Source organism: Cavia porcellus, unplaced genomic scaffold, assembly GCF_034190915.1.
Source record: "Cavia porcellus strain 051 isolate PalLab524CR breed Dunkin Hartley unplaced genomic scaffold, mCavPor4.1 scaffold_22, whole genome shotgun sequence".
Classification (NCBI taxonomy): Eukaryota; Metazoa; Chordata; class Mammalia; order Rodentia; family Caviidae; genus Cavia; species Cavia porcellus.
The window spans coordinates 51,738,328-51,810,416 of NW_026947505.1; the positions used below are offsets into that span (position 1 = coordinate 51,738,328).

General features: G+C 36.6%; 1 protein-coding gene across 1 annotated transcript; it reads right to left on the reverse strand.

Moving 5' to 3' along the window:
• Positions 1-43,638: 43,638 nt before the first annotated feature.
• LOC100722837 (thioredoxin-like) lies at positions 43,639-43,902 on the reverse strand. The gene has a single exon (XM_063233363.1). The coding sequence runs from the start codon at positions 43,900-43,902 to the stop codon at positions 43,639-43,641; it is 264 nt and encodes an 87-aa protein (XP_063089433.1).
• Positions 43,903-72,089: the final 28,187 nt, after the last annotated feature.

Consider the following 72,089-nt stretch of genomic DNA (forward strand, 5'->3'; position numbering starts at 1 on the left):
AATGAAGCTGGTAGGCCCATGGCAAGTGTGACCATCTGCATTTTTATAGCATTTGATGTTGTCTGAAATGAAGTGGGTAAGACAGTTAAGCACTATTAAAAACAGAAGGATCAGTAGAGAAAGGGGTCACTGTGTTAGTAGAAAAGGACATCACTATACTGTGTGCTCTCAAAGGGGAACCACCAATCAGAAGCCTGTACAAGGGAATCTCCAATGCTAGGCTATCAGCTCAGCTGCTTGCTGAGGTTCAGAGGCCCATTTGTATGATTAGTTGGTGTTTGGAAACCTCTAGATGAAAGCAAAAAAAAAATCCCAAGAGGTTAAATCATGTATGACTGAAGTCTGAGCACAATGGAGGGGGCAACCACCCATTCTAAACGGAATCTCTGTAGATTATTTAGCAGACAGTAACTATAAAGTTTTATAGAGAAATCTGGAGATATAGGCAGCATAACATTTTAACATAATAATTATAATGACATTTGTCTTGGTTACTTTTCTTTCATTGCTGAAACAAAATACCTGATCCCCAAAATTTAGAAAGAAAAGATTTATTTAGCTCACAGTTTGTAGATGTTTCCATAATCAGTTGGCTCCAAAGCAGAGTGTCATCACAGAGGGGCAATAGTTCATGGGGGCAGAAAACAGCAAAACAGCAAGAGCAAAAAGTGGGAGAGGGCAAGCCTGTTTCCCTCCCTTATATTGTAAGCAGGCTATCCCCTCTCTGGTGGGTAGCACTCACAAGATCAGCACACCTTCCTGTTGGACAGGCTCAGGATCGCTTCAAAATGAGGATCCTACACTCTTGCTATGTCACTTGGTTAAACCTCTAAAGTTGACACATTGAATCAACCATCACAACATCCTGGAGCATAAACAGCCACCCCAGGACATGTCCTCTACACCCTAGGACGTAGAATTCCTGAGTTAAGCTTCTAAATTTCTCAAGTTCTCACAATATATGAACTGTTACAGCACTGTTATATTAAAACCATGAAACTTTGTTATTATTTCTGAAATGTGTTCAGAACAGCTTTTTCTTCAGTCAAAGCCAACTTAATCTAATTACAAGATGTTAAATGACATAAACTTACCCAATGATATAATCTTTTAGTGGAATTTATTTAGGAAGAATGTATTGCTTTTCCTCATGTTATTCATCAATCAAATCCATTTTTATATAATTTTTACTGACAGGAACCCTGAGCAGAAACATGCCATTAATACTAAAGGTACTCTTTGTCTCTATTTATATCAGACATTGATAAGCAAAGTCTTAAAAGAAATCTTAAAAGAAAGTAGGCATTTGATGGTTGGGCCTTTACCAATATTTTGAGGGGCAAGTTTCTAAAACCTTCCACACTTGAACCAAATAAAGGACTTGTCTGACTTTGTCTTATCTATGACCCAAACAGGTTTTGATGTCTTTATGTGAAATATCTGGGAATTCTGGTGATGAAAAATCAAATCAAATCAAAGAGAGTAAATTTTTTTGTCTAGAGTAAATGGTTGTGAAAAATCTAAAAAATAAAGTTTACAACCAAAATTGCCTACAGGTAGCCTGATAGAAGGAACAACTAGCCATGGGAAATTTTATTCTAAGAATAATTTGTCTCTGTGTGTGAAGGAAAGAAATTAGAGACAGTCTGAAGGAAATATTGTCCTAAAGTCTCTGTCCCCACTATGCTGGTAGAAGTGAAATTTCTGAGGTGGTCAGCTTAATTTAGAAATCATCTGGTTCTTTATTTGTAAGATACAGAGTAACAGTTGCTAGAAAGAAGTCAAAGACCTAGATTTCTAGACAGACAGCATATTTGGTGTTGATCCAAGACTTCTTGTTCTCTTCCCTATATACATTCACCTAAAGGTAGGTCTAACGCTCATGACCAAGGTAATACTTCTGGGCAATAGGTGTTCCAGCAGTTAAGTGAGCATGCCACAACTTAGCACAATGAGGAGAGAGGTCACTATGATTTCATTATAGTTGGAACTGCACTCATTTACCCCATCCCAACGATCTCCTATCATTTGACACGAGGAGTCCAGGTAGAAGAATTCCATCATAATAGTCTTGGTAGGGAGTTTCTCCAGTAAGTGAGTCAAGAAGAGAATGAGTGATCCCTGCATTCACTCCCATTTAGGTGTAACAATAGTGTCTAAGGGTCACTGGTGATCTTTCCAATACTGGGAATTTTGATGCCAAATGTTCCATCAGGCAGGGGTCTGGAGACTTAGGATTTGCCATTGTATGACCTCCATTCCTCTGTCCCTGTGCTCACTCTGATGATAAATGAGAGTAGGACAAGGACTAGTCAAACTCAAAGATCCCTCTGGTCCACTCAGACATAGTAGTGTGAAGCAGAAGTTTGTTTATAAGGTGGTAAAGGTAGATGTGAAGCTGCTGAGCAACAATCGACAAGGCAGGGGGAGCGCACGTGAGCTCCTCAACATGGGATCTTCGCTCTGCCCATGCATATATTTTAAAACAATCAGGGTATTAGCATTTGTTGCTAGAATGAATGAGTTTAGGGTCATGGGAATTTCGCTAATTGGTGTGTTCTAGCTGACCAGGAGTGTAGCTGTTGTTTCTAGGGTGAGATGAGTATCAGGGCTTTCCACAAATGTATGCAAGTTGGTCCTTAAAAATAACTGTTCTATACCTGCAAAGGTTTCAGAAAGGGTGATTTCCAGTAAATGGTGGTCATTTGTATAAGTGTTTGCCATGTCAGCCATGCCACATTAACCACTTTATGCCACTCTATATCCTTGCCTATCTCCCCTTCTTTACTTTTCTACAAATGGCTGTTGAAGTTTGTCAAGTGCTTTTTATGCTCTACTGAGATGATTATACATTTTTTGTGTGTGGTTCTGTTAATGTGGTGTATAATTATTGATTTTTATATGTTTAACCATTCTTGTATTCCTGGAATGAATCCTACCAGGCCATCATGTATAATCTTCTCAATTTGCTGCAGTTTGTTTGTCAGTATCTTACTGAGGAGATTTGCACCTATGTTCATTAAGGAGATTGGTCTGTAGTTCTCATTGTTGGTTGGAATCATCTCTAGTGTTAGTATCAGGGTAATGCTTGCTTCCAGACAGGACTTTGGGAGTCTTGCTTCCCTTTCAATTTCATTAAAGAGTTTGAGGAATAGTGGCAAGAGACATTCCCTAAATTTCTTGTAGAATTCAGCAGTGATCCTGTGAGGACCTGGGCTTTTCTTTGTTGTTAGTTCTTAAAAAATTACTTTTTCAATTTCATTGACTGATATTGGGTTATTTAGAATTTTTATATCTTCTTGATTCAGCTTTAATAATTCATATATATCTAGGAATGTGCCTATTTCTTTATAATTTTCCATTCCTATTAGAATATAGGTTTTTGAGGTAGGTATTAATGCTCTGAATTTCTGCTGGATCCATTTTACCCTTTTTATTCCTAATTGCATGGATTTTAGATTTTTCTTTGCTTTTTTTGGATAAAGTTAGCTAAAGCTTTGTTTATTTTTCTTAATCTTTTAAGGAACCGAATCTTTGATTCATTGATTCTTTGCATTATTTTCTTAGTCTCAATGGCATTAATTTCTGCTCTGACCTTTATAATTTCTTCTTATAAGTGGCTTATATTTAATTTATTCTTCATTTTCTAGAAGCTTGAGGTTCAGCATAAAGTTATTGACTTGAACTCACTTTGTTTTTCTGATGTGAGAATTCACTGCTATAAATTTTTCTCGTAGGACTTCTTTTTTTGTGTCCCATAACTTCTGGTGTTTCCTATCAGCATTATGATTTATTTGTAGAACAGAACTTCTTCTTTAATTTCATCTAAGTTGGTTGTTCAGGAGGATGTTAATTAATTTCCATGTGTTTATTATATTTTTCATATTTCTTAAATTGAAGAATCTCACAGAACTATAGAAATCAATTCTAAAATTCGTATGGAACCAGAAGAGATGAAGAACAAGAAAAAGCAATTCTAGACAACTATGATAAGACAGGGGGCATCACAATCCCTAATTTGAAGTTATATTGCAAAGCTTCTGTGATAAAAACAGCATGATACTGGCAAACAAAAACAAAAACAAAACAAAAAAACCTCACAGACCTAAGGATCAAGAGAATTCAATAGAAGATGTAGAAAAATTCTAGTCACACTCAGCTGCCTTGTTTTCAAATCCAATTGATTCATAGATAAAAAGAAAGAAGGAAGGAAAGAGAAGAAGAAGAAGAAGAAGAAGAAGAAGAAGAAGAAGAAGAAGAAGAAGAAGAAGAAGAAGAAGAGGAAGAAGGAGAAGGAGAAGGAGAAGGAGAAGGAGAAGGAGAAGGAGAAGGAGAAGAAACTACAGAAAAATAATTTAAAGTACATCATTTGGGGTAACAATGGTACATACATTGTACATTGTCATTCCCAAATAATTAACCAGGAGCATAAGACATCTGCCTTCAATTATCTAAACAATATCAGTAAAAATCTTTCTTTTTAGCAAAATCTAAGAAATAGGTAATATAGCTATCTTAAATATATCAGCTGACTTATCTTTGACAAAGGGACAAAATACCTTTGCTGGAAGAGAGCTAGCCTTTTTAATAAATGGTGCCGGGAAATTTGGCTTTTCAAAACCCAAAAATTAAACCCAGACACACATCTTTCACCACTCACTAAACTAAAATGAAAAAACAAAAGCACATAATCTGGTGAAAGATAGAATAGGCAAAACTAGAAGACATAGGTACAGGCAAAGATTTTATGAATAAAACTGATTACACATGGAAACTCCATTCAGAGGTGCTCTCAGGGCCAGGATAAACTCACGCCCCTCCTGTGACTCCTTCTGTCTCCATAGACCATCTCATGGGACCTGGGAACTACAGCCAGAGATGCACATGAGGATTGTCTAGACCTGGGCCCCTCCTGTGACTCCTGCCATCTCCACAGACCACTTTGTGGGACCCAGGAACTCCAGCCAGAGGTGCACTCAGGGCTGGGCTAGACCCAAGCCCCTCCTGCAACTCCCACCATCTCCACAGTCAACGTTCTGGGACCTGAGAACACCCAAAGATGCACATGAGGCTGGGCCAGAACTGGTCTCCTTCCATGTCCCATAGTCCTGGCCAATCATCTCAGGCCCTGGGAACTCCAACCCAGGATGTGTGCCCCTGCAGTTTCACTGCTGCCATTAGTGACTCCCCTACACCTCCTAGACATGGCATTGCTGTTGATCTTTGGCTCTCACATCTCCCCCCAGAACCTTGGACTGCAGTGGATTAACCAGGCAGGATCAAGGGGAGACTCAGTAAGAAGAACTCAGCAGGCTTTCATCAGTGAGATGAGTTTGCCCATTACAATAGGAATAGAGTTTTCCACCTTCAGTGGGTAAACAGGAGCAATAGAGAAGCCCCCTCCAGAAGCAGTCCATAGGCGAGCTTGGCAAGTGGGTAGGTGAGTCCTTCCTCCATACAGAGAATATCAGGTAGGTTGAGGAGGATGCCAACAAGGAATCTTCCAACCAGGAGAAAATTTAGGGGGCCTGTGGGACACTCAGAAATACAGTAGGGTCCTAGGCAAGACAAACACTATAAACAGGGAGATCTGGTGTCTCTGAACAACCTGAAGACATAATAACAGTAGGAGCTAGGGGTTTTCCTCCTAGGCTTGTAAGCTTAGAAAGAACACAGGACTCATCCAAAAGCCCCTGCAGGGGAAATTCAGGTGACTAACTCACCTCTTCATTGTGGGACCCAGCAACTGGACAAACATCAACCTTATAATAGGACCCCAAAATACACATCACCAACAGTTGACACTTGTGGATTGAAGGACCAAATATTAACCTGAAAGGGGAAAATGGCAAAACAAAAAAGCAAAATGCAATCTCAAACATCTAGTCCAACAGGAACAAGTACAGGAGACATTGAAATAGAGGACCTCAAAAGTAACACACCAGAAATCTCTGAAAAGATACCAAGTGAAATAAAAAAACAACTCCCTGAGGCTATAGAAGAAATCAAATCAGGTGCAATCTCTATGTAAAAACAGAAATAACAAGTTTAGTAAAGCAGTTGCTCAGTGCAGCTAGAGAAGAAATAGATAAAAAAAATAGGAGCATGGGAAACTGAAACTGTGAATGAACAATATAGAAAACAAGCAGAATTCATGAAACAAACTCAAAGGACATCCAAGAAACAAAAAATTCTATTCAAAGTTGGCAAAACTGTTTAAATGAACCTGAGGATAGAATTTCAGAGCTTGAGAACAGGATTGCAATTAGTGATCATGAAAGGATAAAATTTTTAAAAATAACAAAGCAGCATGAAATGACAACCCAGCAGCTTCAAGATGATGTCAAGAGACACAATATAAGAATATTGTGACACAATTTAAGGCATCAATGAAGATACAGGAGTCAATGCAAATGACAAACCTAAACTATTCACAGAAGTAATAGCAGAAAATTTCCCAAACATGGGAAAAATCTGATATGCAGATGAGAGAGGCATATAGAACACCAAACAATCACAACCAACATAAATCTACATGCAGACATGTAATAATTAAGATTCCACACATGCAGCATAAAAATAGAATACTAAAAGCTGTTAAAGACACAACTCGCGTATTAAGAAAAACCCATTAAAACCACAGCAATCTTTTCAGCACAAACCCTCAAGTCAAGATAATCTTGGAGTGAGGTATTTCAAGTCCTAAAATAAAACAAGTTTCAACCCAGACTGATGTACCCAGAAAATCTTTCATTCAAATTTAATGGAGAAACAAGATGCTCACATGACAAAGAACAACTGATGAAGTTCATTTCCACCAATAGAACCCTAGAAAGAGTGATGAATGACTTGATAGAGATAAAAATGACCACAATCCCCAGAACAACAACAGAAAGAAACTACTATGTAGGACAAGCAATTAGACAAGGGGGAAAAGCAGAAAGCAAACAACTGGAACATAGCATGGCAATGTCCAGCCAGTACATATCAGTGATATCCATAAATGTAAATGGCCTCAATTTATCTATCAAAAGAAAAATGTTGACAGAATGGATCCAGAAACATGATCCCACAATATGATGTATACAAGAAACACGTTTGATCCAAAAGGAAACTCATAGATTAAAAGTCTAAGAATGGAAAACAGTATTCCATGCAACAGGAATCCAGAGAAAATCAGGGGTAACTGTTCTATTTGCAGACAATGTGAACTTCAAACCTAAAATGGTTAAAGGAGATGAAGAAGGTCACTATATACTCATTAGTGGAAAAATTCAAGAGGAAGAACTAAGAATTATAAATATATATGCACCAAATACAAGAGCACCCAACTATATAAGACAGATACTAACGGACAGGAAAAACCAAATAAACAAGAGCACAATTAAAATGGGGGACCTTAATACCCCATTGTCACAAAGGGATAGCACAATTAGACAAAAAGTCAGCAAAGAAATAATGGAACCGGATCAGACCTGTGTGCAATTGCACTTAGTAGTTGTTTACAGAGTGTTCCAGTCAACCACATCAGAATACACATTAGTCTCAGCAGCACATGGGACATTCTTCACAATAGACTTGTTATCCCATAAAACATTCTTAAGTAAATGTGAAGGGATTGAAATTACCCCATGCATGTTAACTGACCATAATGCAATGAAATTGGAAATTATTAGCAAAAGAAATTGAAACGATGTCCAAAACCATAAATACATGGAAATTAAACAACAATCTTCTGAACAACCAGTGGACTACAGATGAAATTAAAGAAGAAATTAAATTAAAGAAGAAATAAAGCAACATCTACAATTCAATAAAAATGCAGAAACAACATACTGCAATCACTGGTATGCAATGAAAGTGATCTTAAGAGGGAAATATATAGCAATAATTTGTCATATCAAGAAAACAAAATGAGCATAAATAAACAAGCTAATGCTTCAACTTAAGCTTCTTTTTTTTTTTAAATCAGTAGCAGGGATTGAACTCACGACTTCCTGCTTGCAAGGCAGGTGCTTATGCCCCAGCCCCCAAGCTTCTAGAAAAAGAAAAACAAGTGAAGCCAAAAGCTCACAGAAGAGAGGAAATTGTCAAGATTGGAGCAAAAATCAATGCAACTGAAGCTTAAAAATTATAAAGAATTAATGAATCAAAAAGCTGTTTTTTTTTGTCTTTTTCTTTTTTATTGGTACTGGGGATCGAACTCATGACTGCCTGCTTGCAAGGCAGGTGCTTATGCCACTGAGCTAAATCCCCAGCCCCCAAAAAGCTGTTTTTTTTTAAAGAGAATAAACAAAATTGACAAGCTTCTAGCTAACCTTATAAAGAAAAAGAAAGAAAAAACTCAAATTCATGCAGTAAGGATTGAAAAGAGTGAAATTAATAAAGATCCCATGAAAATTCAAAAGATCATGTATACCTACTTTGAAAATCTCTACTCACATAAGGTAGAAAACACAGAGGAAATGGACAAATTTCTAGAAATATATGAACTATGGAAGCTCAACAAAGAAGATATATAGCATTTTGAATAACTCAATATCAGCTATTGAAATTGAAAGTATGATAAAAAAACTTATCAATGACGAAAAATCCAGGTCCTGATGGATTCATGGTTGAATTCTACAAGAAATTTAGTGAAGATTTTATGCCACTACTCCTTTTTTTTTTTTTTTTTTTTTTTTTATTTAAGAGGAAAAAGAGAAAAACACAAAACAAGACAAAGCAGTGTAAGGTTACACATAATACAGAACTACAAAAAAAAAATAAACATAACAGTAAGAAATCACCTGTTAATAGATTACATAATATCATCTTGGAAATAGTTGCTCAAATCACAGTATCAAAGAATACAAAGTAGACATTCAAACGGAGAGACTGCAAACAGCTGTGTTCAATGATCCAAAAACATTAATATAGTCAGCTATTTAACATCCCTAAACACACTTGTTGTTATATCCGTTAGAGCTCTTTTTTTTTTTCCCTCCCTCTCTTTTTTATAACAAAATTTACACATTTTGGATTTTATTACTCCTCAGTTCTCATTACTCTCTTGGGGGGGAGATAATAAAGTCAAATATGGCAAAACAAAGCTGTAAGTCCAAACCAAGGATAGACATAGCACATGATGTAGAACAGAGTACAAGGTCATCAACAATGGTTATCAACATTGTCTCTTGTTTCCTTAAAAGGAATTGTCTATCTCATTAGATATTATAAAGTTGGACAAAACAGTGGAGAGCAAGACCAATAAAACTTAGGCATTGTGAACATTGCAGGACTTCCAAAGGAGACAATAGTCAAACCAGAATGGGCATCTTTGTGAATCTTATTGCCTTCAAATTAGTTGCCTATACCTTCAAACTTGCTACTGTCGCACAGAATGGAACAGAGTCTAATCAGTCAAAACAAGATCTTGGGAGTATTACAGGACTTCAAAACAAGTTAATAGGAGATCAAAAAGAGTTACTACTATATATCCTAATTTTTTAAGTTTTTCCCTTAATTAAAATAAACATAAGAAATAGCTAAATAATTTTTTTTTTAAAGAATAGTAGTTACCATAGTGTCTGTCTTTTTCCTTAAAATATTTGGATAAAACTTCATATACTATAGCTTCAAATATTTCCATATCAAAAAGCCCAGAGTAAAGCCTTTCTAATTAATAAGTGAAAATTTTATAAGGCTTCAAGGCCACATAATGGGGAATCATGATTATCACATATTTTTATATATTTGAATCATTACTTACATTAGGGAAACTATTCGGTATTCATACATGCGAGATTGATTTATTTCACTTATGAGTATGGTCTCAAGCTGCGCCCATTTATTGATAAATATCTCAATGCAATCCTTCTTTATAGCTGAATAATACTCCATTGTATAGAAATACCACAACTTTTTTATCCATTCCTCAGTTGATGGACACTTGGGTTGTTTCCAAGATCTGGCGATTACAAATTGTGCTGCTATAAACATAGGTGCACATATATCCCTGTGGTATGATGCTTTCAGTTCTTCTGGGAATATGCCTAGAAGTGGAATAGCTGGAATAAATGGGATTTCCAATCCCAACTTTTTGAGAAACCTCCAGACAGATCTCCACAAAGGCTGTACCAGTCTACACTCCCACCAACAGTGCAGGAGAGTTCCTTTTTCCCCACAGCCTCTCCAGCATTTGTTGTTGTTGGTTTTCTTGATCCTGGCCATTCTTTCAGGAGTGAGATGGTATCTCAGTGTGGTTTTAATTTGCATTTCTCTAATGGCCAATGATGATGAGCATTTTTTCATGTATTTATTTGCCATTTGCATTTCTTCATCTGAGAATTGCGTATTCATCTCAGATGCCCATTTTTGGATTGGATCTTTGAATTTTGAAGGTCTGAGTTTTTTTAATTCTTTATATGTTTTAGACAAGAGGCCCTTGTCTGAGAGAGAGTTCACTAAAATCTTTTCCCAGTTTGTGGGTTTTCTTTTCACTATGCTGGAGATTTCTTTTGACATGCAAAAACTTTTTAATAAGAAGAGGTCCCAGTTATTGATTCTGGGAAGTATTTCCCGTGCAGTTTGAGTCCTATTCATGAATTCTCTACCTACTCCTATGCCTCCAAGGTTTCTACCCAATTTGTCTTCCAATAGATTTAGCGTTTCTGTTTTAATATTCAGATCTTTGACCCATTTAGATTTTAATTTAGTACATGGTGATAGACATGGGTCTAGCTTTAGTTTTCGGCAAATGGAGAGCCAGTTTTTCCAGCACCATTTATTAAAGAGACTGTCGTTCTTCCAGTGAACCTGCTTGGCTCCTTTATCGAAGATAAGGTGGTTGAGTGTGTTTGTAGTTGTGGTTGTATCTTCTAATCTATTCCATTGATCTTCAGCTCTGTTTTGATTCCAATACCATGTTGATTTTACTACTGTTGCTTTGTAGTATAATTTCAAGTCAGGGATTGTGATGCCTCCTGCTTTGTCTTTGCTGCTTAGAATTGCTTTTGCGATTCTAGGTCTCTTCTGGTTCCAGATGAAATTTAGGAGTGATTTCTCTAGATCTATAAGGTATGTTGATGGTATTTCTATTGGGATTGCATTGAATCTGTATAAGAGTTTTGGGAGAATGGCCATCTTCACAATGTTTGTTCTTCCTATCCATGAGCAAGGGATGTCTTTCCATTTTCTGAGATTATCTTCAATTTCCTTTTTCAGTGTAATATAGTTTTCACTGTATAAGTCTTTCACTTCTTTTGTAAGAGTAATTCCTAAATATTTCATTTTTTTGCTTGCTAATGTGAATAGACCAGTTTCCCTTATTTCCCTCTCTGTGGTTTTGTTGTTTGTGTATAGGAATGCTATTGATTTCTGAGTATTGATTTTGTATCCAGCCACATTACTGAATTTATTTATTGTATCTAAGAGTCTTTCAATGGAGCTTAGGGGGTCTTCTATGTAGAGTATCATGTCATCTGCAAACAATGACAACTTAACTTCTTCTTTTCCTATCTTTACCCCTTTTATTTCTCTTTCTTGCCTAATTGCTCTGGCTAGTACTTCCAGTACTATATTAAATAGGAGTGGTGATAAAGGACATCCTTGTCTTGTGCCTGATTTTAAAGTAAAGGCTTTCAATTTTTGGCCATTTAGTATGATGCTGGCTGTTGGTTTGTCATAAATGGCCTTTATTATATTGAGGTAAAGACCATCTATTCCAATTTTCTGTAGAGTTTTTATCATGAATGAATGTTGGACCTTATCGAAGGCTTTTTCTGCATCTATAGAAATGATCATGTGATTCTTATTTTTGGCTTTATTGATATGGTGAATTACATTTATTGATTTGCGTATGTTGAACCATCCTTGCATTCCTGGGATGAATCCCACTTGGTCATGGTGTATAATCTTCTTGATGATTTGCTGGATCCTATTTGCCAATATTTTATTGAGGATTTTTGCATCTGTGTTCATTAGGGAGATCGGTCTATAGTTCTCTTTTTTAGTTGGGTCTTTCTCAGGTTTTGGTACTAGAGTGATATTTGCTTCCAGGAATGACTTAGGCAGGATTGCTTCCCTTTCAATTTCATTGAATAGTTTGAGGAGTGTCGGCATTAGGTCTTCTTTGTATTTCTTGTAGAATTCTGCAGTGAATCCATCTGGGCCTGGGCTCTTCTTGGTGGGTAAGGACTTAATTACATTTTCAATTTCAGTAACTGAGATTGGGTTATTCAACAGTTTTACATCCTCTTGATCTAGCTTTGGCACTTCATATGCTTCTAAGAAACTGTCTATTTCTTCTGTGTTATCAAACTTTTGAGAGTAGAGGTTTTCAAAATAGGTGTTGATGATCTTCTGTATTTCTATTGGGTCTGTAGTGACTTCTCCTTTTTCATTTCTTATTGCATGAATTTGAGCTTTTTCTTCCCTTTTTTTAATAAGGTTGGCTAGGGGCTTATCGATTTTATTTATTCTTTCAAAGAACCAACTCTTTGATTTGTTGATCCTTTGGATTGTTTTCTTAGTCTCTATTGCATTGATTTCTGCTCTGATTTTTATAATTTCCTCTCTTCTTTTGGCTTTGGGCTTGACTTGCTCTTCCTTTTCTAGCTGTTTGAGGTGTAGCATCAAGTTATTTATTTGTATTCGTTCTGTTTTCCTGATGTGGGAACTCAGTGCAATAAATTTTCCTCTCAGAACGGCTTTCATTGTATCCCACAGATTCCGGTAAGTTGTATCTGCATTTTCATTTTCTTTTAGGTATTGTTTGATTTCTTCTTTAATTTCTTCTGTGACCCACTGATTACTCAAGAGTGTGTTATTCAGTTTCCATGTGTTTGTGGGATTTTTGCGGTATCTTTTATCATTAATTTCTAATTTCAGAGCGCTGTGATCCGATAACATGCAAGGGATGATTTCAGCTCTTTTGCACTTGTTTAAATATGTTTTATGAGCTAATATATGGTCTATTTTAGAAAATGATCCATGTACTGCTGAGAAGAATGTGTATTCTGATGTTGTTGGGTGGAACATTCTGTATATGTCTATCAAACCCATTTGTTCACAGGTATGATTCAGTTCTGTTATTTCTTTACTCATTTTCTGTCTGGTCGATCTGTCCCTTGGTGTCAATGGCGTATTAAGGTCTCCCGTTACAATTGTGTTACTGATAATTTGAGTTTTCATTTCTGTTAATAATTGTTTTATATAACTGGGCGCTCTGGAGTTTGGTGCGTATATATTTAAGATAGTTATCTCTTCCTCTTGGAGTTTTCCCCTTACGAGTATGTAGTGACCTTCTTTGTCCTTTATGGTCATTGTTGGTTTAAAGTTCACGTTGTCTGCAAACAGAATGGCTACTCCTGCCTTTTTTTGGATTCCTGCTGCATGAAGAATTGTTTTCCATCCTTTGACTTTCAGTCTGTGAGTATCCTTCTGGGTTAGATGGGTTTCCTGTAAACAGCATATGGTTGGATTTTGTTTCTTGATCCATTCTGCTAGTCTGTTTCTTTTGATTGGTGCATTGAGACCATTTACATTAATGGTTATTACTGTTAAATGTTGTTTAATTGTAGGATTCTTATCTCTCTGCTGTTGCATCTTTATCTTTCTGTTCTGTTTAATTATTTGCTTTGCTTAGTGGTTTTTTCCTTTGTGTATCTAAACTGTCTTTCAATATTTTTTGCAGGGTTGGTTTGGTGTTCATGAAGTTCTTCAGCTGTTCTTTGTCATGGAAGTTTCGTATTTCACCATCTATTTTAAATGATAGTGTTGCAGGATATATCAGTCTAGGTTGGAAATCATTTTGCTTTAGGATCTGGAATACTTCACTCCATGCTCTTCTTGACTTTATTGTTTGTGCTGAGAAGTCTGCTGTGATTCTGATAGGTTTTCCTTTATAAGTGATCTGTCTTTTCTCTCTGACAGCTTTTAATAATCTATTCTTGTGTTGGATTTCTGGGATGGTGATTATTATATGTCTGGGTGTAGTTTTATTTTGGTTATGACTATTTGGAGTTCTATATGCTTCACTGATCCTGATGTCAGTTTCTGATCTCATGCTTGGGAAGTTTTCAGCTATTGCTTCTCTAAATATCCTCTTGATATCCTTTATGTTGTCTCCTTCTTTTTCATTAATCCCTATCATTCTTATGTTATTCTTCTTTGCATCATCTTGCAGTTGTTGAATTGTTATTTCCTGATTCCTTGTTATTTTTAAAAGATCTTTCCTTTCCTGTTCACTTGCTGCAATCCTGTCTTCAAGGTCTGAAATTCTGTCTTCACTTTCATTAAGGCGGTTTTTACAACTTTCAGTGGAGTTTTTTATTTCCTGTATATCTCTGTGCATCTGCATTATGTATTCTGTTTGTTTCTTATATTGCTCGTCTAGGGATTCTATCTTTTTGTTTAATTCCTCCAATTTTTTATCTGTGTTTTCTTTAGATATATTTAGAATCTCTTTCATTTCTTTTATCATTTCTTCTTTTATCTGAGAAATTATTTCGAGTTTGAATTTCTTTAAAGCTTCCTGGAGTTGCTTGTCAACTTCAGTAGCTATTGTGTCTAATATATGAGGAGGATGGGATATATTTTCTTCTAAATACACTTCTCCTAGGGTTTCCTGAGTTGGGCTGGAGGTTTGAGGTTGTAATTTGGTCTTTCGTTTTGTCATTTTCCTATATTTCTGTGTTTCAAGTGTTATTTGAAAGCCTCCTCAGGATCTGTTGAAAATCCCCTTCTATGTTTGCAGCTACTGAGACTCTGGCACCCCTCTACCCCAGGCCATTGGGCCTGCAGAACCAATGGCCCTTCTCTGCTTGATCAGAACTCCGCGGTTCCAGACAAGCTGGGCCTCAGGGACACTGTGCACCCACCTGCCCCTTGGTAGATCCACAGCTCTTGGATCGCAGCCGGGTTAGGGTACTCACCACAGACCGCAGTGCCTCAGGAGCCTGTGATCCCTCCCTGCTGGCAGAGATATCCACAAACCTCCAGACAAAGGAAGGGCCTCCTGCGGGCACTCCGGATCTACCCCGCTCCTCCTCTGCACGCAGATGGCTATGCGCGGCTGGGCTCAGGCCGAGGTGCCTCAGGAACCCGGGACCCCTCCTCCTCCAGACAAAGGAAGGGGCCTCTGCAGGCGGCTCCGGGTCCGCGCAGCTCCTCCTCTGCACACCGACGGCCAGGCGCGGCTGGGTACGGGCCGAGGTGCCCCAGGAACCCGGGACCCCTCCTCCTCCAGACAAAGGACGGGGGCCTCTGCAGGCGGCTCCGGGTCCGCGCAGCTCCTCCTCCGCACACCGACGGCCAGGCGCTGCTGGGTACGGGCCGAGGTGCCCCAGGAACCCGGGACCCCTCCTCCTCCAGACAAAGGACGGGGCCTCTGCAGGCGGCTCCGGGTCCGCGCAGCTCCTCCTCCGCTCACCGAAGGCCAGGCGCGGCTGGGTACGGGCCGAGGTGCCCCAGGAACCCGGGACCCCTCCTCCTCCAGACAAAGGACGGGGCCTCTGCAGGCGGCTCCGGGTCCGCGCAGCTCCTCCTCCGCTCACCGACGGCCAGGCGCTGCTGGGTACGGGCCGAGGTGCCCCCGGAACCCGGGACCCTTCCTCCTCCAGACAAAGGACGGGGCCTCTGCAGGCGGCTCCGGGTCCGCGCAGCTCCTCCTCCGCTCACCGAAGGCCAGGCGCGGCTGGGTACGGGCCGAGGTGCCCCATGCCACTACTCCTTAAACCCCTCAATGAAATTGAAAAAGAAGCAATCCTCCCTAAATCATTCCTGGAGGTAAGCATTACTCTGATACCAAAACCAGAGAAAGAACAAAGCAAAAAGGAGAACTATAGGCCAATCTCACTAATGAATATTGATGCAAAGATTCTCAAATACTGACAAATAGAATGCAGCAAATCCTCATGAAGATTATACATCATGAACCATCCAGGAACATAAGGATGGTTCAACCTATGCAAATCAATAAATGTAATAAGCCACGCCAACAGAGCCAAAAACTAAAACCACATGGTCATTTCAATAGATGCAGAAAAAGCTTTTGTTTTTTTAAAATTTTATTTTGAAAGTGATAAAATACAACAGAACAAGACAGAATAAAGCCAACTAAGGTAGTACAGGGCAATTGGTACAGAACTTCACAGCAGGTTACTAGGATAACAGTATATTTCATTATCTTTATAATAGTTGTTCTTTTGAGATGAAATATAGAACATTATAGAATTTATCAAAACAGAATATTGAATAGAGCAGTACCATTAATCAGAATAGAGCAAAACTGATCCGGCCCACGGATCAATCTGTGGGGTGTATCTGGAGGGGGAATGGGGATTAAAATAAAAACATGGGGGAGACAGAGAGAGACTGAGGCAAGTTGAGAGAGTCCAATCAAACCCCGTTTATTCAGGAAGTGATCACATCTTTTATAGGCCAAGGGCGGGCTGGTGGGACAGGAAGAGGCTATGGGGATGAATACAACAGGGTCATCGAATACAGCAGGGTCATCATCATATCCGGGTATGTGACGTAAGCAGGAGAGGATTATGGTTAATGTAGGCAGATGCATTGTGCCCATAGGGGAGAGAGAGAGAGAGAGGCAAGGAGGCAGCAATGGGGCTGTCATGCAGCTCCCTACATCTCCTCTCTTTCTATATTATTTAATCAGGAGTATGGCAGGCCCTGTGTGGACAGTGTCTGTTTTAGGTCAAGGACCTCATTACATGAACCCAACCAGGCTTTACACATCATGGGCTTGCGGGACAGCAGTTGGTCCTGTCCCTGTCTTAGGTGGCTGATGGAGTTAACATGCATGTCCTAGTTGCCTGCCTCTGACTTCCTGTCCATTGCCCCAGGACAGTTAGGCCGCATTCTCATATGGGCTATTTGTGGGAATTCCTTCCCAGTAGGTTTGTTGATCTGCCATCTCCAGCTGATGATAGTGTACCTGAATGGGCTTTGCCATAACACGTCTATCCGGTTATTAATGAGCATCATAATCCTCTGAAAAATACAAGGACTCACAGAAAGGAGAAGCAATAGGGCAGCTAGGGGACCCAAAAGGGGTGCTAGGTAAGGGAAAAGCCTCCCCCCACATCGAGGAGAAGGGGTTGGCAGCCATTTGTTGTTGTTGCTGTTGAAGTCATTCTTCTATTTCTTGGAGCTTGCCTCGTATAACACCGGGACTGACTGACATAGAAGCAACATTTTTCCACAGTCTATTTGGCTGGTTTGTGTTCCTCCAGACTGAAAAGAGCCTCTTCTGCAGTCACAGGGGGTTCTGTGCATGGTTGTCAGCAGTTGTAGTCTGTTTGGCAGGGGTCTAAATCCACCATGGGTGTGGTACGGCTCAAAGAGAAGGCTGAATAGGCAGCATAGGGCTCTGGGGAGTTGTGTCACCTGTAAGAGAACACAGGGAATTGTGCCTCAGGAAATGACATTATTCCTGGGTGTTGCATGGGGTCTTTGAAGAACTGTCTATTTGTTTTACAAGGTGCTCAGGTAGCCATCTAGTCTCTCTGTCTTGTTGAGAGTAAACACATACTGAACTGCATCCCCATATGAGAATGGGGTCAGGGCCATGCCATGAATTAGTCAGAGGGTCTCTCTAGAGCACAGAAGCAAATTGCTTTTATGTTTCAAAATGCCAAAAATGCATGGCTGCTGACTGTCTAGAAGCATCCAAATTTAAAAAATTAAGGATGAATAAGGCATGAGATAGAACATTTTTAGGTGTCCTCCTTGTGAGGTATCATTCCCCCCTTTTGTATTTTATCAACAGTGAGTTTTAGGGAAAGATGTGCCCTTTTAACTATGCCTTGACCTTGAGGGTTATAAGGTATGCCTTTTATATGATCAATATTAAGATGTTGACAGAAACGAGCAAAGGCAGAACTAGCATAGCTTGGACCATTATCAGTCTTTAATTGTGGGCATCTCAGAACTGATAAGGTAGTTAACATATGGCTAATAACATTTGGTAGCTTTGCCAGTCTGGGGAGAGGTATAAATGAAACTACTAAAGATATTTATAGTTAAATGAACATATTTAAGATTGCCAAACTCAGGAATGTGGGTGATATCCACTTGCTATAATGCATTGAGGATAAGTCCTCTAGGATTAACCCCAAAGTGTGGAACTGGGAGGTGCATGGCACAAGAAAGGCAATTTTTTACTATCTGTCTGGCTTGTTTTCTAGTGATCTTAATACAGAATTACAGAAAAACAAATGGTAAGAAATCAACAGTTAATAAGTTACACACTGTCATCCCAGAAACAGCTGTCCAGGTTACAAAATTAAAGCATGCAAAGTGACAAACAGTGACATTGCCAACAGTTCTGTTCAATGATCCAACAAAAACTTAGTAACATGTTTATCAGTCCCACACACTTGCCTTCCATCTCAAAGAGGGGAAGACCAAACATATCAAAACAGAACAAAACAGTTTAAAAAAAAGATTTAAAAAAATACAGATTTTAAAACAAGCCTACTGGAGATCTTCACTGTTCATCTAATTGTCTCTAGTTTCCTCCAAACAGTTGTCCCCATCTTTATGCACATTAAATACACACTACATATTATAGAACTAATCAAATATTACAGGATGATGAAGGCTCCTTAGGTTTTTAAGATCTGACATTGGGGAAGACAATAATGACTACCATAGTGTCTCTCATTCTCCTCTCAGCAGCTGTCCCCATCCTTACATATGCTGAAATTAAACTTAAGAGACTAAACCAGTATCACTTCAATCAGTTAAATGAGTCAAAGTAATTGACACTGGAATCTCTATCTCTGGAGTCTTTTTGTAAAATGACCAGTCTCTCCACAGGCAAAAGTTTTGTTTATGCTTTTGAGATAAGAACTGTTTAACTGCAAACCCTTGCAAGGCAGTAGCCACAGCAAAGGTGTATATATCCTGTTAGGCCTGTTCTGTTTTTACGAGGTCTGATAGCGGCCCGGCAGAGCCCCTAAATCGAAAGATCCAGTCCAAAAATAATCATCTGAAATGAATAGACACTGCTCAGATAAACAAATATCAATAGCAAATAGATATTTGAAAAAATGTTTAACATCATTGGCCACTTGAGAAATGCAAATTAAAACCACACGGAGAGTCTATCTCACCTCATAAAGAGTAGCTATTGTCAAGAAATGAACCAATAACAAATGCTTGTGAAGCTATCAGGAAAAAGCAATATTTCTCTCTTGATGGTGGGAGTATAAAGTGGTACAGCCAGTACAGAAGTTACTATGGAGATTTCTTAAATAACTAGAACTAAAGGTTTTATTTGACTTAGCTATTTTTCTTCAAAATATCCTTGCAAAAGAGTTAAAATCATATCACAGTAATATATATGTATATGTGTATATATATATATATATATATATATACATAAAGTGTTTATAGTAGCACATTTTTACTAGAAAAAAGAACTAAATAGAACAAAGGTAAAAATAATACAGAATTAAAAAAACTACTAACAAATCACTAGTTGAGTTCTGGGAGAACATGGCAGACAGATAACAGCAGCCACGGAGGCTTTCTGAGATTGCCAGCTTAGAATCCAGGAATGATGCAATGTGAGGAGTTCTAAGCAAGGAGAGATATACCCTGCCGACCCAAGAATGAGCTAAGCTGAGAGAAACCAACTGGAAATGCAATCCCAGTGCTATAACTGGAACAGATAAAATCTCAGCATGGAAGCTGGAACCTGCGCCTCTGCAAGCCGCAATTTGAATTTCCTGCTGCCGCTTCTGCGTCTGAATTGGCACAGCAGGGAGAAAGATGTGTGAAAGCTCCAAGAGAGGGAATCGGCCAACTGAAGAGAGTTGAGAGCGGGACTGGCAGGGAGCCCTGCATCGACCTGCAGTGAGTGAGAGGAACAGGGACCCTTTCATAGACTAGGAGGCTCCAACAGAGGCATTCTGAGACCAGGCAGACTAGCTGGAACAGGACACTGCAGTGACTTTAGTCGCATATTCCCCTCTCAAGTGGGATTGGTGGGGAGCGATTGGCCTGGAAGACGCCGAGGACTAAGACCTGGTAGGCTATTCCAAACCAGGTCCCTGCACCTAGCAATGCAACCTAGCAGTGAAGCCTTCAGTAGGTTGACCTGGAGGGGTAGGCCCAGCAGAGGCTACTCAGGTATGTGTCTCCCTAGTACACTGCTGTGGGCGGGAATCCCTAACTGGTGGATTCAAACAAACTTTAACAGACAAAGAAAAAAAAAAAAAACTGGGCCTTCTATGCTTGTATGGAAGGAACAAAAAGTATGGGAAGAGGGAGCAACAAGAAAGGGTCCTCAGTCCCCAATCCTGAGAACACTGATCCAGGAAAGGTTAATGCAAAGGAGAATGAGGACAGAAAACATGCAGTATCAGGCATGGCAATGATAGACATAAAGCGGTATCTCTGGAGCCTCATAGACGAGTTCAAAAGTGAAGTATTTAATGAAACAAAGCAAGATATAAGTAGAATAGTTAGAGAAGTGCTAACCACCGCCCAAGAAAAAACAGATGGTGGAATGGAAGAACAGAAAAAAAGCGGAGAATTGTTTGATGGAGAAAATAGAGAAAACATAGAATACATGAAGCAGGTTCAAAGAGATTACCAGGAAACTAAAAACTCTATTGAAAGCCGGCATAATAGCTTGAAAGAAACTAAGGATAGATTATCTGAACTGGAGGACAGATTTGTAAGGTGGGAGCATGAAATGAAAAACTTCTTAAAAATAACAAGAAAGCAAACAGCAATAATACAAAGACTAGAAGATGACAAGAGGATCTATAACTTAAGAATTAAGAACATAAAAGAAGAAGTAGGGACTCAAACAAATGAACTACAAAAGCTATTCACAGAAGTAATCCAGGAGAATTTCCCTAATTTAGCAAAAGGTAAAGATACTCAGATGTATGAGGCATACAGGACTCCAGACACCTGCAACCCAAACAGTGCTACACTCAGGCATATAATAATCAAAATTCCAGAAATCCAATATAAGAATAGAATTTAAAAGCCATCAGAGACAAGAAACAGATCACTTACAAGGGAATACTTATCAGAATTACAGCAGACTTCTCAGCACAAACCATCAAATCACGAAGAGCATGGGGGGAAATAATTCAAACTTTGAAAGATAATAACCTCCAGCCAAGATTGATATATCCTGCACAACTATCCTTAGAAATTGATGGAAAAACAAGGTGCTTCCAGGATAAAGAGGAACTAGGGGAATTTGCAACCACCAATTCAGCTCTACAGAGAATACTGCAGGATATTCTAAAAAAGAAAAATACCAAGATTTCAGAAACAGTAGCAGAGAGGCCACAATGAATAGAGTAGAAAGCGAAATGAAGAAGACAAGCTGACAACTAATGACACAAAAAGATCTCAACAGAAATGAGGCAGAGAAGGTTGGATGGTATGAACGGCAATTTTGGAGAAAACAAGACATCATAATAGCTAGTGCTGATTTAATATCATCTAGTTTTGAAGTCCCACCAAGCTTTTATTCTTCTGTCTCCATTGGTCTTAATTATTGGATTTTATTATATGTGATAATATAAACAAAAACTTTTATAGACAAGGAGATTATACAGAAACTATTGTTCATTTTCTGTTAGTTGATTCTAAATACCCTGTAATACTGTCATTCTCTTGAACGGTTTTACATTGTCTTAATATGTTTGATGCTACAGTATACAAAGTTATACTCAAAGATTTCAAGGAAAGAGACACTATGGTAACTACTTTTATGTCGGGATTGTTTTGTGGTGAAACACTATTTTGCTTAAATGGTTATGTTTTGACATGCACTGTTTTATTGTTATGGCCTCTTTTATGTCAATCTCCTTTTAAAATTATTTACTTTTTCATTTTTATCCTTTTAATTAAGGGACAAATAAACAAAAAATAGCAGGATATATTATAGTAACCCACTTTGATTTCCTGTTAACTTTATTTGAAACTCTGTATTGCTCTCACCATCTTGTTTTGACTGATTTTTCTCTATTCTGTTTTGCTTGATAGTACCAAGTTCAAAAGTATAGGCAATAACTGTGAAGACAATAAGATTCATTATGACGTCCATTTTGGTTGACTATTATCTTCTTTTGAAGTCCTCTAATGTCTCCAATGTTTTGGTTTTATTGGTTTTGTTCTTTACTGTTTTGTTCAATTTTATTATAACTGAGATATAGGCAATTCTTTTTAAGATAGCAAGAGGCATTACGGTAACCATTGTTGATCACCTTGTATTTTGTTTTTACATTATGTATTATGTCCATCCTTTTGGTTTGACTGACTCTGTTCTGTTATGTCACATTTGGTTTTACTCTCTTCAAGAAAAAGTAATAAGAACTGTGGGACTAATTAACCTAAAATATGTAATTGTCACTGAATAAAAGAGAGGAAAAGAAAGTGTTCTAAAGGATATAACTGCATGTATATTTAAGTGTATAAGATAAATAACCATATTACTGAGTTTTGTTGGAATATTGAACAGAACTGTTTGCAGTCTCACTGTCTGAATGTCCACTTTATATGCTTTAATTTTGTAGCTTGAAAAAATATTTCTAAGATGACAATATGTAATCTATTAACTAGTGATTTCCTACTGTTTATTGTTTCTGAAATTCTGTATAATTTGTACCGTTTCTGCCTTTTTTTCTCCTTAAATAAAATTTTAAAAAATGGAAAAAAGAAATCACTGGTTGATAAATTACATGTGGTCAACTTAGAAGTAGTTGTTCTAGTTATAACATTAAAGTATAAATAGTGGACAGTCAAACATGACAGTGCAAACCGTTCTGTACATAGTGATCTTGTTTATATCTTTTGATTATTTTTCTTTTGAGGTTCACATTGTCTTCATACAGAATACCCTTGCTTTTTCAGGATTTCCTGTTGCATGGGGTATGGTTTTCCACCTTTTAACTTTCAGTCTAGGAGCTTCTTTTTGAGGTATATGTGTGTCTTTTATATATATTTTTCTTTTATTTACAGAAAAAGTAAAATAGAAAAAAGGGTAGAAATGATACAGAATTTCAAAAAATTAATGCTAAGAAATCACTCGTTGATAAATCAAGCATTGGCATCTTAGAAATAGTTGTTCAAGTTATAAAATTAAAGCATAGAAAGTGGACAATCAAGCAATGAGAGTACAAACTGTTCTGCTCAATGATCCAAAGAAAAACTTGGTAATGTGGTTATCTGTCTTACACTTATATGCAATTTATATCCTTTAGAGTATTTTCCTTCCTGTTCTTTTTTATAATAGCTATTACACATTTTGGAACTTATTACTCCTATGGTTTTTATTACTTTTTACACCAGGAAGACCATGTGATATTTATAAATATGATTCTATGTATTTCAATTATGGGGGTAGTTTCAAGTTGCATCCATTTACCTCTGAAAGCCTTAAGATTATCCTTTTTATAGCTGAGTAATATTTCATTGTATAAAAATACCAAATCTTTTTCATCTACTCTGTGGTTGATGAGCATGTTGGTTATTTCCAAGATTTAGCTATTACAAAGTGTGCTGCTATGAACATGGGTGCCCATATATTGCTGTGACATGACCTTTTCCATTTTTCTGGGAAAATTCCTAGAAGGTGAATAACTGGATTGAATGGAGCTTCCAATCCTAGTTTTTTTTTTTGAGGAATCTCCATACTGATTTCTTTGGTCCCTGCACCACTCTACACTTTTTCCCTGCAGCCTCACCAACATTTGTTATCAGTTGATTTCTTGATGGACATCATTGTTTCTGGAGTGAGATGAAATCTCAGTGTTGTTTTAATTTGCATTTCTCAAATGACCAGTAATGGTGAACAGAGAGTTTTTCTTCATGTATTTATTTGCCATTTGTATATCTTCATCTGAGAACTGTGCGTTCATCTCAGATGGCCATTTTTGGTGAGGGTCTTTGAATTTGGGGGCCTTGATGTTTTTCAATTCTTTATATGTTCTGCATAGAAGTCATTTGTCTGATGTCTTCCTGGCTAAAATTCTTCCCCATTCTGTGGGTTTTCATTTCACTTTGTTGATGATTTCTTTTGAAATGTAAAAGCGTTTTAATAAGATGAGATCCCAGTTGATTCTTTGAAGAATTTCCCATGTGGTTTGTGTTTTATTCATGAGTTCTTTGCCTAACACTGTGTCTCCAAGATTTTTACCTACTTTTTCATCCAGTAGATTTAGTTTTGTGTTTTAATATTTATATCTTTGATCCATATTGATTTTAGTTCAGTGCGTGGTGATAGGCCTGGGTCTAATTTTAGTTTTTGGTATGTGGAAAGCTAATTTTTCAAACACCACTTATTAAAGAGGCTATTCTTTTTCCAATGAGCTTGTTTATCCCCTTTGTCAAATATCAGGTGGCTGAGTGTCTTTGTAGTTGTGTTTGTATCTTATAATATATTTTTTTGATCCTCAGGTCTAATTTTTTGCCAGTACCAAGCTGATTTTATCACTGTAGCTTTGTAATAATTTCAATTCAGGAATTGAGATGCTTCCTGCCTTGCCTTTGTTGCCAGAATCACCTTTGGTATCCTAGGTTTCTTCTGTTTCCAAATGAATTTTAGGAATATTTTCTCTAGATCTGTAAGGTGTGTTAATGGTATTTTGACTGGGATTGCATTAAATCTGTATAACAGTTTTGGGAGTATGGCCATTTTCACAATGCTGGTTCTTCCTAACAAAGAGCAAGGAACGTCCTTCTATTTTCTAATATCCTCTTCAATCTCCTTTTAAAAATAGTATAATTCTCAGCATACAAGTCTTTCACATTCTTGATAATTTGATTCTTAAGTATTTTATTATCTTGGGTGCCCTTGTGAAAGATATTATTTCCATAATTTGTCTCTCACTGAGTTTGTTGTTTGTGCATAGGAATGATACTGATTTTTGAGTGCTGACTTTGTATCTGTCTACAGTGCTGAATTTGTTTATTATGGCTATCAGTCTTTTAATGGAGTTTTTGGGTCTTCTATATAGAGTATCATGTCACTTACAAATAGTGGTAATTTAACTTCTTCCTTTCTTATCTTTCTTCCTTTTATTTCTCTCTCTTATGTGATTGCTCTGGCTAATATTTCCAAGATCATATTGAGTAAAAATAGTGATAGTGGACATCCTTGTCTTGCTCCTGATTTTAGAGTGAAAGCTTTCTGTGTTTTTTAAATCAGATTGACATACATACCATATATTTCAAGTTCCTGTAGGCTTTTTATCATGAACAAGGGTTAGACTTTATTGAAATCTTTTCCTACATATTTTGAGATGATTATGTGTTTTTTGATTTTCTCTCTGTTAATGTTGTATGACATTTATTGATATTCATACACTAAACCATCCTTGTAGTCCTGGAATGAATCCCACTTAGTCATGATGCATAATCTTCTTGATGATTTGCTGCATTCCACATGCCAGTATTTTATTGAGAATCTGCACCAATGTTCATTACTGAGGTTGGCCGGTAGTTCTCCTTTTTGGTTTGGTCTTTCTCTGGTTTTGGCATCAGAGTAATACTTGCCTTCAGTAATGATTTAGGGAGGATTGCTTAGTTTTCAACTTCATTGAAGAGTTTAAGGATTAGTGGCATAAAATCTTTTCTAAATTTCTTGTAGAATTCAGCCATGAATCCATCAGGACCTGAGCTTTTCTTTGTTGGTAAGTTTTTTTTTTATCATGTTTTCAATTTCATTAGCTAATATTGGATTATTCAAAATTGCTGAAGCTTCTTGGTTGATCTTGGTAGTTCATACACTTCTAAAATCTGTCCATCTCCTCTGTGCTTTCCACCCTATATGAGTAGAGATTTTCAAAGTGGGTATACATGACCTTTTGAATTTCCATGGGATCTTTAGTAATTTCCCTCTTTTCAGTTCTTTTTGCATGAATTTGAGTTTTTTCTTTCTTTTTTTTTGTCTAGACATTTATCAATTTTGTTTATTCTCTAAAAACCCCAGCTTTTGGATTCATTAATTCTTCATGTTTCAACTGTGTTAATTTCTGCTCTGATCTTTACAATTTCCTCTCTTCTGTGAGCTTTGAGCTTGACTTGCTCTTCCTTTTCTAGAGGCTTGAGATGAAGCATTAGGTTGTTTAATTGTGCTCATTCTGTTTTCTTGATATGACAATTTATTGCTATATGGTTCCCTCTTACAACCACTTTCATTGCATCCCACAGATTGCAGTACATTGTTTCTGCATTTTCATTGAATTTTAGGTATTGCCTTATTTCTTCTTTAATTTCATCTGTAGCCCACTGGTTTTTCAGAAGTTTGTTGTTTAATTTCCATGTATTTATGGTGGTTTTCAATTTCTTTTGCTAATAATTTCCAATTTCATTGCATTATGGTCAGTTAACATGCATGGGATAATTTCAATCCCTTTGCATTTATTTAAGAATGGTCTATGTGCTAGTGTATGGTCTATTGTGGAGAATGTCCCACAACAGCTGAGAATAATGTGTATTCTGATGTGGTTGGGTGGAACACTCTGTAGACATCTACTAAGTCCATTTGCTGACAGTATAATTCAGTTTTATTATTTCTTTGCTGAGTTTTTGTCTAGTTGGTCTATCGCTTTGTGACAATGGGTATGAAGGTCCCCCATTACATTTGAGCTGTTGTGTATTTGGTTTTTCATATACATTAGTATCTGTCTTATATGGTAGGGTGTTTCTGTATTTGGTGCATATATATTCATAATTGTTAGCTATTCCTCTTGAAGTTTTCCACTAACAAATATGTAGTGACCTTTTTGATCTTTTTAAATCATTTTTGATTTGAAGATCACATTGTCTACAAACAGAATAGTTACCCCTGCTTTGTTTTTTTTTTTGGGGGGGAGGGGTTACCTGTTGCATGGAATACTGTTTTCCATCCTTTGACTTTTAATCTAAGAGTTTCCTTTTGAGTTGGATGTGTTTCTTGTATATAGCATGTTGTGGGGTCCTGTTTCTTGATCCATTCTGTCAACCTATTTCTTTTGATAGATGAATTGAGACCATTTACATTGATAGATATAACCGTTATGTACTGGTTCAACTTTGTCATGTTATTTTTCTGCTGTTGGTTTTCTGATTTTCCCTCTTGTTTACTTCCTTATCCTGCCTGGTGACATCTTTCTGCTGTTGTTCTGAACATTGTAGTCATTTTTACCTCCATTGAGTATGTCTTTCAACACTCTTTCTAGGATTGGTTTGCTGGAAATGAATTTCATCAGTTGTTCTTTGTCATGGAAGTATCTTGTTTCTCCATTGAATTTGAAAGACAGATTTTCTGGGTACATTAGTCTGGGTTGAAAGTTGTTTTCTATCAGAGCTTAATATACTTCATTCCAAGTTCATCTTAACTTGAAGGTTTGTGCTGAAAAGTCTGTCATGATTCTAATGGACTCTCCTTGGTAGGTGAGTTGTGTCTTTTCTCTAACAGCTTTTAATATTCTGTGTTTATGCTATATATCTTGGATCTTAATTATTATATGTCTGTGTGTAGATTTATGTTGGTTGTGACTGTTTGGCCTTCTATATGCCTCATTTATCTGCGCATTAGTTTCCTTCCCCATGTTTGTGAAATTTTCTGCTTTACTTCTGTAAACAGTTTACAGATATCGTTTGTACTGAATCCTGCATCTTCACTGATGCCTATTACTGTTATATTACTTCTCTTGACATCATTTTGAAGTAGTTGAATTGTCATTTTATGCTGCTTTGTTATTTTTAAAAGTTCTTTCCATCCATGATTGCTCACTGTGATCATCTCCTCTAGGTCTGAAATTCTATCCTCAGCTTCATTTAAATGGGTTTGCCAGCTTTCAATAGAATTTTTTGTTACTTGGATATATCTTTGAATTTGTTTCATGGATTCTGCTTGTTCTGCTTTCTGCATTGTTCATGCAAGATTTCAGTTTCCTATGCTCCTGTACTTTCTTATCTAGTTTTTCTATATCTATGCTGAGCAACTCTTTAACTAAGGTTGGTATTTCTGTCTTTATGTGGGAAACTATTCCTACTTTGATTTTCTCTACAGCCTCATGGATTTGTTTCTTTATTTCTCTTTCTATCTTTTCAGAGATTTCTGGTGTATGATTTTTAATGTTCTCTATTTCAATGTCTCCTGTACTTGCTCCTGGAGGGCTAGATGTTTGAGATTTCATTTTGTGTTTTCATTTTTTCATTTTCACCTTTTGGTTTAATATTTGGTCTTTCAATCCCAGTAATTTCAACTGTTGATAGTATGTATATTAGGGTCCTAATGTGTGATTGATTTTTGTCTGATTGCTGGGTACCACAATGAAGAGGATGGCCATCCACTTGAAATCTTCCTCCAGGGCCTATTGGGTGACTCCTATATTATTCCTAGGTTGACTAACCTATGAGCATTAATGTAAATCAATCCTCAGTTCCTGCTGTTGCAATATCTTCAGGTTGTTCTAGGTTACCAGATCTCCCTGTCTATAGTTTTTATCTTGGCTGGGACCCTACTGTGTCATTGTGTGTCTTATAACACCTTTTAATTTTCTCTAAGTTGGGGGAGGCCTTATTGGCACATCCCTCAATCCACCTGATATTCTCTGAAGGAAAAACTCACCCACACTCCTTCCAAGCTCACCAAGGTCCTAACACCAGAGGGAGCCTCATTACTGCTCCCGTTTACCCACTGGTGATCTCTTATTTTAGCAGTAAACTCTCTACACTGACAGAAACCTGCTGAGGTCTTCTGTTTGAATGAGGGTTTGTTGATCTCTCATCAACTTAGTGAAGATAATCCATTTCAGTCCAGGGTTCTGGGAGGAGGAGTAGGAGCCAAAGATCAACAGCAATACTAGGTCCAAGAGGTGGGGGTGTCCCTGAGGGTGGGACAGCAAGCATGGAAGTGGCCAGCCCTCCACACTGGAGGCCTGCAGTCTGAGGGCAGTGAGGTGGCAGGAGCAGAAGTGGCTTGTCCTTCTGCACTGGAGGTCTGGGGTCCTTGCAGCTCATTTTTAATAGCTAAATCTTGGAAACAGCCCTTGGGCCCATCAAAAATGGATGAATAAAGAAAACATAGTTTTAATACAAATGGAATACTATTTTGTCACAATGAAGGATAAATTTGAATAATTTACAGGAAAACAGATGCACTTTGCGATCATAATCTTTAAGTGAGATAAGCTGAATGCATGAGTTTAAATATCCCATTGTTTTTCTTAGGTGAGAATAAAGATCATAGTGCAAGATAGATATGGGAAGTAGGAAGAAAATGTTCAAATGGGAAAGGGAACAAGGGAGAAGGGAGGTGGAAGGGTAGGGAGGGGAAAAGAAAAAGAATGAAAGAAAAATGAATACAAAGCTTGTGCAAATGGGGTTGAAGGGAGGGGAAGAGAATGGGAAAAATAAAAATATTGAGATGAGTTATGTATAGATACAAATTCTTTATGAAGAATATGATCAATATGTATGATAAATATGTACTAAAAAAGAGCAATATTAAAAATACAATAATAGCTGGTTCCAAAAAAATTCAGGGGACATTAAAAATCTTTTAAATCAGGGTCTCTCTGAGTCTCTTTAGGAAGGAGGGAAGTTTTTTTGTCACTCTGGGTGATAGTTAACTATTTAGCATATTTTAAAGATTTGGAGTGAGTTTTCTTCAGTCCTCAAGTATGTAGGCCTGGAAATGTTTGAGATTTTATAATTAACCTATGGGACAATCTGGGTCTCACTGAAGGCCTTATTTAGGAGGCTGCTTGATTCCAAGTTGGGCATTCATACTTGTGTCTCTCTTATTCCCTCTCTTACTCCCTTAATCAGTTGGGCTGTGAGCTGTGGAGTCCAATAACTAAATAATTTCATCGCCCAACCCTTTGACTGTCTCTAAAGCAGGCTGTTTTTCAGTAGTATTCAATTAGTTTAATAGGAGTCTTATATCTTTATAGGTTAGATAAAAATCCTGTATGACTTTTAGAAAAGGGTTGACATATCTATCTAGAAAACTTTCTCAAATCAGCCTTGATCTGTTTAAGATCTGTAGGGCACCTGTACTTTGATTACGTCAAAATTCCCTCTGTTCATCTCTTATTAAAGGAGGCATTGGGGAGGATACCACCTTTATAGGTGGATGGAGTAAGATCTGGAGAATGAATTGATTCAACATGGAATAGCATGGCTGGTAGGAGGCTAGAAGAGCAGTTTTGCAGGTGAGATTCATGGAAGTAGTGTTTGAGCCACAGAAAGAATGTGACTCAGAAGAAAGTCAAAGGACTCTAGTCAAGACCTCCAGAACTCAGAAGCAAAGAGAGAGCAAAACATTTAGCATTCAGTAAAGATTATCTAAAAAGACATTTTATTCTTTTGTTGCACAAACATAAAACAGAAACCTAATGGATGCATGAAGAGTGGTCCTGAACCTGGCAGAGCCTACAATTCTCCATCCCATGTTCAAGTTATCCTTCTCCAGTAATCTTTGAAACAGATGACCTAATAGCTTCTAAGTATGTGACCTACATCCACAAAAGTTCAGTCAGACAATTATAGGACAATTAGATATAAGGTCTTTCTTACTTCATGGCCCAGCTTGCCAAGAATGGGAGTCATTATAAATAGGTAAAGGCATTTCATTTCCCCTAACTCCTGAAGCAAGTTAAAAGAATGATATATCCATGAATCATTGGCCATACAGAACCAAGAGCACCAAGGGCAGAGATCATTTCCTCAACAGCAGAAGCATGAAATCAGAAAAGAAACCTGAGGTAAGACTGGGCTGACTTTCTCTCCACTTATGTTATATGGGGATCAGCTCAGCCCACATCAGTGAAACTTATTCCCCAAAATTTCAAGATAGGCAACTGTGCTAATCACCTTTAGTTGGTTGATAGATTTCCACTATTGTTTTGAGCACAAAGACACAGACAAAAGCAAAGAGTGTTGGAAAGCATAGACCTTACTTATCTCCTTTTAGAATCTCAAATAAGACCTCAAATATATTACTGGAACTCTGGATCATATTCCATGATGATGAAGAATGAAACTGCAGGCAGGAGGAGGTAGGATGCAAGCAAATTTATTTAAATGGTATAAAGGCAAGAAAATAAAAGGAACATGGAAAAGTAAAGCTACCACTAGCTGGGAGAGAGTTCTAAGTATGATAACCAAGAGGATTTTGCCTAGGAATTAAAGTGATTTAGAAGGGAGCTTGCTTGGACTGTTGTGTAAGCAATATAATCTCTACTTTTTAAGAGACTACATTTCTTTTGGGTTCCAATCTAAGATTGTCCAACAGTATCCATGCCCTTGAGCCAATGGCTTACCTGATCATGCTTTGAAGAGGTCCTAGGCAGCAGGTAAAGGACACCCAGAAGTTATGATATCTGGAGAGCCATGACTCAACAGACTCCATTTTGGGGTTCCTGGCTCTATTTTAGAGTTACTGTTCTTGCTACCTGATAGAATCCTTTTCTCATTAACCCTGCTACAGCAATTCTCTGTCTTCTTTATCCTCAATGTAAATGCCTAAGTTTAGACTTAGATCATTTCTCACATGTGTATTCTGTTCTGTACTGGAGGCATCTATTGAGTCCGTTTATTCAAAGGTATATTTTATCTCCATTTCTTAATATTTTATCAAGTTGATTTCCCTATTTGTGAGAATTTTAATCCTTTGTCATCATATTTTTCCTGAAGAATCAGCTAAGTCAAATCACTGACAAAGGATGGGTTGGTCACTTCTGTAACTGTTTCAAGCCAAGTGGGGACATTGTTAAGGGGCTTTTTTGAGTTTGCTGATCATGAGAGGTAGGGTGACTTTGAACTTAGAGTTGAGACATAGAATTAGAGTCAGGAACTTTGGTTAGATCTTAGGTCTAGTCAAACTAACAGTAATAAAAACAGAACAGGCAAACATATTTCCTTTTATAAGGTTCATCCTCTGCAATCTTTTGACACAGATTTGATTCTCCTAAGTTTTGTCATTATTTTTCTTTTTCCACCTTGGTAAGGTAAAACCTTACCACATAAAACTATCATGCCAAAAATATATTTTTTGTATTTATAACTTTCTTTATATTTCATGCTCTATTATACTTTGTTTATGTAACAAGCTTAGTGGCTACTTGCATTTTAAAATATTTATGGTATGTTTTTATTTCAGAGTTAACTCACAGATGTTACATTTTAATTAGTACTGGCTGAATAAGACTTTTAAGTAAGCTTATTTTTAAGCTTATTATTATTATTAAGCTTATTATTTTTTAAAGCTTATTATTTTAAGATTAAAAAGACACAGAAAAGAAAAACAAAATAGTAATACAGAGAAACAAACAAGAAAACAAATACAGTAACAGTACAGGTTTACAAAACAAGATGATAGGAATTTGACAATGGTTATAATATTGTATATTGTTACCTTCAAGAGGGTTGCTTAGATTAACAGATACAGACATTTAAAATGGTTCTAAACATGTGTACACACACACACACTTATATCTTTTTCCTTCCTTCTTCCCTCCTTTCCTTTATTCTTATTACTTTTCCTCTTTGAACAGTTTATTACCCTTATACGGTATTCATTATAGATTTTGGAACATACATAATTTTTCAGTTTCTTACACTAGGGAGACAGTATAGTATTTACACATGTGAGTTTGATTTGTTTCACTTATGAATATGGTCTCAAGTTGTGTCCATTTACTTATAAAAGTTTCAATGCAATCTTTCTTTATAGCTAAGTAGTACTCCATTGTATAAAAATACCACATCTTTTTTTACCCATTCCTTGATTCATGGGCTCTTGGGCTGTTTCCAAGATTTGGCTATTACACAACATATGAGATAATGGCTGGAAAAAGGTGTGTCTCTCTTGCTGGTTCGGGCCTTGCTGTTTGTGGCTTTCATGAGTGGCAGCTATGCCATGCCACCCTGTCTTGGAGCGAACTGAGTATGGACAGAAACCGCCAAGGACTGTAAGAAATAAACCTTTCTTTCTTTTATGTTGGGCATCAAGTATTTTGTCTCAGCAAGGAGAGTGAAAAGTTACTAAGACAATGTGTGATATGAATAGATACTTTGAAAAAAACAGACATTATGGTAACCATTGCAGATTTCCTATTATCATGCTATGAAATCTAGTAATGCTTTTGTTCTTTAGCTTTAGTTTTAGTTTATTTGGTATTATTTAATTTCAACATATATGAAGGTTAGAACAGCTATTTTGAAGAGAACAAGAGATTATGGTAGCCATTGTTGATTTTCCTATTGTTTGGTTTTGAATGCCTGTAATGCTTTCATTATCTTGTTTAAAACAATTTTATACTATTTTGCTTTGTATGAATTCATTATATGTCAAGATATAGACAACTACTTAGAAGAAAACAAGAGACATTATGGTAGCCACTGTTGATATCCTATTGTCTAGCCTTAAAATCAGTGTCACTTACATTGTTTTTTTCTGATCTGCTTTGTTTTGTTTTATCCTCTTTTTTTTATCGGTATCAGAGATCAAACTCATGACCACACACTTGCAAAGCAGGTGCTTATGCCATTGAGCTAAATCCCCAGCCCCTATCCTCTTTAAAAAATATTTGGCTATTACAAATTATGCTGCTGTAAACATGGGTGCACAAAAATCACTGTGGTACGATGTTAAACAGTAAATTTTCTTAGTACAGAAGTAGATTATATTTTTAGTACAGAAGAATTGGCTAAGAATTACTTTAGAAATATAAAACTGTTACCTTTTAGCTATGGTTGACATTCTTTAAGACTTCATATGACCCTGAAGGGCACATTATCTTAGTACACATAGAAACCGGCAAAAAAGCAAGTTTACCCTATAGTTGTAGTTTAAGAATTGCTCCTAAGCTGTTTATTAGAAATGTCTTAGGCACACTGATCAGTCAAAAACATTAATTTAAACCACCAAAATTCAAAGCAATGTCAATCAGTAATTTTATATTGCTTACAGGAAACTGGTACAGGTACACCATACATCTTAACTCCTTTTTGAAATCCTCTTGCCCTGACCCTATCCCTTTATCCCTTTCTTTTAATTATTTATTGGTACATGCTTGCAGTTTCTTATGTGGAGCTGGGACATCATATACATATACATATACATATACATATACATATACATATACATATACATATACATCTCTTTTCTCCTTTAGCATCCTGAGACAGGAGTAAATCTCAGCTTGTTATTTGCTAGCACTCAGGATAGACTATGTGTAACCTGAGATCCACTTTTTATCTTACATTTAGTCTTGTAATTTGACTTATATTTTATTCCAGCTTGGGTTTACCTTCCATCTGAAATTCAGTCTGTTGTCTTAGACCCCTCTATTTTAAATATTTATCTTTTTTCAAGCATTGGTATTCCGTTTTACCTTTTTTTTTTCCTTGCATTTACTTGGCATGGGCTTAGAATTTGGTTTGTTTTTGCTGGCAAGGGAGAGATAACTGTGATCTCATATAGACTTTTAAAAAAGTTATACATATATTTTTACTAACAAACAGTAATATTTTCCTTAATATTGGGGCTAGAGATCCTGGCAAAAAATGGAGAAGTCACTCATCATGCAGAAAACTGAAGAAAATTGATTTCAGCAGCTGCTCTTTTAGATATGGAGGGAGTCTCGTTCACCAGCTTCCCCTGTCTAAGGTTGAGTATTATAAACAGACTAAGAGGCCGACAAATTGATGTGCTTATAAGGCAGTTATCACCCTAGGGGGCACCACAGTACTTTAAAAATGAATCACAACAGAGATTTCTTATATTTTTGTCATTTTAACAGCATAGAGTTATATCAATAAGAATCAGAAGGCAGAAAAGATTTTCCAGGCAGAGAAAGCCTGAAAAGGAGTTATCTGGTGGGAGAGAGATTGGAGGCTGAACTGGAGCCTGAGGGTGACCAAAACAGGCAATTTTAACTTACAAAGTCAAAAAAGGGAGAAGGGAACATGAATGTGGATGATGTCCTCCACTCCCGCATCTCCTGGAGAGGGAGGACCAAAGCCTTAGGGGGTTTGGTTTAAAGGGGAGTTTGATGGTAGAAGAACAAGGGATTATGGGAAAGGACCGGGGAGAGATGGAAGGGTGGAATGAGAGGAAGCCTTATTAGGGAGTTAGGAGGATACAGCAAAGGATGGGTGGAGGAGACAGACCTACAAGGGTGACAAGGAGGAAGGAGCTGGAACAGAAGGAGGAATGAAGAAACCATTTCTAATGGCTTAAGTGAAGAAGATCCCAGGGTTGAAGGGCATTTGGTGGTGGAGGTGTGTGGTTGGCAGCCTTGAATTCAGGTTTAAGGGTAGAATTAAAGTCAGGTGTAGGTTGATGATGAAGAAGGAGCGTTCGGAAGTTGTAGAGGATTGACAGAAATTTGACTGAGAAGGTGAAAGAAAGCTCACACATAAAGTTGTACCACTTGTCATTGTACTGTGTACATCTAGATAAGTCTTCAGGAATTTGGAATTTGAGAATCCAAATTTGAGAATCCCTTGCCAGAAACAACTCTTTTTTGTTTGATGTCTCCTATCACAGACAGGGGTTTTTTAGATTTTTAAGGAGACAGAACACAGGCAAATCAGAAGGCCAGACTGTAGTTGTCCATAGTAGTGGTTGGAGTCTTTAGGAAAATGGAAGAGAAAACAACAGAGAGCCAAGCACTGCTGTGTTTCCGAATATTCTTACGATAATGGTGACCACCCAACAGGAGACTAGTATCCTCCTGAAGGTCCAGGCCAAAGGAGCAATTCCCTAGCCCAAAGTGATTGTTCCCCAAGTCAGGAAGGACCAAGACTTCATACCAGAATTTTCAGATGGATGGACAGAAGAAACTGACAAAGTTCTTTAAGGGAACCTAGAGACTCACCTATCTCCAAGGAGATGACTACCTGGATGAGAGGAAATAGCCAGTGCTTTGCTGAAGGATGGCTTTGGCAAGGGTGGCCTTATGGCCTCCTGGGTCTCAGTATCAAAGTATTAGGGTAGATTTAAGACCCCGAGATGATTAATCAAGGTTGAAGATTTATGAGCATGACAAGCACAGCAGCATGTTGGGAGTCTGAAATTGAGTATTCAGGACCTGAGAAGCAGGGCAGTAGCTTTTTAGCCTGGGATGGAGGTGGGGTGAGTGGAGCACTGACCAGGTAATAGAATGAGGAATGGAATGAGGAAGTTAGGTGTGTTTAGCAGAATAGAAGTTATGCTTTTGAAAGGACCTTTAAGCTAACATCTAACATAGGTGTTTTTTTTCTTTTTCTTTTTTTGGTGCTGGAGATGGAACACAGGACCTTGCACTTGCCAGTAACATAGACTATAATTGTTTTGGTGTTTGTCTGATTCTTTATAACCAGTAGTTTTTGATTTATGAAGCTGATGTATCAGCGTTTGGTGCACATATACTTAATAACTGTTATCTTTTCTTATTGAGTTTTCCCCTTGACCCCAACATGGTAACCCATTTTGCATCTTCTGCTCAGTTTTGGCTCGAAATTCACTTTCTCAGAAAATAAAATACAACTCCTACTTGTTTTCAGGTTCCTATTGCATGAAATATTATTTTTCATTTTTTGATATTTAGAGTATGTATCTCTTCTTGATTAAATGTATTTCTTTTGTACAAAATACAATTAAGATTTCTTTGTACAATCTGACAATCTGTATCTTTTGATTGTAAATTTGATACTATTCATGTTGAAAGTTATTACTTAAAGGTACTGACTTATTCCTGTCACTGCATTATTTTTCTGTTGCTAATTCATTTTTCCCTTAGTGCTACCCTACACGATGTATTCATTCCATTAGACTTTTGAGGAATGTTGGCTTCATTGTCTCTTCTAAGATATCCTTGGAAAGCTTTTGGAGTGTGGCTTTGGTGGTCATGAAATTCTTAAAGTGCTCTTTGTCATAGAAAGACCTTATTTTTCCACTGGTTTTGAAAGATGCTTTTTCAGACTGGAAGGTATTTTCTTTTAGTGCTTGAAGTACTTTACTCCAAACTCTCCCAAACTTTAAAGTTTGTGTTGAGAAGTCTGCTGTAATTCTAATGAGTTTATTTTTTATAAGTGACTTGTAGCTTTCCTTTAATAGCTTTTAAAAGTCTTTTTGTTGAACTTTGTATATTTTGTTTGATTTTGTTTCTTTCTTGATGATGGCTAGCTATTTGGATTATACATGCCTTGGCTACTTGTATGTTAAATTCTTTCCCCATACTTAGAAAGTTTTATTCTAATATTTCTGTAAACAGATTTTTAAAAAAGGCCATTTGTGTTGTCTTCTGATTTTTCAATGATTCCAATTATGTTAGATGTTTTATTTGCATCATAGAGCAGCTGTTGCATCCATTTTCTATTTTCTATTATTATTTTTAAGGTACCTGTAAGATTGTGATCACTTGTATCAGAGCTCTCTTCTAGTTTTGACAGTCTGTTCTCACGCTGTGCACTTCTGCTGTCCGTAGTTTTCCTGCAAGTTTTTCATCTTGTAGATTTCTGTTTGGTATCTTTTCAGGGACTCTAATTTTATTTTGCTAAAGTGTTAATTATTTTTTATATGTTTTGTTTAGATAAGATAGGTTACTAGCATCTTCTGTAAGCTCAATGATCATTCTATTAAGATAATTATCTCATATAATGTTTGAACTCACTGAGCATCTTATTGATCTGGTTTTTGTCCCTTTTTTAGAATATTTCTTGTAATTCACCTGTTGAGCTTTTAATTTCCTCTCCATTTATGTCCCCTGGATCAATTTTGGGGAGTTTGGTGTGTCTAAAGGCATTTTGTTGCCTTGTTTTCTCATGCTTCTATTTTTTTTGGTGTGTGCTGACAGCTGTGGGTGGATTGTAGTGGAAAAAATTTTTTTCTAGTATGAAGATATCTTTAGTTTGTTTTTACTTTCCAGTGATGTGCTCTGGGCTTGGTTAACTATAGATCTTTGCTTCTGTTCCAAGATCCAGCCACTTCTGTTAATTTTGGGAAAAGAGGACACAGTGTGAGTGGCCCAGCACTCACTTCTCTAAAAACAAACCTTAGTATTGTCAGTGGCAAAAAACCAAACATTTATTGACATAAAACAAAAATCAATCAATAGGAGGAAATTCATCATGACTGGGAATGCCAATGATACTGAGTACCTCCAATTTAGTGCTGAAACAAAGCAGTTAACTTGTAGTGAGGGAAAAGCATAAAGTCTAATGTGTGTCAATAAATAAATAAAAAAAAACAACCAATCTGGACTAAAACCCATAGTTCAGAGTGTGGGAGAGAGAATCACACCTGGATCATGGTACCCATCTTGGCGCAGCACCTATACCATCTAGGGAAAATCCCAGGTTGAGGAAGGGAACGCGTTGGTCCTCTGTGACAATTTGATATGCTAAATAAACCCACGGTCAAATTATGCCCCATTGGGCAAGGTAAAGGTAGACAATGCTAACCCAGAAACTTAGAGAACCCCAAAGCAGAATGGAATAAAATATAATTGCATTGTATCATCGCTCCTATTCCCAGAACCTGTAGTTGGCAGGATGCTGTGGAGAGTAAAGATTTTCCAAAACACAGACAATTTTAATAATAAGCAGCCATCTATTTTCCCTACATACAATGAAGCTTCTCATGGAGGGAGAGGGCATGATGTAATGCCTATCTGAGAAGGGCAGAAGGGCATGAAACTAGTTCCATGAAAATCAGAACACAACCTGGCAATGGTGTTACTGTCAGAAGCAAGAGAGAGAAAAAGCAAATCTGAAACAGAAAACATCAGTCAGCACCCAGGATAGAAGTCTGTTGGCCATATTAAGGCAAGAAAAATCTGTGAGGGAAGATACAGAGGTCTATGGTACTTACCCTGAAAACTTATCCACAGAGATATGCAGCGATGGTATAGCTCAAATTCAAAATCAGGACATGAGTTAGGAGGGAACAATAGTCCTCAAGGCTTTGGACAGGTAATTGTCTCAACCACAGGAATAAATTGTGCAACTAACTGAAACCAGACAGTGATAACCAGTGAAGAGGGACTAGTGTGAAAAATCTGAGGTACTGGTGTTACAATTGTGAAAGAATTTTATTCTTACTTCTATTGTTTGGCAATTTTAGTTATTGTAATCTTGCTTCCAGGCTGACATGAGCCAAACAGTTTTTGTTTCACTATGTTCGTCTGTCATGAAGTTGTTGCCTTGGAGCCAGTCAACTGTGGACTGAACTCCTTCAAACTGTTAGTTAAATTAAGCCTTTCCTCCTCCAAATTGTGTGTATAATTTATTGTGTATCAGTGATGGAAAAGCTGACCAGTATAGTCAGCATAACTGATGAATGTCCATGTATTAATACTCAACAGATTTCCAGCAAGCAATCAGCAAACACATTGGAAAGATCATTCACCATGAATAAATGCAATTTTTTGATGCAAGGATGTTTTAACATATGCAAATAAAGCAACATGGTACATTATTGTAACAAAATGAAGGATAAAAATGCATCTCAACAGATGCAGAAAAAGAATGTGACAAAGTTCAGCATTCTTTTTTGTTAAAATCTCTCAACAAATTAAGCATAGGAGTGATGCATCTCAACACAATAAAGGTCACAAATGATAAATATTTCAGCTAACATCATACTGGTTGTTGAAAATTATAAACTTTTCTTCTTAGATCAGGAATAAAGCAAGAATGACCATTTATCTTATATCTATTCACCACAGTACAGAGTATATAACAATTAGACAAGAGAGAAATAAAATGTGTTCAGATCAGAAAAGAAAGAGTAAATGTTTTCTCTTTACAGATAACATGGCCTTATTATATATGTGAACCCTAAAACCTCCTCTCAAAATCATTAGAATTAATGAATGAATGCTGTAAACTTGCAGAATACATTTCAGTAGTCTTTCTAAATTCATCAACAATTCTCTGTCAAAGAAATCAAGAAAATAGTTCCATTTATAATAGTATCAAAAACAATAACATATTCAGGAGGTTGCAGATTTATACACTAAAAACAATGATTAAAGGAACAAAACAAAAGCAAAAAGACAAATAATAGAAAATGCTGGCAGGGCTAAAGCAAAAAAGTAAACTTACATTGTCTGAGGGAATGTAAACTAGCATAACTACTACAGAAATCAGTATGGATATGCTTCAAGAATCTGAAAATAAAAATTCCATTTTATCTATTCCTTCCAGGTATCTTTCTGAAAGAGAGGGGCATGGAAAAAGAAGAATAAAACTGTGACACAATCTAATAAAATTTATTGGACTAAATGAGATCTTATAGTGCTACATGCATATCAATATTTATAGCAGTACAACATATAATAGTTAAAACTTGAAAGTGGCCTATGTATCTGCCTACAGATGAACAGATAAAGAAAATGTGGTATTTTGATACAAGAGTACTACTGTGCTATAAAAAAGGATAAATTTGAGTCATTTGAAGAAAAATCTCTTGAGAGAAGGTCAAGTGAAATAAACCAGGCACACAAACTTAAATATTACATGAGAAACTCAAATTATAGATCAAAACAAAAGATAGATAATAAGAAATAGAGATCTTTTGTAAATAGGAAGGGGATCAAGAGATGGAGAGAGGGGAAGGAAGAGAAGGGACAGTAAAAAGAATTAAGACATATTATATACATGTGCCAAATCCCCACGAGGCATGTAATCATTAGGCACTGCAACATGTACTAGTAACATAAAATATCAAAGGAAACATTAAAAAACACACAAAATTTATTCAAAACAAGTTAAAGATTAAGTTTTAAGATTTGAAAGTATAAATTTTCCCAAGGGATAGGAAAGATACTCCATGGATCTGGAAATCAAAAGATAGTGAGAGTAGTAGTATTATATCTGACAAACTAGATTTTGAGTAAAAAGTGCATAGCTGTAGGGACTGGTACTTTTTGTGTGCATGCATGTGGCTGCAGAAATGAGCATGGTGGTGGAGTCTGGCAATGGGATTTGGGGCCAGCTGTTTGGCTGGGCTGGCGGCATGCATCAGTAGGGTTACAGGCAACTGCAGTCAGGAGATGACTGCTTGGTTCTCTCTGCTTGACGTTGGTTTCAATCACTTAGGTCCTCTCTGGGCTGTGGCGGCAAACACTGTGGGATATTCTGTAGTGAAAGCTGTATCGGCTTCAGTCCTAGATCCCTGATCTCCCAAATGAGTGTATGGCGGAGGTTAAATAAAAAGAGACAAATTTTATGACTTTAAGGCTCCAGGAGGGTCAAAGCCCTTTAATTAAGTTCGAAGCCTCGGGGTAAAGACAAAAGATTCTCTGGGTCAGTCCACTTATATTAGGACCAATGACAAAGGGCAGAGAGACTGAGGAAAGTGCAGGCAATGAGCAGGACCTTGGGAGTCACTTCAAGGACTTCTCCAAGTTATGAATCAAGTCAGTTCAGTAGCACTGTCTTATCATGAAGACGTGGTAGAAGTGAGACTGTAGGAGTAATCTTTGCAGCTGCAGTATCTACCATGTTAATTGGGGTTGGAGCCAGAGTGTCCGCAGCTGTGACCTTATCTTGCCCTTTGAGGTATCTCTGGTCTCACAGGCTACTATAGGCCTCAGCCAGGACCAGGGATTCATAGAGGTTCACTTACTATGAATCAGCTCCCATCGCCAGGCAAGGGCAGAGGCCTAGGCCAGACTCACAGATGAACATAGAAAGCCAATTAGTAAAGTTTAAATCCTGCTCAGAGCTGCTTCGTAGTGGTCTCCAACACTGTGAGGTTTTTGAAGTCCTTAGCTGAGAATGCTGCAGAATTCTTGTGCAGAATAGGCCACTGGAATAGCACACTACCTGGCTGATACCAGTAGCCCCAACTCTGTTCCCATTGTCCCCAGAGGCCCCTTTCCTGTGCTAGTTTCCCAGTGATCTGGACGGGATGAAACTAAACGAAGTCACTCAGGCAGTACTCCAAAAGGATGAAGAAGTTGGTTTATTCTCTTCCCTGTGAGAGGAACTCATGAGTCAGGGAGCTTCCTCTGTGCTAAGCAGTGCTGGTCTGGGGAGCAGGATGATGCATGGGAAATTAAACTTTTCTATGGGCTATTTGTGCATGATTGTCCAGTTATTGTTCTTTGTGGGAGATCTTTTCACTATCTTGTTGACAAGACTCTATCATGAAGTCAAATTCTAAAGAAAAACCCTCAAAAGGAATCTATTGTTGTGCTATGCAATCACAGGCTTCATACTCAAAAGCAATATATTTACTTCAACTTAAAAATCATTGGTTGTAGTTAGACATTGTGGCACATGTCTATAATTGCAGTTCTGAGGAGGCTGAGGCAGGAGGATCATCATGAGTTTGGGTCAGCCTAGCTACACAATTTGTCTCAAAAAACCTTAAAGAGCATCACTGATTGAAATTTTATCTTATTTCAGATCTTGTTCTAGATGTTTTGAAGAAACAGACAGGCCTGGCTGTAGAGTCATCCATAACTTGGGAAATTCCTAGGGACCTGGCTATATTGGTGTTCAAGGGAAAAAAATTTTACTATGAGCCAGATTTTTATGAAAACATATCTTGTAAAGCTGCATTAAATGGAAGAATTCAGAAGGAGGAATTTTAATTGTATTGACTCAAATGTAAATAGTTGAAAGGTATTAATATTATAGCAGTTATCAACAGATAATTAATTTTAGTAATTAACAAACAATAATGTGACTGGCTTCTAACCAACATTAGCCTCAGAGTTGTGTAAGTGTGTGTGTGTGTGTGTCAAAAATAATGTTTTAATCAGTTTATATTGCTTGATATAATAATTGCATCCAAATTTCCACTTATGTGACACTTTTACACTATTTAGTTTAGAAGTTAAATTCTAATAAAAATTCAGTTCAACTGAATAAACATTTCTTATGTACCCCTTATACATACATGAAGTATATGAGCATATGAAGTGCTGGATACAATTTTTTGAAGTCTATTATAATGAAGAAAGCATAGCTGTGATTTTCCAAGATGAGGACAGAGGCTTTTTATATCTTCTTAGCTGCTATATTTCCAATGTTTAGAATACTTTCTAAAAACACTCTTGATATTCAAATAAAGGTTGATATGGTACATAAAGTACTTTAAAGAGAAAGCACTCTAATATCATTGAAATGTTAAGAAGCAAAAACAATTATCCATTTCCACCTTGTCAAAGCACACTAAAATGCACTCAGAGATAGATCACACACACACACACACACACATACATGGAATCTCTCTCTCATTTCTAGATAAAACCTTTAGCCCTTTTTTTAAAGTTGAAAACTCCACTAAAATATTAATATAAATATGTACATACAGTCTTTCAAATATGGTATCCTGAAGGGCAGCTATTATTTTTCATCAATGAAAATTATAAACAGACAAATCATAACTTTGCATTTTTATTTAAATATTTTCTATGTTCTTAATTGATAACAAAATTCTAAAAGATGAATCCCTTGAAAAATTTTACAAACAGAATTAGTATTTTATTGTCATTTATGATCAGATGGCAGTTGAGTGTATAGTTTCCATACTTTATCCATTTTGTAAATCAAAAAATTAAAAGTCTTAAACAGCTGATAGCTGGTTATGTTCTTCAGAAAACACACTTAGACTAATTCATTAATGATGGTTTCAAGCTTTTCCTTATTAGTGCCAGAAAACTAACTCACCTTTTGACACTTTTTAAAAAACTGGAAAGTTGGTATGCACTTGCCTTCACAGTCTGCAGTGACTTCCTGACAGTCATCCGCATCTACCTCAAGGAACAACGTGTTGGAATATTTTTCAGAGACGGAATGAAAGAAAAGCTTGATTATTTTGCAAGGCCCATATCTCACGGCTGAGAAATCAGCTACTACCAGTTTATCTCCTGGACCACCCAAAGCTTGCTCAAAGGCCTTTTTGCTTTTGATTTGCTGCACCATTCTGGCTGCTGGGGTCCTGACTGGCTATGGAAGCAAGCAATGAAAGGAAGGTGCTGGACATAGCTTTCAAAATTATTTTTAAAGTTCAACTTTATCTGAGTCTTACTGACACTATTCTTAGGGGAGGCTCAAAAAGAATTGGTAAGATCTCTTCAACTACTGGAGTCAATTACACTGTATTATTTGAGATTTGCAACTTCATTGGGCTCCTTGAACTCAGAGTGGCTCTAAGCTCTAGTGGGGAGTCTTATGATCTTGTAATAAAGATTTTACTTACTCAGGGCCTTGCACATGCTAGGCATACAATCTATTACTGAAATCTAACCCCAGGCTCCTAGCTCAGTTCTATTGTTTTAAGCAACTTGTTTGTTGCTTTCACTAGTGGAAGATATACTAGAATATGCCTTTTTTTCTTCTAAATTTTGCTATCGAACACAAGGTGTGTCTCTCTTTTTTGAGTAGAAGACAGAAACTTCAAATGACCATATAACTATTTTATTTGTTCATTCCTGTTTTCCTTCCTCCCTCTCTTTTTTTGTTTCTTTCTTTCCTTTCTTTCTTTCTTTCTTTCTTTTTCTGTCTTTCCTTCTTTCTTTCTTTCTTTCTTTCTTTCTTTCTTTCTTTCTTTCTTTCTTTCCTTCCTTCCTTCCTTCCTTCCTTCCTTCCTTCCTTCCTTCTTTCTTTCCTTCCTTCTTTTTCCTTTTTTTGAGGCAGGGTCTTGCTATGCAGTTCAGGCTGGCCTTGGGCTCACTTTGTAGCACAGGCTGGTCTCGAATTTGCAATGATCCACCTGCCTCAGTCTTCCAAGTGCTGGGATTAAAGGAGTGCACCACCATGTCTGGCTTTTTATTTCTTTATTTTTTTAACAATAGTATCTCCTGGCATTTGGGACATCCACCTCATTGTTGCAGCATCTATAGGTTTTGCTTTAGTAGCATAAATGATCTGTCTGAATTGCAGGCTTGAGTGTTTGACTTTTCAACTGTTGATAAAATCAGTCTTGTTATTTTTCTATATCAAGAAAAAGAATGCTTTGTCACCTTGCAAGCTTGCATGTGATAGAGAAGCAGTCCCTAGATCAAAGTGTGTCATATCCAGTATATATTGCAGACACTTTGTGTTTCTCTGAATTTCTTTGTTGATGCTGTGACTACTGATTACTAAGTTTTTAAAGAGAGGAAACAGGTGTGTCAGAGTTCATGCATCAAAGATATCCACTGATCAGTTTATCTTCCCTGATTACAATGTCTTTATTACTTTAAAATTAGAACTAAAAGTATTTCTAGAAATCTTGACTGTTACAAACCAATGGAATTATGAAAATACATTTATTTATTTATAATTCTACATTCTAAAGATCTGATTTAGATGCAGAAATTGTTTATAGAGTGAGAGCTTGGTGAGCCAGATTGGTCACCTGCATTCAGTATGGAGATCAAAAGTCAACCTTTGTGCTGGAGAGTGATTGAACAGTGTGTGGAAGTTTCTGAAGGTCTATGACAATTTCTAATTTAAGAAAAAGTAATAATCTTCTATGGATCTACATTTGCCCTTTACCTTGGGTGAACTTGTAAATCTGAGGATTCCATATCTATGTAAGATTAAAAGATGACTTTTCATTTCTTCGCACAAAATATCTATGCATAACTATAGCCCTTTTCCATCTCATAACTTTGTTGAAAATTTTGGAAATTAACTGATCGTAGTAATTGGTGCATTAATGTCCAAAATGTCTTTAATGTTTAACTCAAACAGAAGGCACATCAGAAAGGTACAGGAGTTGAAGTCATCAGATATCTGAAAGTAGTGAACAATAGGTCTGATACAGGAAATAGGTTGAAAGTGTGTAAAAGAGATAGCTAGAGGCATCTATCCCTGTGCAGCTATTGGCCCTTTTATATCTGCCAGAAATCCCTAGGATTATGACAGGAGAGAATGAATTCTAGTAACTCCCAGGCACAGATGAACCTAGATTTACAAGCCTTGATGAAATCCTCCTAAAAAGAATAGAGAATGTATATATGAATTGTATTGAGATTATTGAACCTGTTTTAAATTGCTTGGAACAGGAAAAACCAACTTGCTAGTGTTTTCCTGGTTTTAATAATGTGCTTAACACATGTTGTAAGGAATCAAAGGTGATGTGAATGATTCTTTCTTGCTTGCCTGGAGGTTTTTCCTCAATGTAAAAGGGAAGGGCACTAAATTTATAAATAATTTTGTTTTTGTTTCTCGAAAATTGGGGCATTTCATAAAAATAAATGAAAGTTATATGTTGTGAATTACAACTGATGAACAACTTAAACATGAGCTGAACTGAATCAGCATGGTGCAGAGTGTAGATGGCCCAGCTGAAGACTGTTGTCAGCATAAAAAGGATGCTGGGGGAGGAAAGGGTAGCACTGTGGGTTCTCCTAAGTGTTGTTGTTTGGTGCTATTGGTTCTCCTGTTGTCATGGGTTCTTCTGGAGAAGCTTGTTGAGCTTCTTTCCTGATACTAACTTGGCTGTTCTCATCACCAGAGGAGCTTAGGGCCTTACTGCTGCTGAGGATGGCTGTGGTTCACTCTGGCCCTTATGTTGAGCATCGCTTCCTGGCTCCAGAGGGGAAGATGGTGTGCTGCTCAATCTCCAGGAATAGCTTGTCACTCTGGCTTCCTGTTATGAACTCAGCTGTTCTCATTGTCAGGCGAGCATGGGACATCATTGTCACTGAGGATGGCTGTGGTACTTTTCAGGGGAGGCTGCACTTTAAGCATTGCTTCCTGATTGCAGTGTGGAACCCTCAGTCTACTGGCAAAGATCAATCCTTCACCCTGCTAGGTATAGACTTTCTAGCTTCCATTGCTGACCTTGGGACCTTTCCAGTGCATATCTATGAAATAGAATTACATGAATAATTCTTGTGGGTTCTAGGTCTCCTGTTGGACTTGTGGGAGACATTGTCAGGGGCTCTAGGTCTTCAGCTAGACTCATGCAGGACATTTCTTTGGGATCCAGACCCTTAGCTATAATCTGTAGGCCTTTAGTGTGTGTAGACAGATTTCCTGCATTTCTTGTATTTAACTCTTTGGATAACTATAATATAATAATACTATAAATTCTGTGTCCTTCATGTAATTGTCTTCCTTTCAACCCCTGACTACAGCATTATATGCAATGCCACGAATATTCTCTGTTCTCTTTATCTGAAATAAGTATGACAGAATCCCTTGTGCAATCCTGTAATAATTTTGATTTTCTCATTCTAGTTTCTGGTAGATTTTCTCAACTGTATTTTTCAACTCTTTTGTTGAATTCTTCATTTATTTTATATTTTTAACTTTCAGAACTTTTATTTTGTTCTCTAAATGTTCTTTATTTTTCAGTCTCCTATTTTTATTTTATGGATGCAATATTTTCTTTTTCTGAATTCATTAATTTTACATTTTGAAACTTTCTTGGTTACCCATTTAATTTCTTGGATTTTCCTTTTCTTTTCCTTTAAATTTCCACTCCATTAATTTTAATTACTGTCTTTCCTAAGATTTGGATTACTTAAGATAGAACAAATAGAAAAGAGACTAAACACTGTGATTGTGTGAATGATATAAACTGGTAGTCTGTGGGAAGTTCTTTCTGGATCTTTTTTGGGAGATCATCTAGTCTCAGTATCTATGGACATTTTCTCATAGCTGATTAGTTTCTCCACAGTGAGACCCACTAATCTACCAAAAAAGTCTCAACCTCTTTTCTAAGTCTTACCACCCACATGTGTACAAGTGTTTATTAAGTTAGTATTTTTTTATAAAGGTATCTCACAAATGTCTTTACTTGTTTCTGAATTCATCAACCTCTGAAATTAGCTTTCCACATAAATAGCTTTTTAGTCTTTTAACATCATGTGGGGACTTTCTCATTACAATGGATGGGTAAAAGGTGTATACTATTTATTTTTGGCTTTTGTGTATGCATTTAATCTTGCTTTGCTGTTTTCAGAGCTGTATCTCCATCTCTCAAGTGTTACAACATGGTCTGGAAGCTGTGATCTACCTAAAACATAATATGCCATTCCTTTCCAAATGCTGTTATTTATATAAGTAAAGTGTTTTTGTAACATAGTCATGCCCATAAACGTGCATTGCAGCTGCAGAGTTGGGTAGCTGTGACAGAGACTCCATGACAATAAAGTCTATACTACTGGCTCTCTTGATTGGTATGGTTTGAATTACCTCCATACTTCATACATTGAAATTATGGCCATCATGATAGTTTAAATAGATGATGCATTTTAGGTGAGGTTGCTACTTGGGAAGCAGAGACAGGAAGATTGTGAGTTTAGGGCAAGAAAAAAGAAAAGAAGAAAGAAAGAAGAAAAAAGAGAGGAAAATACATTATTAAGTTATGAAAGCCCTTCTTTTGTAAAAAGGATTAAAATCCTTTAAAAACAGATTCACGTAGCATTAAACATTTTCATCCTTCAGTTTTCTGCCATCTTGGTCTTTCTGTCCTGTAGACTGATGAAAAACAATTTTTTGTTCTTTATAAATTACCTAGTCCCAAGTACTTTGTTACAGCAGCACAAATGTACTATGAGGTGAACTTTTGCATAAAAAACTTGCTGAGTCTACTACACTACAGCATGACTCAATCTGTTTTTGCACTTTCTTTTTTGTTTCTGCTTTCTGAATTGCTACATTTGCTATCATTTGGCCATTTTTTTTAGGTTTCAAAAGTTCATGGCTGTTTTATTTTCTCTTATAATTTTTATTTTTGTCAGTTTATTCCTTTTCTCTTCCTCAGTGAAATTTTAAAGAATAGAGGTAAACCCTGCACCCTTTCTACCATGTTGAATCAATGAGAGAAATTGTTTATGCTATTAGAAAAGAAAACCAACATTGTAAGAATTTATTTGCTGATGATCAGAGAACACAGCTAGGATATAAACCTAAATCTTGTTAACTCCCCAAAATTAAATTCTACAGGGGTAAAAACTCAAAGAATTTGTGTCCATTGTCATATCCTTAGAATCTTCACTGACATTTAGGATGTACTTGATAAATACTTAATTTAGGTGTTGCCATTAAGCCTATGTGTATTAGTCAGATTTCTCATTGCTGGCCAGAATACCTCACTGTAACAATTTAAAGGAGGAAGCATCTAATATAGCTCACAACTTAGGACAATTATGTCTATAGTAAACTACTTCCCAGGCATGAACATCATGGCAAAAGGGTGTGGCAGAGCAAAGCTGCTTAGTTCATGGTGCTAAGGAGTGAGCAGAGAAGGAGAGCAGCCCCAGAGAAGAACTGGTGGGGGACCATATATACTACCCAACTCCATGCCTCTATGACCCATCTACACACACCCAGTAGCATGCTCCACTAATATGCATTGTAATACAATAAATCCCTGAGTTATGAACATTGAATTGTGAACTTGCACATATTTGAATTGACCTTGCATAACAATCATTTGTAGATGTGATTGAATTGAAGATAAAATAAATAGATAAAAGAGAGATGTTAGGAAATAAGAAGCTAGATGCTGTGGAGATGGGATGTAGATCTTGAGAAGGAGGGAGAGTAGAAGGGAGGGGAGAAAGCAAGGGGAGTAAAAATGACCAAGATGTCATACGTACATGCACTAGTTTCCCAAAATGGATGTATTTATGTATTGCAAGCATAAATATACTAAAAGATTAAAGAAGAAATGAAACTTTAGATGAAAAATAAATGAGGATATTGTTGAAAGCCAGATTCTCAATGGAAGAAAAGATACAGAAAAATAAAATGGGAGAAGGTGAGGAAGACCTCTATAGAGAAAGACTAGAATTGGGGTTATTGGTACTAACTCATGATGCAAAAAAATTATATATTAGTATATTTTTGTATATACATAACTGGATATTTATATCTCTATCTATCTATCTATCTATCTATCTATCTATCTATCTATCTATCTTTGTTTATTGAAAGAGTCTAGGAGAAATGATGCCTGTATAGCAGAACTGAGTCTTTAAATCATTTTCTGTTAAAAGAAATCAAAATTCCTTGAAGAAATTGTTGATTTTATTGAAGCAGGGAAGGTAATAGATAATCCTAGAATATCTTATTTTGCCAGGTTACAATGGGGTCCAATATAGTAACCACTAGCTTTCTGTGGCAACTTAAAATGACACTACTTAAAATTAAATAAATGAACAAGTCAGTTCCTCAGTCTCACTAGCTATATTTCGAGTATGCAGTAGCCATGTGGTTCTAGAGGCTATAATATTAATTACACAGGTGTGGAATCTTTCCATTATGGTAGAAAATTCTGTTGGGCATTTTTATGATGGAAAGTAAAAATGAATGCTCTAACAAATAAACAACTAGTTTTCTGTGATAATTAAAATTATGCTAATTAAATGAAAAAGCTACATTAAAGGAGCTCTTGCTGGTCAAGATTGGGAAAAGTTGAATATTGAATCATTAAAAACATTAATAAATTAAAGATCTTGCAAAAATACAAATCAATGAATCCATGGTGAAAATAAATAATCAGATGGGAGAAAAGCAAGGATTTTTGCCTGTAGTACAACGGAAAAAACTACTAATAAATATGGAGGGAATTATGGAATTTAAAATCAGTATTTTGCAATAATCAAAAAATTTTGAATGGGAGATTAGGATATTGAAAGCTATGACTCATGCAATTTTCTCTGAAATGGTTGAAAAACACACATTTGTGAGCTGACACATACATATGAAGAGAACAAGATAAGAAAAATGGGTTAGAATGTTAACAATGTGGATAAATCTGGATAAGAAACGTATGAATCACCTAGTAATACTGTTCTCCCAAATTTGAAATTAACTCTTTTCTCCAAAAGACATAAGAAAGCAAACTTAGCCATTTCAGGCTCCTTTCCAGTTATCCACACACTCTTTTTTTTTTTTATATCTGACTCTTCAGTTTCCATCTCTCTGGGACTTGGAATACACAATACTTAGATGTTTAAGTTTGCCTTTTTCTCTGCCTGGAATGCTCCTCTAGTTTTTTGGGATGATGTGTTCTCATCACCAAGATATTTTTGTATCACTATTTGTCAGAGAGAGGGCTTCTTAATTTTTTTATTTTAGAAACAAAAGTAGAATAAAACTAATGATACAGAATTTCAAAACAAACCCAAATTTCAAAGACCTGATCCAAAAATGGAATCTGAAATGAATAGATATTTCTCAGATAAGTAAGACCAAAAAGTGAATAAATGAAAAAAAGTTCAACATCACTGGTTTTTCAAGAAATGAAAATTAAAGCAACTCTGAGATTATGTATCACTCCAGAAAGAATGGCTGTCATCAAGAAATCAAACAATAACAAATGCTGGAGGGGCTATGGGGAAAAAGGGATGTTCCTCCAATGTTGGTAGGAGTATAGTCTGGTACAACCACCATGGAAATCAGTGTGAAGGTTCCTCAAAAAACTAGGATTGGAAGTCCCATTCAATCCAACTACTCCTCCTGTGGGTATTTTCCCAGAAGAATTGAAAACACATGCCACAGTGATATATATGCAATCATGTTTATAGTAAAATAATTTGTAAATGCTAACTCTTGGAAACAACCTAAATGCCCATCAACCATGGAATGGATAAAAAAAGATGTGGTAATTTTATACAACAGAGTATTACTCAGCTAGAAATAGGGATAAATTTGAGGCTTTTACAAGTAAATGCATGCAACTTGAGATCCTACTCATAAGTGAAATAAATCAGATTTCCATGTGTAAATATCATATTATCTCCCTATTGTAAAAAATTGAAAGAGTAAATAAGATCCAAAATAGATATTTTGCAAGTGAAAGAGGAAGAAACTGCTCAAGAGGAAAGAATAACTGGGATAGGGGAAAGGAGAAAAGAAAGAAGAGAAAAGATTATCTATCTATCTATCCACAAGATAGATAATTATCCTATTAATTTTTGTTAGTTCATCAAAGAGAGAGGGCTTTTATGGAGGTATGCATTTGTATTTCTCATTAACTGAAATGATTTATTTTCATATAGTAGGTTTCTTCAAGTAAATGCACACCCCATGAAGATAGATATTTCTTCTTGTTACTTGCTGGATCCTGGGTGCCTAGAACAAAGTATTTGAGTACTCGATAAATATTTGTTGAATAAATAAGAAAATGATGAAGACTTTTAAAAGTATCTTTTGTGTTCTAAATTTAATTTTCCATGCTTCTAGCACTCCTTTATGACCTCTCTAGAAACAAGCTTTGGGTCCTCTTCGCTTTGTTAGTGACTTCAAAGAGTTTATGTCCTGGGATTAGATGTCACAGGTTAGGGTTATCATTCACCTATTTTTCTCTGACCACTGTAGTGACCTAACAGATTTTTGAGTTGGAAACTACATGAGATAATAAATATAAACTATTTAGTATGCTACCTGACACATAGTAATCCATTAGTAAACACTTTCTATTTTAATTATTATTACCATATTTACTTGCTACCAAATCTTTAAGATCATAGGTATTTTATAAATAGTGAATTGCCAAATATAAGAGACCATTCTCATCTACTTTTTTATTTTGGATGATCCTTCCTATTTTGGAAGTTGCATCTCACTGCTATCTTCTGTTGGCAGAGAGAAAAAAAAGACAAACACCTAAACCATTTTGCATACTTAATGATTTAAATTTTTAATGGTACTTCTGCACCTTGGAGGAAATGTTTGCAAGACTCTATAAATCTCAGATGTTTTGTGTATTGGTCTGATTACGATAGATTTCTTCACAGTGATTTAAAAGTTTTAAAAAACCCACAAATCTATGCTTTTAAAGGTAGCATTATATTTTTTTATAAAATCACAACAAATACATAGCTTAGTTAACACTTAGTTTTAATATCATTTTTCCTTGTTTTATCTTTATTCCACCAAACATCCTGTAAGAACTCCTTTCAGAAAGGAAAATATATTTGATGCACTTTTATAATTCACAGTCATAATATTTGTAATTTACTTCCACTTCTTTACATATCTTATCAATGGTGATTTAAACTCCTATCAGTAGGTTACATGTAGAGACTCATGCATGTATTGAACTTCTCCTAAAGTTTATGAGAATTGATTATATAATGCACAATGAAATGAACAGCTACTTTGAAGAAAAAGAGCCACTAAGGTACGAAGTGCTGATTCTATAGTGTCATGATGTGAAATCCAGAAATACTATTATTCTTTGTTCACAGTGATTTTATTCTGTTTTGTATTATTTAACTTTAACATATACAGAAATATGGACAGCTATTTTGAAGAGAACAAGCGACATTATGGCAGCCACTGTTGACTTCCCTGTTGTCTGGTTTTGAAGACCTAAAATGCCTTCATCATCCTGTTCTGATCAGTTTTATACTATTTTGTTTTGTATGAATTCATTGTATGTGAAGATATGGACAATTATTTAGAAGAAAGCAAGAGAGAGTATGATAGACAGTGAAATCTCCTGTTGTCTTGCTTTGAAATCTGGGCCTCTTACATTGTTTTATTAGGATCTGTTTTGTTCTGTTTTGCTATGGTTAATTTTATCCTCTTTAAAATAAAATTAAAAAAATCCCATCAGTATATAATTTCAGTATTTTAAAGTAATTTTTGTTTTTCAAGAATATTATTCAAAAAATAAAATAAAACATTATTCATTTACTAGTGAATCTGCATCTCATTTATACAATTAGGAATTTTATTTTGCTATCTCTATTTTATCTATTACCTTAATGCTTATTAATTTTTGTCTTTCTTTTTTCCTCCATATATTTGGCCATGAATAATTCTTTGATATATAATAAATTATTGATATAATTTTGTGAGCTTCTGTTGGTGCTATCATTTGGTTTTTGAATGTCTCCCAAAGGACACAAGTGTGGAAGGTTTTGTTACCTGTGTGTGGAGGTGGAGTGTAGGAAAGATATTTAGATTGCTGGAGTCTGTGTTTGAAGGAATATTGGGACGCTAACCTCTTCCTCTCCTTTATTTTCTTCCTAGGCACCAACAAGTGAAAAACTTCCTGAACTGCATGATCCTGTGCTAATATACTGTACTTTCACAGGCACAGAGTAACAGAGCCAAGTGATCATGAACTGAAATTTCTGAAACTGAACCAAAATAAATCTTTATTAAGGTGACTTGCTCAGTTTTTCTTAAGGTGACAGAAAACTGGCCAACACAGTCTGCATTCCTGGCAATATTTATCTCACTTGTCCTCTTAACCTTTTTTTTCCTGGTCTTTTTGAGATAGGGCTTCACTATGAAGTTCAAGCTGACCTTGAACTAACTTCATAATCCAGGCTGGTCTCCAACCTGAAAGGATCCTCCCGCCTCAGCCTCCTGGGTCCTGGAATTACAAGCATGTGCCACCAAGCTAGGCTCACTTGTTCTCTTTCAATTAAAGTTTATAGTTTTTTTAATGTAAATTTTTATCCACAAATAACAAATATTTTAATGCAGTTTCATTTTTTTCAGATTATGTGACATATACTTGCAATCTTTAAAGAGTTGCTCTCAGATTGCTTAAAATTTTTTATAATGGTAATTCATACTTATACTATTTTAATCTTCACTTGGAATGCCAAATCAGAAGGAATATACATATGGCAAAATATTTCACTCCACCATCCACTTGGAAGGAATTTATGCAAACAGATTTTCAGGGTATAACAATGGAACAGCAGTTTCATAAATGCAGCAAGCTTGTTACGTATTGTATTTTTTTTTTTAATTTTATTTAAGGAGAAAAGAAAAAAAAAGCAGGGAAAGGGTACAAGTTATACAGATTTACAGAAAAAAATTGAACAGTAGGAAATCACTAGTTAATGGATTACACATTGTCATCTTGGAAATAATTGTTGAAGTCACAAAATTAAAGCTTGTAAAGTGGACATTCCATCAATGATACTGCAAACAATTCTGTTCATTGATCCAATAAAACTCTGTGATATCATTTTCTATCTTATACACTTAAATATACATGCAGTTATATAGTTTGGAGCACTTTCTTTTCCTCTCTTTTGTACCATGACTATTACACATTTTGGGTTTCATTGCTCCCACGGTTCTTATTACTTTTTTGGAAGAGAGTAAAACCAAATGTGACATAACAGAACAGAATCGGTCAAGTCAAAAGGGTAGACATAATAGATAATGTAAAAACATAATACAAGGTGATCAACAATGGTTACCATAATGCCTCCCGCTATCTCTAATAGAATTGTCTATATCGTTAGTTATAATACAATTGAACAAAACAGTAAAGAATAAAACTGACAAAACCAAACCATTGGAGACATTGTAGGTCTTCAAAAGTAGATAAAAGTCAACAAGAATGGGCGTCATAATGAATCTCATTATCTTTACAGCTGATGCCTAAACTTTCTAACCTGATACTATCCAGCAAAACAGAATAGGGGAACATCAGTTAAAAACCAGATGGTGAGAGTAATACAGGGCTTTAAATCAAGGTAATGAAAAGTCAAAGTGGGTTACTATAATATATCCTGCTATTTTTTTTCCTTTAATTAAAAGGATAAAGATAAAAAAGTAAATAATGGAGTGGAGATTGAGATAAAAGAGGGCATAACAACGAAACACTGCAGATCAAAACATAACCATTTAAGCAGAATAGTGTTTCACCACCAGATAATCCTAACCTAAAAGTAGTTACTATTATCCTTGAGTACTTCGTATACTGTAGCATTAAGTATATCAAAACAATGTAAAACCATTCAAGAGAATGACAGCATTACAGAGTATTTAGAATCGACTAACAGAAAATGAACAATGGTTTCTGTATAATCTCCTTGTCTTTAAAAGGTTTTTGCTTATACTATCGTACATAATAAAATCCAATAAGATACAGCCTATTTAGACCATTGGAGACAGAAGGACAAAAGCTAGATGAGACTTCAAAACAAGATGATACTAAATCAGTATTACCTATTAAGATGTCATTTTCTCCAAAATAGCTGTTCCTATTATCCAATCTTCTCTGCCTCATTTCTGTTGAGCTCTTTTTCTGTCAGTAGCTGTCAGTTTGTCTTCTTCATTTTGTTCTCTGCTCCATTCGTTGTGGCCTCTCTGCCATTATTTCTGGATTCTTTGTATTTTTCTTTTTTTAGAATATCCTGCAATACTCTCTGTAGAGTTGAATTGGTGGTTGCAAATTCCCCCAGTTCCTCTTTATCCTGGAAGCACCTTGTTTTTCCATCAATTTCCAGGGACAGTTGTGCAGGATATCTCAATCTTGCCTGGAGATTATTTTCTTTCAAAGCTTGAATTATTTCCCCCCACGCCCTTCGTGATTTGATGGTTTGTGCAGAGAAATCTGCTGTAATTCTGATGGGTGTTCCCTTGTAAGTGGTCTGTTTCTTGTCTCTTACAGCTTTTAGTATTCTGTTCTTGTATTGAATTTCTGGAATTTTTATTATTATATGCCTGGGTGTTGCTCTGTTTGGGTTGTAGGTAGCTGGGGTCCTGTATGCCTCATACATCTGAGTATCTTTACCTTTTGCTAAATTAGGAAAATTCTCCTGAATTATTTCTGTGAGTAGCTTTTGTAGTTCACTTGTTTGTGTCCCTACTTCTTATTTTATGTTCTTAATCCTTAAGTTATGGATCCTCTTATCATCTTCTTGTCTTTGTATTATTGCTGTTCGTTTCTTTGTTATTTTTAAGAAGTTTTTCATTTCATTCTCCCATATTACAAGTCTGCCCTCCAGTTCAGATAGTCTGTCCTTAGTTTCTTTCAAGCTGTTATACCAGTCTTGGATAGACTTCTTAGTTTCTTGGTAGTCCCTTTGAACCTGCTTCACGTATTCTATGCTTTCTCTGTTTTCTCCATCAAACAATTCTCCCCTTTTTTTCTGTTCTTCCATTCCACCACCTGTTTTTTCTTGGGTGGTACTTAGCATTTCTCTAACTATTCTGCATACTTCTAGCTTCAGGTCGTTGATAACTTCATTCCTGAATTGGTCTATGAGGCTCTCTATATGGTGCCTTATGTGTATTGGTGTGGTGTCTGCTATTGCCTGTTTCTCAGAATTGGGGGCCGAGGAGCCTTTCTTGTTGCTGCCTCTTCCCATGCTGCCTCTTTTTCTCTGTTCCTTATATATGCAAGCTTATATAAGAGGCCCAGCTTCTCTCCCAGTCAGCCACAGCCTGATCGAATTGCGCCAGTTAGGTGTTCCCGCTCACCGCTGTGCACCAGGGAGTTACGGACCAGGCAGCCTACGCGTCTCCCCTCCCGGCCACCGTCAGGCTCTGGGATCTGGGTTGGGACAGCCTACCAGGTCCTCCGGCAGCGTCACGCAGGCCAGGCACCTTTCACCAATCCCGCCCGAGAGGGGGATGTGTGGCTGGAGTCGCCACCGCGCCCTGCTCCCGCAGGACTGCTCGGGCCCAGAAAGTCCTCTGCTGGAGTCAAACTGTGGTGGAGTGTCAGTTTCTCTCACTCACCTCACCACAAGTCAGTGCACGCCTCCCTGCCGTTCGCAGATTGCCGTTCTCAGAGCTTCTGCGCGTCTCTCTCCTTGCCGAGCCACTGTAGAGACAGCCAGCTGCCGTGCGGCGGGAAACCCAAATCGCGGCTTACAATGGCGTGGGGTCCAGCCTCCACACCGAGGCTTTTCTGTTCCTGTTTTAGCACCAGGACTGCATTCCAAGTTGGTTTCTCTCAGCCCAGTTCGTTCCTGAGTCAGCAGAGCATATCTCCACCTGCTTATGTCTCCTTAGTCCGCACTATTCCTGGCTTCTGAGCCGAGTCTTTCAGAGAGCCTCCGGTAGTTGCTGTTATCTGTCCGCCATGTTCTCCCGGAAGTCTGTTACGTATTGTAAATGAGGACAACCTCTGATAGCTACACAAGCAAATGGAATTGATAATCTTTTGGGCAAGATGCAGACCTTTGATGTTTGTTGTGTGGATTCAGCAGGTTATCATTGAAGTTACTGATGCAGTGTTTTCTTTATAATTAAAAATTCAGCTTGATTAATAATTATTAATTTAAAAATTATTCCTTGGCAAACCTAATGAACAGATATATGTCCTTCCAAAGTTAGTATGTTGAAACCTTGATCATCAGTAGCTCAAGACATGATTATATTTGGAGGCAGGATCTTTAAAGCAATGATTAAAGTTAAAATGAGGCCATGAGGGTGACTTTTAACCCAATATAACTAGTGTCCTAATAGAGAGGGAAAGTTTGAGCAGAGACACTAAAAATCTAGACACAGAGGAGACTATGTGAAGACACATAGTCTTGGAGGGCATATGTCAGCTCAGGAAAAGGGCCTCATCAGGAACCAAACCTTTCAGCAATTTTGCCTTGAGGCTTACCTTTCAGGACCATGAAAAAGATAAATATCTGCTGCTGAATCTACCAGTCCATGGTACTTTGCTATGGTAGCCCTAGTAAATTGATGCAGCAGTCTTTCATTAATTCTCTTGGTTTGACTAACAGATTTTTTCAGTTTAACAGTTCTCAATTTTTTCACATTCTTAAAATTTAATAATCACAGAAAAATAGTCTCTCAGTGGCACATATATTCATGGAGCAAAAGATGAAAGCAGACTTTTAATGTGTGCGCTATTAATATTTTGTATCTTAATTTGCATTCCATCATTCATCTATCCAATATGTTTAATTAATTTTTATTTAAGTAAGACTCAAGGTTACACAAAGTACATTAAAATCTCATTAAACTAGGAATGTTTTTGGAAATAGGATCTCACTATGTAGTTTAGCCTGATCTTGAACTTGCTACATAGTCTAGGTTGCCCTTGAATGCATGGTGATCCTCCAGCCTCAGCCTCCCACATTCTGGGATTACAGGTTTGCACCATCATGCTCAGCCAATCTGGGTAGAGGAAGGATAGGCTGCATTGAATATAAAGGTTTTGGTCATCCCAAGGGCTTGAGATAGTTGGATAGGGGTGGATGTGAAAGTATCACAATATAGGCAGGAAAACAGATCCAGAGCTGCCAGAATTAGTTCAAAGTGTGCAATGTGATACAAGAAATGGGTCTGAGAACTGATGGAGGAGATGTATGTGTGTAGAGACAAGTTTTTGAGATTTCAGTGGGCCAGGTGGGTCAGAACCCAAGAATTTGGAAAGCACTCAGGGAGACCCTGGCAAAACAGGCACAGCAAAAAGGAACAGACTCTAGTCCAGCTACCTGGCCTGTATCCTGTAGTTCAGGTTCAGGGTCAGAAAGTCTTGGATACTCTGTACAGACCAAGAAAGAAGGGAGGTGAGAGAATACAGGACTACAAGTGCCCCCAAGATCCCAGCGCCTCAGAGGCTTCCTACTTATTCTAGGCTGACAGACCTGGCAGGGTCTGTGGTTGTAGCAAAAGCAAAAATCTGTACCTGTGGGGGAGTCATAATATAGTACAGGATTTTATTAATTTTAGTTATCTTACCACTTTGAGTAGTTTAGGTAATTGTTTTCCTAGCTTCTTTGTAAGTGCTTTTTTAAAAGAAAAAATTTTAAAATCCAGTGACAAGATAATAGTTGGAAACACCTTACTAATATTTCTAAAAACTTCCTTGGCTTTTAGGAGAGATGGCATATAAATTTAATGTCATATTTAGGGAGATACTTTGTATCTGAAAAATATTGCTTGACTCATGGGCTTCTACTTTTTCTTTGGGGCAGAGCATTTCAGAGATGAGGAAGGGGCCTCATGTACCCAATGCTACCAAGATCCTGCATTTTACCTAACTTCTTCCATTTTGAGTCTGTAACTGACATATTGTGCAGGTTATTGGCTTTCTGAGGGACTCTAATGATATCGTTGAAGCAACAGTGGGAAGCACATTTACATTGGTCATTTCTCTATCTGATCTTGTCTCCTGGCCAAGAGATTTGGGTAATGATGGTCACTGGCTAGGTAGGTTGAATCTATCGTCAGTCAAGTACCTCGAAGACTCTCTTAAGAATTGAAAGTCTCAGGTTTTAATATGTGTTGAGCCTTGAAATCATGTAGTGCTGGAATTGAGATCTATGCATTTAAAGCCAAGCCATGTACAAAATAATGTTTGGGACACTTAGAGGAACTAACTATGATTAAGTGGGTAAAAACACAGAGAATTTAGCCGTCAAATATGGGAGCCAAAACTGGGGTAGAGGCTAATTATTAGGAGTGTTAGTAGAGTGTAGGTTAAGAAATACACCAAAAGGCCAAGAAAGTACTTGCTTTTTACCTTGTTTCTAACTCCACATTCTGTGAAGCCCTTATGTTTGAACTAGTTTTTTGGATGCTTATATCTTCCTTCTTAACTAGCTTTCACTAAGAAAAACAACAAAAGTTAGGCACATGACTGCTTATATAAGATTTGTTTCAGAAAAAGCAGTTCTGAAAATAAAGCATCATGAAGAGAATTTGACATGAGTGAAAAACACATGACATGTTAAACTTCAAAGGGTCAACAAATGTGAAACTATAAAAAATACTGTCTTTATAAAAAGTTACTTTTACTGAAATATATATTTTTAAAATTTTATTTAAGGAGAAAAGAAAAAAAACAGTGAAAGGGTACAAGTTATACAGATTTACAAAAAAAATGAACAGAAGGAAATCACTAGTTAATGGATTACATATTGCCATCTTAGAAATAATTGTTCAAGTCACAAAATTAAAGCTTGTAGAGTGGACATTCCAACAATGATACTGCAAACAGTTCTGTTCAATGATCCAATAAAACTCTGTGATATCATTTTCTATCTTATACACTTAAATATACATGCAGTTATATAGTTTAGAGCACTTTCTTTTCCTCTCTTTTGTACAATGACTATTACACATTTTGGGTTTCATTGCTCCCACGGTTCTTATTGCTTTTTTGGAAGAGAGTAAAACCAAATGTGACATAACAGAACAGAATTGGTTAAGTCAAAAGGGTGGACATAATAGATAATGTAAAAACATAATACAAGGTGGTCAACAATGGTTACCATAATGCCTCCCGCTATCTCTAATAGAATTGCCTATATCATTAGTTATAATACAATTGAACAAAACAGTAAAGAACAAAACCGACAAAACCAAAACATTGGAGACATTGTAGGTCTTCAAAAGTAGATAAAAGTCAACGAGAATGGGCATTATAATGAATCTCATTATCTTCACAGCTGATGCCTAAACTTTCGAACCTGATACTATCTAGCAAAACAGAATAGGGGAACATCAGTCAAAAACAAGATGGTGAGAATAATACAGGGCTTCAAATCGAGATAATAGAAAGTCAAAGTGCGTTACTATAATATATCCTGCTATTTTTTTCCCTTTAATTAAATGGATAAAAATAAAAAAGTAAATAATGGAGTGGAGATTGAGATAAAAGAGGGCATAACAGCGAAACAGCGCAGATCACAACATAACCATTTAAGCAGAATAGTGTTTCACCACCAGATAATCCCGACCCAAAAGTAGTTACCATATTGACTTTTTCCTTGAAATCCTTGAGTACAACTTCGTATACTGTAGCATTAAGTATATCAAAACAATGTAAAACCATTCAAGAGAATGACAGCATTACAGAGTATTTAGAATCGACTAACAGAAAATGAACAATGGTTTCTGTATAATCTCCTTGTCTTTAAAAGGTTTTTGCTTATACTATCGTACATAATAAAATCCAATAAGATACAACCTATTTAGACCATTGGAGACAGAAGAACAAAAGCTAGATGAGACTTCAAAACAAGATGATACTAAATCAGTATTACCTATTAAGATGTCATTTGCTCCAAAATAGCTGTTCCTATCATCCAATCTTCTCTGTCTCATTTCTGTTGAGCTCTTTTTCTGTCAGTAGCTGTCAGTTTGTCTTCTTCATTTTGTTCTCTGCTCCATTCGTTGTGGCCTCCCCGCCACTATTTCTGGGTTCTTTGTATTTTTCTTTTTTTAGAATATCCTGCAATACTCTCTGTAGAGTTGAATTGGTGGTTGCAAATTCCCCCAGTTCCTCTTTATCCTGGAAGCACCTTGTTTATCCATCAATTTCCAGGGACAGTTGTGCAGGATATCTCAATCTTGCCTGGAGATTATTATCTTTCAAAGCTTGAATTATTTCCTCCCATGCTCTTCGTGATTTGATGGTTTGTGCAGAGAATCTGCTGTAATTCTGATGGGTGTTCCCTTGTAAGTGGTCTGTTTCTTGTCTCTTACAGCTTTTAGTATTCTGTTCTTGTATTGAATTTCTGGAATTTTTATTATTATATGCCTGGGTGTTGCTCTGTTTGGGTTGTAGGTGGCTGGGGTCCTGTATGCCTCATACATCTGAGTATCTTTACCTTTTGCTAAATTAGGAAAATTCTCCTGGATTATTTCTGTGAGTAGCTTTTGTAGTTCACTTGTTTGTGTCCATACTTCTTCTTTTATGTTCTTAATCCTTAAGTTATGGATCCTCTTATCATCTTCTTGTCTTTGTATTATTGCTGTTTGTTTCTTTGTTATTTTTAACAAGTTTTTCATTTCATTCTTCCATATTACAAGTCTGCCCTCCAGTTCAGATAGTCTGTCCTTAGTTTCTTTCAAGCTGTTATGCCAGTCTTGGATAGACTTCTTAGTTTCTTGGTAGTCCCTTTGAACGTGCTTCACGTACTGTATGCTTTCTCTGTTTTCTCCATCAAACAATTCTCCCCTCTTTTTCTGTTCTTCCATTCCACCATCTATCTTTTCCTGGGTGGTGCTTAGCATTTCTCTATAACACAGTGTGGGTAATCTCGGACAGAGGGAGATGAGTCCTCTTGACCCAGGAAGAAACTAAAGTAAAAGAACCAGTCAAATCTGAAGTCTTGGTGCTACTATTGAGCTAAGATTCGGTGCTACTGCTGCAGTCCCTGAACTCATGTGGCCATGATTCATCCGTCTGCCCTAATTCTCATCACTCTGATTCTTTCGAACCACAGTCACACTGAAGTGCAGTCACACTGAAGTCAGAGGTTGGTGAGCAGAGCAGATAACAGAGCTGGCAAGGGACCTGCATCAACTTGTAGTGAGTGCCAGCAATAAAACCCTTCCTTGGAAAAGGGTGTCATTCCAACGGGACAACATTTGGAATCAGACAGAAGTGGCAAGAACAAGTAACAGCAGTGACTTCAGTGAGTTGTTGTCTTCCCAAATGAGATTGGTGGGATATGCTTGGCTTTGTCACACCCTTGGCTGAGACCCAATAAGTTGCCCCAAACCAATTCCTTATGCACAGGTGCACACTAACACAGTGAAAGCCTCAGCAGATTGACTGACCTGAAGGGGAGGGGACAGCATATGCTGCCCCTGTTTGCACCTCAATAGTACACTAGAGTGGGTAGGATCACCTAGCCAGTGTGCTTCAGAACTATAACCAACAAAGAAAGGGACTGGGACCTCCTCTATATGCTTGTATGGAAGAAACAAAAAATATGAGAAGAGGAAGCAACAAGAAAAAGTCCCCAGCCCCCAACACTGAGAACATTGATCTAGGAAAGGTAAATACAAAAGAGATTGAGGACAGCAAATATGAAATATCAGACATGGCATCAGTGGACATAAAGAGATATCTTTGGGACCTCATAGACAAGTTCAAAAGTGAAATATTTAACCGAGTAAAGCAAGATATAAGTAGATTAATAAAAAATGCTAAGCACATCTCAAGAAGACACAGATGGAAGAATGAAGGAGCACAAAAAAGGGAGAGAATTGTTTGATGAAGAATATAAAGAAAATGTAGAATACATGAAGCAGATTCAAAGAGATTACCAGGAAAGAAAAAAATCTATTGAAAGCTGGTAAAATTGCTTGAAAGAAACTAAGGATATATTATGCAAACTGGAGGACAGCTTTGCAATGTGGGATCATGAAAGGAACAATTTCTTAAAAATAAGAAGGAAACAGGCAGTAACAATACAAAGGCTAGAAGACAACAAGAGGATGTATAACTTAAGAATAGAGAATGTGAATGAAGAAGCAGGGGTACAAACAAAGGAACTACAAAGGCTATTCACACAAATAATTAAGGAAAACTTCCCAAACATAAGAAAAGGAAATGATATTCTGATCTATGAGGCATACAGAACTCCAGCCACCTACAATCAAAACAGAGCTACACCCAGGCATATAATAATCAAGATCCTAGAAATTCAATATAAGAGCAGAATATTAAAAACTGTCAGAGACAAGAAGCAGATTACCTATAAAGGAAAACCCATCAAAATCACAGCAGACTTCTCAACACAAAGCATCAAATCAAGAAGAGCTTGGAATTAAATATTCCAAGCCCAAAAAGAAAATAACCTCCAGCTCAGATGGATGTAACCTAAAACACAGTCTCTGGAAATTAATGAAGAAACAAGATGCTTTCAAGACAAAGAGAAACTGGGGGAATTTGTGACCACCAATCCAACTCTACAGAGTGTTCTACAGGACATTCTAGAGAAAGAGACAAGTACCAGGATACCAGGAACAGTGGCATAGAGGCCTCAATGAATGGAGCAGAAAGTGGAATGAAGAAGAAAAGCAGACAACTAATGGCAGAAAAAGAAATGAAGCAGAGTAGGTTGGCTATAATGTCTAATATAGATGACCTTGATACACTTAAAAAAACAGAGAAACACAGGCAGAGTAGATCAGGAAGTAGGTTCCACTGAGATGCTCTTTATAGGAAATATAACTAACCTGGAAAAGGGTATATGGACCAAAAATCAAATACGTGAAAACAATGTTCTATATGACAGGGAACCAGAGAGAAATAGGGGCAACTAGACCAGCATTTGTGGACAGATTGGAAAGACAGGCTTTAATACATAAGGGAATACAACTAGAGATCAAGTCCAGGAGTGAGAAGGTTCAGAGACACTTAGGTAAATAGCAGGCTGCCCCTCCAATCTAAAAACTGAGGGTGCAAAAATGCACAGTGCACCCTGGGTGAGTGAAAGGGAAGGAAGAGTCTTTAAAAAGATGGCAGAAGATATTGCTATTAGTGTATCAGAATTTAAAACCCATATTAATCATACTGCTCTGCTTAAATAGATTTTATTCTTTCCCAGTTTGTCTACTTGCACCAGATCTGAGGGCACAAAAAGCTATCCCAAAATTATCAGGATAGAGAAGAGTAATCATCTTTAATTTCCTATTAACTTAATCTGGAGCCCTGTATCACTTATACTGTTTTATCATGACTGATCTTAGTTCAATCTGGTTTGTTTGATTGCTATTTTGTATTAACAGATTTTATTCAAAACTGTTATGATTGATAGTATCAAGTCTGAGAGTATAGGCAACTACTCTGAAGATGACAAGATTCACTATGATACCCATTCTTGTTTGATTACTACCTGTTTTTGAAGTTTTACACTATCTACAAGGTTTTTTTTATTAATATTGTTATGTACTGCTATATTCAAATATACTGTCTGATGATATAGCTAATTCTATTGAAAATAATGAGACAACACAGCAACCATGGTAGAACTCCTTGTACAATCATTTTATATCTTTTTCATTTTGTGTATTTATAGGAATATGTTTTGTTTTGTTTTGCTTCTCCCTCTAAAATAGAAACGATAGAAATAAATGTTAAGACTCATGTATGCACAGAACCTATAACAGTTTACGAGAACTGATCTAATGCATGGATAACTGGATGTATATTTAAGTGTGTAGGATTGATAACTATATTACCAAGTTTTTGATGTGTAATTGAACAGAACTGTTTTCAGTCTTGCTGATTGAATCCCCACTTTATATGTTTCACTTTTGTATATTGAAAAACTATTTGTAAGAGGACAATATGTAATCATCAACTAGTGATTTCTTACTGTTTTATTTTTTTGAAAGTATGTATTATTTCTACCCATTTTCTGTTTTGTGTAGTCTTTCTTTAAATAAATTTTTTTTAAATTTTATTTAAGGAGAAAAAAGAAAAAAACAGAAAAAGGGTACAAGTTATACAGACTTTCAGAAAAAATAAACAGTAGGAAATCACTAGTTAATTAAATATTGTCATCTTAGAAATAGTTGTTGAAGTTACAAAATTAAAGCATATAGAGGGGACCTTCAAACAGTGAGAGTGCAAACAGTTTTGTTCAATGATCCAACATAACTCAGTAATATGGTTATCTATCTTATACACTTAAATATATATGCAGTTATATCTTTTAGAGAACTTTCTTTTCCTTTCTTTTGTACAACGATAATTACACATTTTGGGTTTTATTACTCCACAGTTCTTATTAATTTTTTTGAAGAAAGTAAAACCAAATGTGACATACCAAGACAGAGTCAGTCAAATCAAAAGGATGGACATAATACATAATGTAAAAACAAAATACAAGGTGATCAACAATGGTTACCATACCGCCTCTTGCTATCTTAAAAAGAGTTGCCTATATCATCAGTTACAATAAAATTGAACAAAACAGTAAAGAATAAGACCAATAAAATCAAAACATTGGAGACATTAGAGGACTTCAAAAGATAATAGTAAACTAGAATGGGCATCACAATGAATCTTATTGTCTTCATAGTTGTTGCCTATACTTTCAAACTTGGTACTATCAAGCATAACAGAATAGAGGAAAATCAGTCAAAACAAGATGGTGAGAGCAATACAGAGTTTCAAATCAAGTTAATAGGAAATCAAAGTGGGTTACTAAAATTTATCCTGCTATTTTTTATTTTTCCCTTAATTAAAAGGATAAAAATGAAAAAGTAGATAATAAAAAGGAGATTGAGATAAAAAGGGGGCATAACAACAAATCAGCACAGGTCAAAACATAGCCATTTAAGCAAAATAATGTTTCACCACAAGACAATCTCGACATGGTAGTAGTTATCATAGTGTCTCTTCCCTTAAAATCTTTGGGTATAACCATATACTGTAGTATCAAACATATCAAGACAACATAAAACCATTCAAGAGAATGACAGTATTACAGGGCATTTAGAATCAACTAACAGAAAATGAACAATGGTTTCTGTATAATCTCCTTGTCTATAAAAGTTTTTGTTTATATTATCACATATAATAAAATCCAATAAGATACAACATGTTAAAACCGATAGAAACAGAAGAACAAAAGCTTGATGGGACTTCAAAACAAGAGAATACTAAATCAGCACTAGCTATTATGATGTCTTGTTTTCTCCAAAATGGCTATTCCTACCATCCAACCTTTTCTGCCTCATTTCTGTTGAGCTCTTTTTCTGTCATTAGTTGTCAGTTTGTCCTCTTCATTTTGCTTTCTGCTCCATTCATTGTGGCCTCTCTGCCACTGTTTCCAGAATCTTGCTATTTTTCATTTTTAGAATATCCTGCAGTAATCTCTGCAGAGTTGAATTGGTGGTTGCAAATTCACCTAGTTCCTCATTATCCTGGAAGCACCTTGTTTTTCCATCAATTTCTAGGGACAGTTGTGCAGGATATATCAATCTTGGCTGGAGGTTATTATCTTTCAAAGTTTGAATTATTTCCCCCCATGCTCTTCGTGATTTGATGGTTTGTGCTGAGAAGTCTTCTGTAATTCTGATGGGTGTTCCCTTGTAAGTGATCTGTTTCTTTTCTTTGATGGCTTTTAATATTCTGTTCTTATATTGGATTTCTGGAATTTTGATTATTATATGCCTGGGTGTAGCTCTGTCTGGGTTGCAGGTGGCTGGGGTCCTGTATGCCTCATACATCTGAGTATCTTTACCTTTTGCTATATTACAGAAATTCTCCTGGATTATTTCTGTGAATAGCTTTTGTAGTTCATTTGTTTGAGTCCCTACTTCTTCTATGTTCTTAATTCTTAAGTTATAGATCCTCTTATCATCTTCTAGTCTTTGTATTATTGCTGTTTGTTTTCTTGTTATTTTTAAGAAGTTTTTCATTTCATGCTCCCACCTTACAAATCTGTCCTCCAGTTCAGATAATCTATCCTTAGTTTCTTTCAAGCTATTATGCTGGCTTTCAAAAGAGTTTTTAGTTTCCTGGTAATGTCTTTGAACCTGCTTCATGTATTCTATGTTTTCTCTATTTTCTCCATCAAACAATTCTCCCTTTTTTTCTGTTCTTCCATTCCACCATCTGTTTTTTCTTGGGCGGTGGTTAGCATTTCTCTAACTATTCTACTTATATCTTGCTTTGTTTCATTAAATACTTCACTTTTGAACTCGTCTATGAGGCTCCGGAGATACCACTTTATGTCTATCATTGCCATGCCTGATATTGCATGTTTTCTGTCCTCATTCTCTTTTGCTTTTACCTTTCCTGCATCAGTGTTCTCAGGATTGGGGACTGAGGACCCTTTCTTGTTGCTCCCTTTTCCCACACTTTTTGTTCCTTCCATACAAGCATGTAGGAGGCCCAGTTTTTTTCTTTTCTCTTTGTTACAGTTTGTTGGAATCTGCCGGCTATGTGTTCCCACCCACTGCAGTGTACTAGAGAGACACAGACCTGGGAAGCCTCTGCTGGGCCTGCCCCTCCAGGTCAACCTACTTAATGCTTCACTGCTAGGGTGCACCACCAGGCACAGGGACCTGATTTGGGCTAGCCTACTGGATCTCAGTCCACGGCGTCACCAGGCCACGTGCTCCCCACCACTCCCACTTGAGAGGAGAATATGCGGCTAAAGTCACTGCAGGGCCCTGTTCTGGCTAGTCTGCTCATTCCCAGAATGTTCTCTGTTGGAGCCTCCTAGTCAATGAAAGGGTCCCCATTTCTCTCACTCACCACAGGTCGATGCAGAGCTCCCTGCAAGTCCCGCTCTCAATACCATTTGGTTCATGTTTCCAGCTCTCAGAGCTTTCATGCATCTCTCTCCCTGTCTTGCAGTTTGGGACGCAGTATCGGTAGCAGGAAATTCAAATCACGGCTTCCAATGGCGTGGGATCCAGCTTCCGCACTGAGATTTTATCTGTTCCTGTTATAGCATCAGGATTGCATTTCCAGTTGGTTTCTCTCAGTTTAGTTCATTCCTGGGTCGGCAGGGTACATCTCCCCTCACATAGGACTCCTCACACGGCACCACTCCTGGATTCTAAACTGGTAATCTCAAAGGGCCTCCATGGCTGCTGTTATTTGTCTGCCGTGGTCTCCTGGAAGTTTTCAATCCTACTGTTTTGAGGAACCTTCACACTGATTTCCTCTTTAAATAAAATTAAAAACTAAATCTATCCTTTCTCCAAGAGGTTTTTTTTTACTACCAGGTTGGTAAGGTGAGAAAGCAGAAGAAAAGCTATTTATTACTGGAGTCAAACTGTGGTAGAGTGTCAGTTTCTCTCACTCACCTCGCCACAAGTCAGTGTACACCTCCTTGTCCATCCTGTTTTTGACTCCGTTCGCAGACTCCCATTCCCAGAGCTTCTGCGCGTCTCTCCTTGCTGAGCTGCTGTGGAGGCAGCCAGCCGCCGAGCGGCGGGAAACCCAAATCGCGGTTTCCAATGGCGCGGGGTCCAGCCTCCACACCGAGTCTTTTCTGTTCCTATTTTAGCACCAGGACTGCATTCCAAGTTGGTTTCTCTCAGCCCAGTTCGTTCCTGAGTCAGCAGAGCATATCTCTACCGGCTCATGTCTCCTTAGTCTGCATCATTCCTGACTTCTGAGCTGAGCCTTTCAGAGAGCCTCCGGTAGTTGCTGTTATCTGTCCGCCATGTTCTCCCAGAACACAACACTTGTTATTATTAGATTTTTTAATGACAACCATTCTTTCTGGGATAAGATGATATTTCAATGTAGTTTTAATTTCTCTTAGGCCAATGATGTTAAGCATTTTTTCAATAAATACATGTACATATATTTATTGTGAGAACTAGCTATTCATTTTGGTTGCCCAATTTTTGCTTGGGTCATTTATTTTGGAAGCTCTACTTTTTTTAGTTCTTTATATATTGTAAATGTCTGTTCTCTATCTGAAGAATAAATAGTGAAAAAAATTTTAATGTCTGTTATCTCAAGGATTCAACTAAAAAAGAGAAACACAGACCAATCTCTCTAATGAATACAGATCCAAAATCCAGAATGCAACAAATCATTAAAGATTCTACACCATGACCAAGAGATCCCAGAGATACAACAATAGTTCAACACTTGAAAATCAACAAATGTAATTTATCACATAAATAGAAGCACAAAAAATCACAATCATCTCAATAGACATAGAAAAAGCCTCTTACAAACTCCAATTCTTAATAAAAATCCTGAAGAAAATAGCTATACAAAAATAGATACAAAAGGACCTTATTCTAATAAAAGCCATTTATGACCAAAATACGGCCAACATCATATGAAAGGAAAGGTTTCCTCTAAAATTAGCATTGAGACAAGGAGGTCCATTGTCACCACTCCTGTTCAACATAATCCTCGAAATATTAGCCATAACTCTCAAAATAATTAGGCAAAAGGAAGAAATAAAAGAGATATGATAGGAAAGGAAGAAGTAAAATTGTCATTATTTGCAAATGGTAAACTCTCATAGTTATGAGATCCAAAAAATTCCAAAACATCTGCTGGAAGATAAAATAGGTAAAGTTCTTGAAAACATACATGTAGGCAATGACGTTCTGAGCAGAACTCCCATGACACAAGAAATAATACAAAAAATCAACAAATGGGATCATATCAGATTGAAGCTTCTGCACATTAAAGGAAACAATAATCGCAGTTAAGAGACACCACTCTTCCAAAGAAGAAAGTCAAGTTTCTATGGTGTATCATCTACAATATTCAAAACACAAAACAAATTAATGGGAGTGCAAAGAAAGCTAATGTATTAGGGTCAACAGGAAAGCAATAAACAACTTCAATGATAGAATTAATGAGAAAACACTTTAAAATAATTTCAGAAACATTTTAATTGATGAATAGGGATATATTCAATGGATAAGTAATATCAAGATAGATAATAAAATTTTAATTAAGAAAAAATTCCTAGAATTAAAAATATAATACCTACAAAATTTTAAATGTATATCATGAGATTAACAACAAAAAATATGGCAAAGAAAAGATCTGCGAACTGAAAGACAGGCCAATAGCAATTATGAAAACACCAGGAGAAAAAGGTGAAAGGAAACTCTGAGGAAAGATTATTTTTGTGTTGAAATTTCATGCTGTTAAAAGTTATTAAACAAAATGAAAATAGAATATAGCATTCTTTGACATGAAGACCTCAAAAGATTAACCGTTCATACATTTCAGATTGGTAAAGAAAGGAGCAAACCACACTGAAGATGAAGGCTGAAGGGAGATAGAACGGTATTGAATATATGAAGGGACTGAGCAGGAAAAAGAACGAAATCCTTATATTTCCTAGTGAGAAATCATTAATACCTGAAGTTGAAAACTCAAGTATAAGCACTGTAAGTTTCAGCTTTAAAATTAGGGAGGTAATTCCAAAATAGTTAGTAAAATGAGTTTAAAATAGTTGTCATTCAAAGAACTTTTAGATCAAGGAAGGAGAGTGTTCAAAGTTTCCTGTTTTCTACAAGTGCCATGGAAATACTTATTTCTAAACAATAAGCTTGTATGACCTCAATTAAAATAAAAACTGAATTTTAGTTATTACTGAGCCATAATTACATAGAATAAGGAGCTTCACTGTGACATTTTCACAGGTGCATATTACGTCTCTTGATTGTGTCCACCTTTTTTACTCATCCATCCTCCTTCCCCTTAATCCCTACTTCTTCTCTAGTTGTCTAACATACCTGGTCTTTTTTAAAACTGAATTTTTTGAAAATGAATTATTCTATAAGAAATGAATTCTCATAGAATAACCAAAGTAGAATAAAACTGGAATTTAGCATTAAACATTTAAAAAGAAAATTACTTTGTTTGAGAAAAATGATAAAAAGATGTTTTAAATGTATAGATTAAGATCATCATTTTTAATTCTAATTTGAAAACTTTTTATGTGTTTTTATTCAAGAGAATTATCAAAAATGTTTTAAAAGTAATTTCAGTTCACAAGAGTCTAAAGAAAAAGGAAAATGATTATGGAACTAAATAGCAAGAAGATGTAATAAACCCAAATGTCTGGGAATCTTATTGTATTTTAGGGGTAAAAAAAACACAAGCATTTTTAAAACTATAATTATCAAACCGCTACAAAATGAACATAAACAAATCCTCTCCTTTGAAAATAAAAAAATGATTACTGAAACTGAACGCCATTGTCTATTGTTGAGGGTACTGTTTGGAGGTAATCTTG

Coding starts and splice junctions, on each gene's coding strand:
- LOC100722837 (XM_063233363.1), bottom strand. CDS start 43,902: ATGGTGCAGCAAATCAAAAGCAAAAAGGCCTTTGAGCAAGCTTTGGGT.